Source organism: Urocitellus parryii, chromosome 9 (assembly GCF_045843805.1).
Source record: "Urocitellus parryii isolate mUroPar1 chromosome 9, mUroPar1.hap1, whole genome shotgun sequence".
Lineage (NCBI taxonomy): Eukaryota > Metazoa > Chordata > Mammalia > Rodentia > Sciuridae > Urocitellus > Urocitellus parryii.
The window spans coordinates 29,865,814-29,937,902 of NC_135539.1; the positions used below are offsets into that span (position 1 = coordinate 29,865,814).

Below are 72,089 nucleotides of genomic sequence, written 5' to 3' on the forward strand. Positions count from 1 at the left end.
GATAATCTCATATCTAGTCTATATCAAATTTAGTAAGTTATCCGAAGAATGTTCCCCATAGATATTATTTTTCCTGGATCAGGATCCAAACACAGACAGCATTTAGTTTTCTTCTTCTTTTTCTTTTCTTTTTTTTTGTCATATGGTAATAAGATGTTCTTTCTTTTTTATTTTATTTTTAATTTTTAAAAATATTTTTATTTGTTCTTTTTAGTTATACATGACAGTAGAATGTATTTTGACATATATGTATGTCAAGTATAACTTCCCATTCTTGTGGTTGTACATGATGTGGAGTTACACTGGTCATGTATTAATATATGAATGTAAGAAAGTCATGTCCAATTCATTCTACTGTGTTTCCTATTCCTATCACCCTACCCTTCCCCCCATTCCTCTCCCTACCCCCCCTTCCAAACTGTTGAATTTGCACACCCCCACCCCACCCCACTTTGGGAGTCCGCATCCAGAGAGAACATTCAGCCTTTGGTTTTTGGTGTTTGGCTTATTTCACTTAGCATGCTAACCTCCAGTTCCATCCATTTACCTGCAAATGCCATAATTTCATTCTTCCTTATGACTGAGTAATATTCCATTGGGCATTAATTTTTCATTTCCCTGTCATCTCCTTTATTTTTTATTTTTTTTATTGTTGGTCGTTCAAAACATTACATAGTTCTTAATACATCATATTTCACAGTTTGATTCAAGTGGGTTATGAACTCCCAATTTTACCCGTATACAGATTGCTGTATCACATCAGTTACCCTTCCATTGATTGACAAATTGCCTTTCTAGTGTCTGATGCATTCTGCTGTCTGTCCTATTCTCTACTATCCCCCCTCCCCTCCCCTCCCCTCCCCTTTTCTCTCTCTACCCCTTCTACTGTAAATCATTTCTTCGATTTGTATTATCTTGTCTTACCCCTCCTTTCCTCTTATATGTCATTTTGTATAACCCTGAGGATCGCGTTCCATTTCCATGAGGTTTCCCTTCTCACTCCCTTTCCCTCCCACCTCTCATCCCTGTTTAATGTAAATCTTCTTCTCAACCTTTCGTCCCTACCCTGTCCTTGTTTACTCCCCTTATATCAAAGGGGTCATTTGGTATTTATTTTTTAAAGATTGACTAGCTTCACTTAGCATAATCTGCTCTAATGCCATCCATTTCCTCCAAATTCTATGATTTTGTCATTTTTAAATGCAGAGTAATACTCCATTGTGTATAAATGCCACATTTTTTTTTATCCATTCATCTACTGAAGGGCATCTAGGCTGATTCCACAATCTTGCTATCGTGAATTGTGCTGCTATGAACATCGATGTAGCAGTGTCCCTGTAGCATGCTCTTATTAGGTCTTTAGGGAATAGACCGAGAAGGGGAATAGCTGGGTCAAATGGTGGTTCCATTCCCAGCTTTCCAAGAAATCTCCATACTGCTTTCCAAATTGGCTGCACCAATTTGCATTCCCACCAGCAATGAACAAGAGTGCCCTTTTCCCCGCATCCTCTCCAGCACTTATTGTTGTTTGACTTTCTAATGGCTGCCAATCTTACTGGGGTGAGATGGTATCTTAGGGTGGTTTTGATTTGCATTTCTCTGACTGCTAGCGATGGTGAGCATTTTTTCATGTACTTATTGATTGATTGTATGTCCTCCTCTGAGAAGTATCTGTTCAGGTCCTTGGCCCATTTATTGATTGGGTTATTTGTTATCTTATTGTCTAATTTTTTGAGTTCCTTGTATATTCTGGTTATTAGGGCTCTATCTGAAGTGTGTGGAGTAAAGATTTGTTCCCAGGATGTCATCTCCTTTAATCTGCTGCTTTTCTTGGTCTTTCTTTTGGAGCATACATGGCATTATTTCATAGAAAGTCCCTACTGGGAGTATTTCTGAAGTCTCTAGTAATTGATTTCAAGTTACGTGCTCTTGGAACACCACAAGAGTGATGTAGCATTTCAATTCAGCTCAGGAACTACATGGTGCCAATTTTGCTCTAATCTTGATGATGTTACTTTGATTAATGGCTAAAGTGGTTCCACTAGATCTCCCTTTGCAATTAGCAAGTAATTAATGGGAATACATTTGAGAGTATGTAGACATCATGTTCCTTCTTGAGCTTTTATCTACCAGTTAAAGCAACCTTTTCCCCTCCTAAAACCATTATTACTTTGATAGTTGCAAATGGTGATTCTTCTCATTCCATTACTCCTTCTACATGTCAGTGTTAGTTGTCATTCTACTGTAATAAAGCAATCCTAATTTATTTATTTGTTCATTCATCTGTGTCAATATGGACTCGTTATTCAATGGTCTACAATAAATTACTATCATCGTTTGGACTGTTAGTTCCTTCAGATATGATCAACAAGAATCTCTTCAAGTTAAGATTATGAAAAGAATTTTCTGCCTTTTCACTTCTCAATTGACTACCACTCCCTTCAATCAAACCCATTCTCACCAAGGAAATGAAAAGCCTCTTTTAGGTAAATCAATGGACAATTTCCAATCCTTACCTTTTGATCATTCTTTCTGCAACCTTTAACATCACAGTTCATTTTTCCCTTCTTGAATTCTTCTCTTCTCTTGGCTTCCATACTATCATATTCTTCAATTCACAAGAGACTAACTGGAAAAAGGAAGTCCATGTAGAATCCATTCTGCTGGGGAGGGTGTCATCAAAACTACCTAGTCTCTCAGTGGCTGTGGTCATAGAGTCTGACCCTTGGAATAGAAACACATTTTTGATGCAGCATCAAAATGCCTCATCGGACACGTTCTGAGTGTGGTTTAAGGGTTTAGTTCCTGACAACTTAGCATTTTTCTAATCTCCCAACACTTACATGGACTGTCAAGAATCCTTTTTTTAATAGTCCATTTCCACAATCAGCCAGGATTGGCCTCTGTTTCTTGAAACAAGAAGTCTGGTTAATCAGGCTATGGGATTATGCTGCCAGGGTTAGTGGTGATTACAGTTTCCTATGGAAAGTGTGATAATAGCGGTGAAATATGCAAGTTCACAGGAAAGTCATCCTTCTGGGTCCAGGGAAGAATTCCACAAATAGGAGACACCTGAGCTGAGATGCCGGGTTTCTGTTCTCGAGACTAAAAGGCTCAGGGGTCACTCTAGTTAAACTGGGCTAACTGGGCTGCACGAAATAACCACACAAGAGACACAAATACCTTTTTCTTTGGGGTCACTGTGACGGCTCCTCTGACCTTAAGGGTCTGCAGAAAGAGAGAGAGCGAGAGCACGCGCTGACCCCTTTTATTGAGGAGAAGCTATTCAAATGAGGCAAGGGGTCAGGTTTCAGGGGGCTGAGTCTGTCTTCATGATGTCCACTGTCAGCAGGTTGACTGACACCTGGGTAGGACACATCAAGGGCACAGTAAGAGAAGGGGACACACACAAGGCACTTCCATGGAAGATTCTATCCTAAACAGGGCAAGGGGTTATATTACAAAGGAACAGGTGAGCATAGCTTCACCCATTTCTGTGACTGAGCACCTCAGCACCCAGCTGGGGAGTGTAACTCAGTCACCCGTAAGGTTGGCCTCCCACACTGAGATCTGAAAGAGGATTGTGGATCAGTCAGGCACAGAGCATCAGGAGAACATTCTAGGTTGGGGAACAGAGATGCCCAGGGATGATATAAATCACATGGAAATTTGTTTGTTTAGTTTTTAGTTGAAGATTAAGTGAGACAAAAGGAGACAGCAGAAATAAGCAAGAGTTCCTAGAATTTTATCTATCATGTTCAGGGTTGTGACTCACATTTGCTAAAAATGACTCTGGGTACAGCTGAAGATTCATTTCTTCCAAAGAGTCTCCACCTGGAGCTCAGGCTTTAGTTTCTCAAACTATTTGTACATTTGGAAAGTACATTTTCTGAAAGATGACTTAAGGCAGCTGTAGATTTTTCCAGTATGTCCAGACTAGTTTCCTGGTCTAGGAGCAGGGCTAGTGCAATATATGCCCCAGGGAAAGGCAGGTGCCTGTCACCACTTGGGGGTGGCTTCTGGTGAGGGCTTACTTTGTGTTCAGCTCCCAGACTTGCTTGACTACTCAGAGGAACAGCTAGCTGACCATAGCCCATCATGGAATCTACTGACCAGGAAAGATATGAGCATGCTGAACTTCCACCTTGTAGACCACTGAGCATGACTCCCTCCCTCACTCCTTGTACCCATAACCTTATTCAACCAAACTCCATTCCCCTCAGAGACCCTGTTATCTTTTTTATTTTAAATTTATTTATTCTAATTTGTTATACATAATAGAAGAATGCATTTCAATGCATAGTACACATATAGAACATGATTTTTCATGTCTCTGGTTGTACACAAAGTAGAGACACACCATTTGTGTGGATATATATGTACTTAGGGTAATGATGTCCATCTCTTTCCACCATCTTTCCTATCCCCATGCCCCCTCCCTTTTTCTCTCTCCCCTTTGCCCTATCTAAAGTTCCTCCATTCCTCCCTTGCTCCTCCTACCCCCATTGTGGATCAGCATCCACATATTAGAGAAAACATTTGGCCCTTGGTTTTTTGGGAATGGCTTACTTCACGTAGCATCATAATCTACAACTCCATCCATTTACCTGCAAATGCCATGATTTTACTCTCTTTTAATGCTCAGTAATAATTCATTGTGTATATGTACCACAATTTCTTTATCTATTCATCTATTGAAGGGCATTTAGGTTGGTTCCACAATTTAGCTATTGTGAATTGTGCTGCTATAAACATTGATGTGGCTGGGTCCCTGTAGTATGCTCTTTGAAGATCTTTGTGTATAAACAGAGGAGTGGGATAACTGGGTCAAATTATGGTTCCATTCCAGGTTTTCCAAGGAATCTCCATATTGCTTTCCATATTGGTTATACCAATTTTCAGTCCTATCATCAATGTATGAGTGTGCCTTTTTCCCCACATCCTCGCCAACACTTACTGTTGTTTGTGCTCTTCATTCTGACTGGAGTGAGATGAAATCTTATTTGCATTTCTTGAATTGCTAGAGATGTTGAATATTTTTTCACATATTTGTTGATTGATTGTATATCATCTTCTGAGAACTGAAAAGCTGCTTCTCGGCAAAAGGAACAACCAGTGAGGTGAAGAGAGAGAACACAGAACGGGAAAAAATTTTTATCATGTGCACATCAGATAGAGCACTAATCTCTAGGATATATAAAGAACTCAAAAAACTTAACACCAAAATAACAAATAACCCAGTCAATAAATGGGCCAAGGAACCAAACAGATGCTTCTCAGAGACCCTGTTATTTTGAATGTCCTTAAAACAACTGCACTAGCCAGTCATGGTGGTGCACACCTGTAGTCCCAGTGGCTTGGGAGGCTAAGGCAGGAGGATTGTGAGTTCAAAGCCAGCCTCAGCAACTTAGTGAAGCCCTAAGAGCCTGACTCTAAATGAAATTTAAAAATAGGGCTGGGAGGGCTGGGGTTATGGCTCAGCAATAGAGCACTCACCTAGCACGTGAGAGGTCCTAAGTTTGATCCTCAGCACCACATAAAAATAAAGATATTCTATCCAAAAATGAATATTAAAAAAATAAGTCAGGGAATGTAGCTTAGTGGTTAAGTGCCCCTGGATTCAATCACTATTACTCCCACCCCCCAAAAATTTGACAGGACTCCCTTCCTTGTGTCTTCTATAGCTCAGTGAACAGGGAGTTTTTCTTCAGACAAACTTATATCTTATTTTACAGGGAAAAATTTTAAAGCATTTTTAAAATTTATTTTTAGTTGTACTTGGACACAATACCTTTATTTTATTTTATTCTCTCTCTCTCTCTCTCTCTCTCTCTCTCTATCTCTCTGTCTCTCTGTCTCTCTCTCTCTCTCTCTCTCTCTCTCTCTCTCTCTCTTGTGCTTTGCTCTCCCCACTCACTCTCCCTCTCTTCTCTTCCCTGCTCGCTCGCTCTCTCTCTCTCTCTCTCTCTCTCTCTCTCTCTCTCTCTCTCCTCCTTCCCTGTTAATCAGACACCACTGCAATAAAGATCTCTTGGTTGCTCTGAGTGTCGTGCTCACTTTCCTTTCATTTGGTGCTGAAACCCAGGAAGAGGGTGAAACCACTTCTGGGTCCCTCTTCCTTCAGAAGTGCCACTCACCAGACGACCTTAACCCATTTTCTCGACCACCAGAACTACATCCACCACCGCCTTCGATTGGTGAGTTTTCCTTTCCTGGATTCCTAAACCCAATGGTGGTTTTGGGAGGATTTGGCCATTGATTGTCCAGCAAATCTCTTTACTCACCTTCGGGGAGGAAAGCACCCCACCACAGCCTTCAAGGCCATGGTGGTCCTCAGGGACTCTCTCCTCCCTCAGATTCAACTCCTGGGTCCAAAATTATTTCCCTTCCCCTTCCCCAGCGTAGATTTTATATGTCACTCTCAAAGGACTGTGTAACCTCCGGGAACACAACAGAGAACTGAATATCACACCCCACCCAGACCTTCATGGTCACGGTGGCCCTCCTAAAGTCCTCTCACCTTTAAGACTTGGCCGCTAGAAATACACTTACCCTCCCCTTCCCCTCTCCTTCTCTGGCCCTGGGAGTCACCAGCCTTTTCAGGAGGGGTCCCAAAAAGCCTTGGCCAAGGTCTCTCACGGCTCTGGCGCTGTCCAGGACAGGAGCCTTGATTGTCAAAAATTGGTGATGAACAGTCTCTGCAGCTCAATCCTGCCACTGGGCACTGTCTAATTTTTGGCTCTAGAGGGGATGCCTCTTTTGCCAATAAATTAGCTCCTCCCCCCCCCACACACACTACATTTGCGACATGGGTAAAGCATCCTCTCTGCCTGTCGACTCTCTCTTTTAGACAATTTCAAAACCCTCTCCTTGACACCAGATATTAAACCCCCCAAATTGATCAAATATAGCACCCAGGATTGGCCCCTAGACAGTCAAAATAAATGGCCCCCTTTTGGGTCTTTAGATGCCTCTATTCTAAGGGATCTCTACAATTACTACGAGCATTCAAAAAAATGGGTAAAGATCTCCTATATTGGATCAGAATCCAATCCTGCTCTCTGCATCTCTTGCAAACCTCTACAAATTCTTCTAGCTTGCAAACCAATGCCCCCAACCACTGACCCCCAACTTTCTCTACCTCCGGACTCATCCACTACTTTCCCTGCTGATGAATCTCTTTAACACCTGGCTCAAATAGGTCCTCACCCTCAACCTTCTACCCCAGCCCTTCCACCATCACCCCCACCTCAACAACCTGCTTTCTCCCCTCCAATTACTAGATCAAAAACCTACTCCACCACACTTCCTCACACCATTTCCCGCTTGCATGAGCTAGCAGGTACTGAAGGTATCCCTCCCCCAATTCACTCCTCTCTTCTCCCATCAGTGCCCATACCCAGTCCCACCAGGCCCTCTCACCAGCTAACCCAAAGCTCAAACGAGCTGAGGAGGGTCCTCAGACCCCTATCCGAGATCTGGTGAAAATGACCTTTAAAGTTGCTTTGTCATCATTGAAAACACGGTTACTAAGAATTTAAAGTCCCTTACAGGCTTTTGGGGATATTCACTCCCATCCTCCCCTCTGCTCTACCTGTTCTACTGGTCAAGTTTTCCTTGCTAGGGAAAATCCCAAACCCCTTTCCCATTATTCTTTTACATCTCCTTCCTCATTCTCAGATTCACCCAAGTTGCTCTCAGCCCCATCTTCCCATCCCCCCGCCACACTACCTAGGCCCACAGAAAAGTCTTAAGTGGCCTTCTTCAGAAATCTTCACCATGGCTGATTTTAGGACTGTCAGCAAAAAAGTCTCTACAAAAGAGTTCAATGTAGATAAACTTCCTCTTTTTGTGTTGCCCTATTTTACTTGGCCACTGGTTGGGAAAAAATCAGCACTCCAGATGCTATATACCCCCTTACTAGTTTTCCACAAACATTCATCCAGAATAGCAGTTTGTAGAAATATGAAGCTGGAGCTTCACAGTGTTGTCTACATTTCTAAGATAAGAGAAATTACCAATTGGGCTCCATGGTAACAGCTGGCAGGGGGAGGAAAGACAGAGGAGAAAAAGATCTCCCCTTCTCAAGTGTTGTCCTTGAAGGGTTAACATGTCCAGAACAGTGAAGGAAAAAGCTGCTTTTATGTGAACTTCTGCAGACTGTGAACTTCTGAATCCCTCTCCTTATATGCTGGGTATAAAATTCTGAAACTGCCTAAACTCGGGGTTCAGGGGATTAATTGATTACAGCAGAAGCGTGCCCTCTGAATCTGGCTACAGCCAAATAAAACTGTTTCCTGCTATCTTAGGTGTCTTGCCTTGTCCATCCCTACAACAGTTTAATTCTATGTACTTAAATATTGTTTACGTTTTCATGAAATGACAAACAGATGTGAGTAACTGTATAGTATAAATAAGAAAATATTTCTTATTAAAAATGGAATAATTTGCCTAAATTCAGAAATTTACAAGGATTGTTTGAAAATGTGAATAAAGAAGGAGTTAACAGATGGGGAAGAGAAATTAGAAGATCTAGGTATGGATTTAATTGAAGGAAAAAAAAAAGGTGTTTCTGGATAAGAGAGTCTATGTGATTAAGTAAATAAGAAGGTTTAAGTAAGTGATAAAGAAGGTCTGTGTAATTTGGCTATATATGTAAGTGTTTTGAACAAGTACTCTTGAAGAAATTAAGGATTATACAACTATAGTTAAACAACAACTGTTATTTTGCAATATTGTAATATGTTATTTCTTTAAGAGCTAAACCTGATTAATATAAAAACATCAGTGTAATTACTGAGCTATTACTCTTCTTTGTATATTAAATGTGTTCATATTTTCCAGGCATACAAGTCTTAAGGTAGATGCTTTAAAAGGAAATTATATCGAGCTGATGTTCTCCTAAAGGTTGCATGGTAATTTTAGGCTTATAAGAATAACATTGGAGATTTATTTATATCATTTAATGTTCTGTAACTGGACCTGTTATCAATAAGATTAAAGTTCTACATACTGGGATACAATTCAAATGTAATATCATAGTGTGTTAGCTAATATTCATGTGACCTCGAACAACAATATATGTAAACCTTATAAAACAATATTTAAGAAGCAAAGATCAGCTTCAATACTAGAACACTTATCTAAGATTTATAAAGAATCCTGCCTCTCCTGAGATAAGGTTCTGCCTCCCATCTTACTACATATCAGAATGACTCCAAAATAGGCCAGACTTCAGTTGAAGCCCAGTACTCTTAATTTAAGACTGGTGAGACTGACTTGCTAGATGTTCAAGATCAAGACTTAAAATTAAAAATAAATTAAAAGGGACAAGAAAACCCCAAACTTGGCTCTTACCCTCTGAGTCAGTCTGAATCCAGGGAACAGGGAACTTCTCTAAAGAGCTTTGAACTCTGGGCCACATAACCTCCCAATCAGGGAGATTAATGAGACTACTGGAGAATGAAAAGCCAATCAGTGCACTTGCTGTAAATAGGAGGGTCATTGGAAAAGGGAGACACCCCCAATGCTTCCAAGGGAAGCCACATAGTCAAGCAAGACCTGGACCCATCCTAGTACAAATGGCACTAGCAGAACTAAGAAGCTGCTCTCAAGTTCCCTCATGAGTGACTCCTATGAGAACTCTTCTTAACAATAGATAGAAACAAAATCAATTTTGACCACTTGATCTTAAATACCTACCAAAAACAGTTAAACCAAAAACACAGTTATCCCTGGGGGTGATGAAGGACAATAACAGCTAGAAAAGAGGAGACAGCAACTAGGCCAACAGTCTCCATAGGGAATGTTCAGTCAAGTACGGCCTTGGCTCCTCCACCTCACAGGACTCCCTATTAGTCCTCTTTATGTTTCTCCTAATAGGACCATGTCTATTAAATTGCCTACAAAAGTTCCTCTAAGATCAGATACACAAATTCACCAATCAGTTGGTCAATCAACTGTTAACTTTAAGACTACCATCCCCTGATGCCCAAGATGGAGACCTATGACTCATGACCAACTCCTGCTCCAGAGACTCTGCCCCTATATAAAACCCTCTCTAACCCCTTTTCCAGTTTTTACAACTCTTTCACTTCCCAGGAATGAGAACTACTCTCCAGCAGGTCCACTCTGCTTTTTCTGTCTGCTCTACAGTATCCCCACAAGAGGGCATCAAACCTAAACTCTCCAGGCATCGGATGAGGAGCCACCAGTCAGGCGAAGACTGGCAGATCAACTTCACTCACATGCCTAGGCACAAAAAGCTTCACTACATACTTACTTTGGTTGATACGTTTTTGGGAAGGATAGAAGCCTTCTATACTTCTAGGGAAATTGCTAATACCATTCCCTCCATCCTCATTGAACAGATCATTCCCAGGTTCAGACTTCCTGCCTCCATCCAGTCAGACAATGGTCAGGCCTTCACTTCTCAAGTTGTTCAACTAGTATCCAAAGGCCTCAACATCACTTGGAGGCTCCACATCCCCTACTGATCCCTGTCCTTGGATAAGGTTGAGAGGGATAACAGCATTCTCAAGAATCATCTCACTAAACTTGCTATTGAACTCTGACTCTCTTCGCCAATCTCCTGCTGTTGACCCTCACCCGAATTTGGGCACCCCCTAGAGCCTTAGCCCCTTTGAGCTACTCTATAGATGCCCTTTCTTAATCAACCAAAGCTTTCCAGTCACTCCTCCTCTCCTTATGTCCTACCTGCCCTATCTCATAATTCTATACAAACTCCTAAGGGAACACACAGACTGGTGCCTTCTGTACCATCCATTGCCTCAATCCCAATGCAACCACAAACTGAATCGGACCCTCTTCAACTGGGTGGCACAGTCTTACTTCGGGAACTGCATCCTCAATTGTCAGAATCTCGCTAGACAGGACCCCATACAGTCATACTTACTACCCCAAAGGTGGCTAAGCTTTTGGGCCACACCCCCTGGTTCCATGTTTCCCACCTTAAAAAGGTGCTTGTTCCAAATGTCCAGTTCTGGGCTTCCACCACATTGGGCCCCACCAAACTCAAGATTTCTCGCCAACCTTCTTCTTCTTTTAATAATCATTAATCTCTCTCAGTCTTCTATCCCAACCCAACAGATGGCACTTCTATATCCAAGCGACATGGCACCAGATGGCAAAACCCACTATCAGTTTATAGTCAAGGCCATTGCCCTTTCAGTCATCCTTAACATTATTGGATTCAACAAAGCCACCTCCAATATTTCCTAGAGACCCTACAATAGGACTAATGGCTGATACCAAGGATCTCCAACTGCTCAGGAATGGTTTGCTGCCATTGACGACCTATGGCTTCAAGGAACCTTTATGGACTTTGTCCCTTCCAAGATAACTATCTATAGTCACTGGATGTTATCTCTAGCTACCCTGGCATTCTCAAGCCTGTCCCCTGAACATTCCCTCTCTCTCCTAGGTAGGCCCCATGCCTCCCCCTCTCAGCAGGAAGTAGCCAGATTGAATTATGCCACCACTTAGAAAAACAAAAAGGGAGGAATGAATGATAGTTGCAGAGCAGGCTAAACAAATGTTAGCTACAGAATAGGCTGAACACTCTACCCTCACCCTCACCCATCTGGTTCCTTATCGCTTGTTTGCTTCAAGTCTAAACACTCAACCCCCACCATTCTGGTGCAATGGAAACCCACATCTAGCCCCTTCCCAGTCTGCTGAAGGCAAAAGATGACACCCTTAACAACTACTGTATGATCCAATCACTGTACGCCAACAAGGCAGCTTGCAGACCCAAAGGCCCCTTTAGATTTTGGCTATAAAAACTCTCCCCTCTCTTCACTCTCTCTTTCTTCTCTCTCTCTCTCTCTCTCTGCTCTCCCCACTCTCTCTCTTTCTTCTCTCTTCAATGCGCGCTCTCTCTCTCTCTCTCTCTCTCTCTCTCTCTCTCTCTCTCTCTCTCTCTTTCTCCCCCACTCTCTTTTTTTTTCTTCTTTCACTGTTAATCAGACACCACCACAGTAAAGATCTCTTGTTCACTCCTAGTGTCATGGTCACTTTCCTTTCTTTAGGGATTAAACCAAGGTCCTTGCACAGGCTAGGCAGGTGCTCTACCACTGAGCCACATCCTCCACACTCTTTACTTTTTATTTTGAGACAGGGTCTCACTAAATTGCTTAGGCTGACCTTGAACTTGGAACCTTACTGCTCACCTGCTGTAGTAGCGGGGAGTATATGTACTCACCATTACTATGCCTAGTCTAACCTATCTTTCTATTCTAGGCTTTGTGAGTCTGTGGCTGGGATTCTGCAAACATTTCTGCCCCACCTACTAGTGGCTGTTGGTATATTTGCTCCCGTCCTCCCCACAGTAGCTTGGAGGGTTAGAGGGAAGGGAGGTCTTGCTCTTGCCTGCTTCCTAGGGGATTCCTCTCTGGGTCCTGTCCCTGTTAGTGTCAGCAACCTTCTTTCTTGTATGCAAGGAACCAACCAACCAACCAAGTCTTCTTCCTTCATAGCTGGCTTTAAATAAAACCTATTTTTCTGGCCAATTTCATTGCACCTCCGTGGAGCAGGATGAAACCTACCTCTTCCCTGACCCCTAACTAAGTGTTTGGCTGGCTCTGGCTCTAGCAACTTCTGGGCCAGGTAAGTTGTTGATATTAAAAGTTCTGTTCTTGGGCTGGGGTGGCTTAGTGGAGGAGCACTTGACTAGCATGAGTGAAGCACTGGTCCAATTCTCAGCACCACAGAAAAATTAAAAAATAAAGATATTGGAGGGAGGGAGTTCTGTTCTTGTCACAAAGCCAATCCAATAATGAGGACAAGATTTTGAGCAAAAAGGATAAAGAAGTTCTATTGCTCTGCTAGCAAAGGAGAAACTCAGGGTACTCCTGTCCCAGAGGCAGTGATTCTGTAAGGGGAACAGAGGGCTTTTAAAGAGGCGATTCAAAGGCTACACTCCAGCTGGAACCTGTCAGGAGTCCTAATTCACTTGTTGCTTTGAGAGACTGCCATGTCTCAGATGCTCCAGTGCCAGTCCTGAAGCCTGGACTCCTTCATTCCTGTGGTGTGTGGGCTGAAGGATAACTTGGCCTAGGGCAGGAAGAAGGTTAATATTGTTTCTACCATGATTGGGGAGGGAGAGAAGGAGAAGAGAAAGGGAGTAAACCAATCAAACAAACAAAACCAGTTTTAAAATAAGCTGCAGTGGCTGAGCCGTGAGGGTTATCTTCAAAGCATGGAAGAATGAACACCTGTTATATTTCCTCACTGTCAATGTCTAAGGACAATGTCATCTCCAAGCTGCTTCATTCTGAAACTGGGCAATGAAGGGGGTCCTGGAAGGGAACATTTTACCTCCTATTGTCATTTTTTTGGATATATGTGTGTATATATATATATATATATATATATACACACACACACATACATACACATATATACACATATACACACACATACATACACACATTGAGGATTGAACCCAGGGGTGCTTAACCACTGAGCCACATCCCAGACCTTTTAAAATATTTTATTAGACCCAGAGTTTCGCTGAATTGCTCAGTGCCTCACTAAGTTGCTGAGACTGGCTTTGAACTTGCAATTCTTTGCTTTAACCTCCTTAGTCACTGGGATTACACCATGCACAACTTCTTTAGGACTTTTATTAGAAGAGATGGAGATGTGATTTCAATCTTGGTGGGGATCTGGAAGAAGCACACTCACATATAGCAATTAATATTTGACTGATTGTCCTACATACTATATTAATATAGTTTCTTTTGCTATAGCCACATTTTGTCCCTCTCCTTCCCCAGGTTACCATGAAGGGTCTCTACTATACAGTTTCTTCCTGGGCTCAATTTAAGCATGCTTCTGGGAATTTCCTTATTGAAGTGAGCAATTGGCAACACCCTAACCTATTGCAGGTGAGTTTCTTAGCATAGTTAACCACTGTCTTTTTTTTTTTGACTACTGGAGATTGAACTGAGGGGTACTCAACCACTTAGCCACATCCCAAGTCCTATTTTGTGTTGTATTTAGAGACAGAGTCTCATTGGGTTGCTTAGCACCTCACACTTGCTGAGGCTGGCTTTGAACTCACAACCCTCCTGTGCTAGCCTTCTGAGCTTCTGGGATTATAGGCATGCACCACCACGCCTGGCAACCACTGTGTTTTCTTAAGGTGTGATTTATCTTTTCTGTTTTCCCTCTAGATTGGGATCCCAGGCTGTGCATACCTTCTGTTGCCCATCCAATCAACCAGCTCACTTGCTGGGTCACTTCTTTCCTTTGGACAGTCTGAGAGTGCTTGTCAGGACAATTAGCTCAGCTTTCTGTGCTGATGTTCCAGGTGGCAAAGCCTCAGCTCCTAATACCTGCTGTTCTGTGAGCACAGCACGCCCAGCTACCTGCAGCTCCATTTCCCATGAAGCTACTCCCATCCATGAAGAGGTCACAGTTCAGCTCTGTGATGGGCTCATCAGACAAGCCTAACCAGATACAATAGACACTGTCTTAAGATTTCAGGCGGTTAGGTTGTAGGGTCTCATTATCATCTAATGGAAACAGTGCTGCTGGATTTGAGGTGGACACCATTTTAAGGTTGACCTTGGGGTTACCTGTTATCTCCCCTCCTCCCAGCAGTCAGCCAGTAGCCACTTCCTTGTTCAAGTAGGACCAAGACTTGGTGAGAACAAACACATCAATGGGTTGTCCTCAAGGGAATTTTTCAACCTCTTGTAGTAAATCACAAGTGACAGTTACTGCCCAAAGGTGGGGTGGGCTGGGGACATCTTTTTTGCTGTAGAGTCAAGCTGTTTTGACAAATAGTCCATTGGTCATGGCCCATCTCCCAGTGATGGGTGTCCCCTGGCCACCATCTGACAGATGTCCTGTCAGATCTTAAAAGGGGAGACCATTCCTGTCCCCAGGTCATGGTCTAGCAGTCTCAACACCCACTGCCATGTCCTTTTTGGCCAACCAATCCCCTTGTCCCATGACCCAAGGGGCTGGGAGGCAGGACGGAGGCCAAGTCCTCTTTGCCCATTTCTCTTCACCCCAGGAAGCTTTCTTGGGGTTTTCCCCATAGCTCAGGGGTGGAGTGAGCTTTGGCTGCCTGGGGCAGGCCCAGGCTTGCCTGTATGGGGCTGAAAGGATTTACATCTTTCTAAACTTCTGGTGTCCTGCTCTCCTTGCAAATAAGAGGCAGGGCCTTTTTTGGACCATCAGCTTAGTTTCTGACTATTCAGACTCTTTCTCATACAGCTGCACAGCACCCTGCACAGATAGAGCTTCTCCCATTTATCTAACCTTGGACAGACCAGCTCCAATGGCAAGATTGGATATGGATTCAGAATACCACTCAATGACCAGATTTTGTCACAGTCAAACATCATCGTTTACTTAGACAGGTTCATACCTGTGTGTGTCTCTTTTAGCTAAGACCTTTTTCAAGAGACTCTCAATCAGTAGGATCAACAGAACATTGCCCTAATCTTAAAGGGCCAATAAGAGATGCAAACAAAAACACAGAAAGGGATGAGTGGAGGGGAGCCCCAAAACCATGTTTCAGAGTCTAGCTCCAAGAGGGGGGTCTCAAGAGACGAACGGATGGTGAGGAGTCGGTGAAAGTGGGGGTGGAGAAACAACACAGACACCAAAGTGAAGGTGCTGAATCCCAATCTTTACTTGTGAAGTTAATCATATGTACTTTTCATTTTGGCAGGCTCACAGTACTTTGTGGTTACAAAACAGGAATCATTATTCAAAGAAACAAAATATTATGTAGCTACAATTAGAATAGAAGAATGTATCTTGGCTTATGCATAAGCAAGCATTTGTACTTTCAGTTCAAGTTTTGCTTTGAGCTGTTTCTGCTTAGTTAACTTTTAATAATAGTTAGAAATGTCCCAAACTAGTGGCCTATACCTTGACTATTCTTTCTTGACTTACTGACTGGAACCGGTGCCATGATTATGGCAAGTGGTTAACTTGTTATTAATTTTAATCAAACAAGAGTAGGAGCACAAACCATTGTGCACAAGAACAAGAACAAGTTGCCCAGTACCAAGCGCTAATCTGTCTTCTTAACATTAATTCTTCTTCTCTAGATTTTAATTTAATTTCTCAAAAACTTCCTTGACAGGAATCCAGGGAGTTTTTCATTAGACATTAACAATTTACGCTCCACAGCTGAATCATTGCATTTACAGCAAACAGATCTATTCTTTAGAAGTAGTTGCATTAATTGGGAAAGTCATGTTTTTTTCCTTCATACTTAATGGTCATATGAGAAATCGCAACTATACTTATTAAAGGAATACAAAAACAAACCAGCCCATTCCCAAAAACATACTGCGCTCCTTCAGAGGATGGACGCCTTGCGCCATCCACCTCAGTAGGGCCTTGCCATTGCCTGAGTCAGGGGAGGGGCACAGTGACCATGGCTGACAGACAGAAGCCTTTAAAACAGACAGATAGGGGGAAAAGGCCATAGTTTTCCTACTCCTACCTAACCATAACCCCTACACAAATGGTGACAGTGATGTCCCCACAAAAAGGGACCAGATGTGTGGCATCAAGGGTCTCTTCAGGCCCACTGGGGAAGCTTACCAGATGGCCAAGGTGTTGCAACTTTACTGCATTGTGTTCCCTTTTTCTCAAAGTAGACCAATTGGTGGAGCAACCCATACTGTTCCGGAAGAGAAGGAGGGGGTTCCACAAAGCAAAAGGAGCCTCAGCAGCTACTGGGACAGTCCCTCAGTCCCTCTTACTTATAGGAAGAGCTCCTTGAGTCAACACAAGGCAAACTCACCATCTCTCCTAAGTCTACAGTGGTTGGCTCTCAACAAGCTCACCAGACACCCTGCATCTTCAGCATGGGTGCAGAAGGCCAGAGTGGTGGGGGGGGGTGAGGGGGTGTTCTTGGGTCCCAAATGAGTCACCAAATGTGATGCCAAAAGCTCAATCCTTGTTCCTGATGCTAACCTAATAATGAAGACAATATTTTGAGAAAAAGGAAAAAGAAGTTCTAATGCTCTGCTAGCAAAGGAGAAACAGGTTACTCCTGTCCCAGAAGCTGTGAATCTGTCAGGAGGAACAGAGGGCTTTGAAAGAGGTGGTTCAATACAAGAGGATCCTCCTGCCTCAGCCTCCAGCGCCACTGGGACTACAGGACTGCACCACAGCACCCAGCCAAAATGTTGGCATTTTATGTTGAAAATTTTACCTCATATAGTTTGTTTGGTTTTGGTACCAGGGATTAAACCCAGGGGAGCTTAACTACTGAGCTACATCAATAGCCCCCACCTTTTTTTTTTAAAGACAGGAATTTGCTAAATTGCTTAGAGGCTTGCTAAATTGCTGAGGCTTGCTTTGAATTTTCGATCCTCCTGCTTTAACCTCCCCAGCCACTTGTATTACAGGCATGCACAACCATACCCCAACTCTGCTGAACATTTTACTTCATATATTTTTTTGGGAGTTTTTGCTAACTACTGATTTTCTTAGAGACAGATGCAACCACCACTACCCCAGATGTGCTTCCACTCCACTACCCTTTTAATGAGGGGAGGCAGCCCCAAACCCTAAAACCTGATCTCTTGATTCTTTAATAGGATTCTGGAGTAAAGGCACTTTGTGGAAACTTAAGTTCATATAGAAAAGCATAATGATTATTATATGATAAAGCTCTCTCATATAATAAAAATAAGTTATTAACTTATTTTTATATCAAGATACTAATCTCATGAAATGTTTAAACTAGTGAGAAAGAGTTCATGTGACTAACTTTATCTCCTTGCATCTTTTACGTTTTTTAACGGTATGTTGACTTTTGATTTCCATGCCCTTTCTGACGGCTCTGGTTTGTACTAAGGTCTTGGGACACTGCAGTGCAGGCCAACCATTTCCTGAAATGTGAAGCCCTGGCATTGTCAGGGAGAGTGGGCAGCTGAAGCTCCAAACCTGGGTTCTTGTGTTCCCACAAAAGAAGATGGAACTTCAGACACCCAAAGCTATGCAAGAGAACTTTATTACAAGTGCAAGAAAAGTGAGGCTCAAGCAGCAAGCACTCTAGAGACAGTGAGTTGTCTCTATGCACAGAATGACAAAGGACACAATGCCACTTCTAAATTTATTACTGTTAGATGTTTATATTGAGAACCACACTCTTTTTTTTTGCCAAGCAGGTGTTCAATTCCTCCTTCATCTCTGGTGGTAGGGTTTTTGTCCTTAATTGTTCCTCTTGGAAACTGTCACGATGGCCATCTTATTGGGGAGGAGACTGATCTACAAGTCAAACCCATGTTAATGTGGGTATTGGGGTCAGTGTTGGTCAGAATTGACCTTGGTACACCTGAGTTACTAAAAAACCTGCCTTCCAGAATATATGGAGGCCCCAATAGCCATAATTCTTTACTTGACCCTGACCTTGGTGAACCCCATCTTCACTTGACCCTGACCTTGGTGAACCTCAGGGTTCACCAAGGTCAGGGTCAAGTGAAGAATTATGAGGTTAATGATGGTTAATGATGAATTATGAGGTTAATGAGAGTTAGTGCCAAGAATCCTTCTTTCTCAATATATTTCCCCAATTACCCGCCACCCACTCTCCATTAGCTCCTTTCTTTTCTATTTGCTTATTTGCAAGATCTGTGTACCAATGTTTTTCCACAGGTTATATGCTGCAAGTTACTTACTCATTTGCCATTTAAAGAAAACTTTAGGTGGGTGCGGTGGTGCACACCTGTAATCACAGTGGCTTGGGAGGCTGAGGCAGGAGGATCTCAGGTTCAAAGCTAGGCTCGGCAACTTAGCAAGGCTCTAAGCAACTCAGTGAGACCCTGTCTCTAAATAAAAATATAAAAAAGGGGTGGGGATGTTGCTCAGTGGTTAAGATCTTGGGTTCAATCCCTAGTACCAAAAGAAAAAAGAAAAAAAACTTTAAGAGTAACAAAAAGTAAACCCGTGACCTTGCCATGCATTCCACTGGTCATTACCAACTACTCCTTAAAGTTCTCTCAGGGACCCACATGCAGAAAGTTTTGTGAACTTGCAGTCTTTTTGAGCAGATATACACTGGTTGTGACCAAAACCAGCTTCATGTTTTGTAGTAACTGCTACAGTCAAAGTTATCAAATCTTTGTAAAACAGAAAAGTATTTAAAAATTATTTTTCTACTGACATTTCTAATTCAATCAAGAATTACTTTTTTTTAAAGCTATTTACCAAAGTATTTAAAGATAGAATTATATGAAGGGCTGGAGTTGTAGCTCAGTGGTAGAGCACTTGCCTAGCACATGTGAGGCACTGGGTTTGATATTCAGCACCACATAAAAATAAATAAACAAAAGAAAGTTATTGTGTACATCTACAACTAAAAACATTTTTTTAAAAACTATATGATATCTGGGATTTACTATAGAATAACTGGGGGTCACATTGTAGAAGGGGGTAGAAATGAAAAAAGATTGGCCACGTGTTGATGATGGTTGAAATTCAGTGGTGGGTACAACAGGTTTGTTATACCATTACCTCTATGTTTGCATATTTGAAGAATTCCATAATCAAAACTTAAAAGGAAGAAAAAACAGATTTTTCTGAAGCACTCAATTCATGATAAAAGAATGATGATGGAGTTGTTCTGATGGAATAAGGGCCAAAGTTCATATTAAAATTTAAATCACAATTCCTCATCTATTGAAAGTCATTTCATGATGCCAATGGACATGAAGAGTTGAGGTTACAGTGTATATGCACAGAGATGAGCAGGCTCACGGAGAAAGGAAGTTATCAAAAGGTCAGTGGGGGCTTGGGATATAGCTCAGTTGGTAGAGTGCTTGCTCTGCATGCACAAGGCACTGAGTTCAATCCTCAACACCACATTAAAAAAATAAATAAATAAAATAAAGATTTATTTAAAAAAAAAGTCAGTGGGATTTATTTATACAAACATCTTCAATGTAGCCTTCCTCTAATGTCTTATCGATGCCTGTGGGGTGTTTATTTATTTATTTATTGGCTTTTTTAAAAAGTGTTCAAGTCTTCTGGGATTTAAAATTTAAATATTAGGTTTAAAATTATTTGGACTTAAATAAATAATTTTAATGCTTAAATTAACTAAATTATTAATTTTAACTTAATTTAAAACAGAAAATAATTATTTGAAAAAATAATTTAAATAAATAAACTGAAAATATAAATTATTTTAATTTAAAAACTATAGTGATTATTTGAAATGAAAAGAGTATGGAAACAAAATGCCAACAGAATCCGAATTAAATATTTCACAGAAAAACATTAGTGCTTTGTGATCCTCTCAATTTGGACTATGAAGACTGAAAGAAAAAAAAACAAGCAAAACAAACATGAGTAATTGCTGAGACATTAGGGAAAGGCTATATTAAAGTTGTTTGCTTGGAAACATTGTAAATTTGTAATAAATAAGGTTGTCACTTTTTAATGACACTGTGGAGAGCAGGCTGTGCCCTGCCCATGATATGCAGTTTTCAGGCTGTGCTTGAACCTGAGTTTGCCTTGACCTTCTCTATTTTGAGTGAAGTGCAGAGTTGGAATGACCCTACACCCTGTTTGTACAGTAAACAGCCCCATCGGTTTGGCACAACCATAAGGCACAATCGGATGTCAATCACAATAATAAACATGAGCTCCTATGGACTTGTCAAACTAATCAGACACACGAGGATGCATGGACATATCAAACTCCACTCAGGAAAACCAGGGTCCATGATCTTATTAAACACACCGGATCACAGAATGAAGCAACCCACCTGGTTACTCCTCATGAACTTTGTTCAGAAAAATCTCCATAGTCATAGTGACCAACCTCTAGATCTCTGCCCTCAGGCTTTAGCAGTTTCTCCTGCTCAACTCTCACAGCCCACTACAAGCTGACATCTCAAGCTGACACTCTGACACTGCCCTCTGTCTGGACCGTGGTCTAGAATGAACAAGTTCCTGCACTTTGACAGCTCTGCACCCTGAGAAAGTTCTTAGGCTGGTTCCTAGACTTTTTTTGGTGTGGGGGGGAGTGGGCTGGGAGGGAATATAAGAGACTGAACTCAGGGGTACTCAACCACTGAGCCACATCCCCAGCCCTATTTTGTATTTTATTTAGAAACATGGTCTCGCTGAGTTGCTTAACACTTCACTTTTGGTGAGGCTGGCTTTGAATTTGAAATCCTGCTTCAGGTTCCCGAGCCCCTGGGATTACAGGCGTGTGCCACTGTGTCTGGCTCCTAAACTTAGATCTGATTGTCAAGAGTGACCCTTTGCATTTATTCTTTCATACATAACTGCTCTCTGCTTTTAGCCTGATGAACCCCCCTACCTAAATAATTATATATAGTTGATAGATAAATAGATATTCTGAAACATATATTTTTTTCTGTAAAGTGTGATGTGTTATTATTATTAAAAATTAAGATTGGAATAAAAGAATTTGTTTTTGCCCAGTTTATGACTACCAGGAGACCCACAGTATTCAGTAAACTCCACTGACGGAAGAGGTATAGCTTGTGAATTTATCATTATCCAATAAATTCTGACATTGTGGAAAGATACAAACATATTTGGTCTATGTTAATGACATTGTTTGCCCAGGACAGATGCCATAAGCTTAACATATTCAAAGTTAGTTAGTAACAAACAACTGACTCATAGAATACATAAACTTTCCAAAGTTTGATGCTGTACCACTGAGCTACATGCCCACCCCTCAAAGTATTTTTCTTAGTAATTGTATGAACACAGATATTGCTCAGAGGGCAGTTCTTCTGGTAGATGTGTCATAGAAGGACGCTCTCTTCCTGGTAAAACAACTAAATCTCACATGTAAAATGCATGAATCTAGGTAGAATTATATTGTCAAAAAGCACAATATGGAGTTGTCACTTTGTGTAAGATATGTTCTGAAGTTGTCACTTTATGTAGGATATGTTCAGACAGGCCAGCCACCAGAACAGGAAAATACTCTTAAGTTTTATGTTACTTGATTCTAATAACAAATAAAATTAGGGCACCTATTTTTTATGTCCTTTTTTCATTTCTCTCTTTTCCATAAATTTATTTTGGTTACATTTTACAAAAGCATCAATTTGTGAGTTTATGGGAAACCAACCTATCCTTCAGCTGCAGGGAGTGCGTTTCCCATAGAAATCCTCACGGTTTCCCATAGAAACTCACACGGTTAAAAGGTCCTGAGTCACAGCTTAGCTTCCAAAATCAAAAATTTGGAAACAACCAAAATACCGATGGACAAGAGAAAGGAGTAATAAAATTTGGAATATGCATATGCTGGGAAATGGTTCAGTATGTTACATGAATTAAACCAGAGCTGCATATATCAATATGAATGAATCTCAAAAACAAGTTGGGAAGAAAAGGAAGCTGTCATGGGGCTGAGGCTGTGGCTCAGTGGTAGAGCACTTGCCTAGCATGTGTGAGGATTCTCAGCACCACATATAAATAAATGAATAAAATAAAGGTCCATGCATCTAAAAAATATTTTTAAAAAAAAGAAAAGGAAGCTGCCAAAGGAGAGCTACAACATGATACCACTCATTTACAGGTTGGATCAGACAATGACAGTCTTACATATATACATTTTTATAGGTGTATTTTAGGGATAGTATAAATCCCTATGGAGATTAGAAACATCATAATAGCCACTTGGGAAAGGGTGGAGGGAAAGCAACCTAGGAGCTATTTTATTTCTTTGCACAAATTTGAGATGTGGGTGACAAACTGCTATGATTTGGTGGAGTGGGGTGGAGGTGACAGTAAGATTTAATTGTTATTTTCTTATGCTTCTCTGTATGTTCAAAATTTTCACAAATATTATTCTGGAACCTTCACCTAAATTTTTTTTTGCAGTTGAAGGTGGACAGAATGCCTTTATTTTACTTGTTTATTTTTATGTTTAAGGATCGAACCCAATGCCTCACACATGCTAGGCAAATGCTCTGTCTCTGAGCTATAGCCCCAGCCCAAACCAGCCCAAACCTTCACTTTTATACATATTATTCTCTTCAAAATTATGAACATCTTTGCATTTTCAAGGTGAGTAAATTTAAAGAAAGATATAAAGGGAAAAATAAAGCAGGCAGCATATGGGCATGACTAAATCATGTGACATTCATACTGCAGGAATGCAGGATGGGGATTCTGGTAGGGTTTGCACTGTCCCTTTTTATCCCAGCTGATCCAGGGTCTCAAATCAAACTCAAAGGTCAACCAATAGCGACGTTAATAATTCTTATTCTCTTTCTTTAGATATGATTTTTCCTACTCTCTTTTCTACCTTATCAATAGCTTATGTGTATTTCAGGGCAGTGACACATGCTGAGTTCCATCCTAATTTTGTCATCTCTCCATCGTCTACTGGAATAATCCAAATGGACTCTCAGATAGATGCCCTCTCCCAACATTGGACATCTATCTTGCTAAAGTCCTCCCACTGTAGGAACAATATATCAATAAAGCAACTACAACAAACAGAAAATACATTCTAAGAAAACTTTCAAGCAGGGCTGGGGATGTGGCTCAAGCGGTAGCGCGCTCGCCTGGCATGCATGCGGCCCGGGTTCGATCCTCAGCACCACATACCAACAAAGATGTTGTGTCCGCCGAGAACTAAAAAATAAATATTAAAAATTCTCTCTCTCTCTCCCCTCTCTCACTCTCTCTTTAAAAAAAAAAAGAAAACTTTCAAGCAAACAACGAACTGTAAATTCTCTCCCTGATGGCTTTTGTACATATTGAATTATCACCTATATCTGAGTCTAAAGTACTTGTGAAAGCAGCGATTTTCCAGATGTACAAATGGGGCTTAGCCCAGGGACATGGTGAGTGGTCTTTGATACCCTGGAATGGAACCTTTTCTTGGACACTGTGTTCGTTCCTAAAATCCGAAGTAAGACTCTAGGATTCTGGCAGAAAACCAGTGTGGACTGTGAGTACCTCGGAGAGACACAAGTGCTAGAATAGATACCTGGTATTCGACAGAACACGTAGGTAATGCCAGGTGACAGTGTTTAAGGAAACTGGAAAGTTGCCACAGTACACTCACTCCCTTATGATGGGAGTGTCTAAGTCTGTGCTTCTTTATTCTCCAACTGAAGCCTCATTCGCACTCAAGAGCTTAGGCTGAGCGAATCCCTTCATGGAGCAATTCAAGGGCTACAAGATTCTGATTGCAGGGTTGCTCTTTCTGGTTTGCGTGAGTACTTCCCTCGCCTCTGATTCCTCTCATTGCTGGCTCATTTCTTCCTTCCCTATGCAACCTCCAGTTTGGATTGTAGGAGACCCGACGGAGGGAAGAGCTCAAAGTTTTGACTTCGATCTCGTGGGATTCTAGGAAGAGTAAATGCAGGGTGGAAAATCAGTTTAAGAAAGAAGGTGAGCAGATTGGATCCTGAGCTCCACTAGGGAATCTAAAACAAATTCAGAATGTAATGTCAAAAAGCTGGTTCCAGGGCTGGGGTTGTAGCTCAGTGGTAGAGCACTTGCCTTGCATTCGTAAGGAACTAGGTTTGATTTTCAGCACCACATAAAAATGAATAAATAAAGCTACTGAATTCATCTACAACTAAAAAAAAATATTTAAAAAAGAAGGCTGGTTCCACTGCTCTCCAAAGAAGCCAATAACTCAAGAAACAGAGTGACAAGGGAAGGGCCTTACTGGCAACAAGTCAGCAAGTTGGAAACCAGAATCTTAACCAGATTTAACCAGTCTTAAGGACTCTGGTCCTTAAGAGCCATCTTGCTCAGGGGACTCAAGCACAATGCTTACATAGGGATTTGGAGGAGGTATACTTGTAGTCTCAGAGAGACGGGTGGGACACCAGAGGTGGTCATAAATTTCTAGGTCGTCTGCTTTTCTGACATACATGGCACTGCTATCTGAAGGTCACCCGAATACTCTGGGTCTTTCAGAGACCCAGAAAAAATACTATCAGCAAGTCCCTTTTTCCAGGAATAGCTAGCTACCTTGCAATTAATCCTGAAGATACAGAACAGGGGAGAAGAGCAAGAGGCGATTATATTTCTGCCAGAGAACAGTTTTAACTTATTAGATGGATTCAATCTGAGGTAGCATCGACAGCAAATAGGAAAAGAATCATCGTACATCATTCAACTGTGTGATCTTCAAAATTAGTCATTTTAAAAGTCAACTAAACTGAGGCAGGAGGATCACAATTTGAAGGCCAGCCTCAGCAACTTAGTGAGGCCCTAAGCAACCTGGCAAAACCCTGTGTCAAAATTAAAATAATGAATAAATTAAAAGGGCTGGGGATGTTGCTTAATGGGTAAGCGCCTCTAGGTTCAATCCCTGGTACCAAAAAATAAAAGGAAAAGGAAAAAAACCAATCAACTAAATCCGAGTGAAGCCAGAAGGTTTATTTGGGTTTCCTTTCAGGTATAAGAAGTTGTTATGGGGAAATCCCAATGGAGAAAAAAACAAGCTATTCATGGTGTTTTCTATTCATGGTTTTCTATTCATGGTGTTCATAGTTTTCTCACCTTCCAAAAGCTCTCTTTTTTTTTTTCTTTCTGCCCCAGTGTAAAAGAAAGAAATGGAAGTCTATGGTGTTCAGTTCTAGCTTTTTAGCAGAGAGAAAGAGGTAGGGGTTAAAAAAAATTCCTGACTAGAGAAAGAGCAAGTGAGCAACTGAGTGGAGTGACATTTTATTGCTTCACTGAGGAACCTGGGAAAGGCCAGAAGCCATGAAACCTTCCAGAGAACGCATTTCCCTGTCTGTCCAACAGTTAACACTGAGCTTTCAATGATAGATAATTTTGAGCTCTAAATTCACTCTGTGGCACTCAAAAAACAGTAGGATATTTTGCATGGAAATAGAGATTTCTGATTTTTCTTAGAAAGTGGATGATCTTCAGAAAGGCTTGACAAGTCAGTCTTCATCCTAAGACCAATGAAAGAGTTAAATAGAAAAATCCTAGTCCCTTAATAATAAGTCCGAAGGTGTTCATTTCATTTCCAGAGTATCCTTGTCCATGTGAAAGGGTGAGCGAGACTTCTTTGGGTCTCAGCCAGAACTTTCTACCTTGTAAAAGTAGTTAAACTACAACACAGATAAAAATATGCATAAAATCTTAAATTCTCAATAAAAGTCAAAGATACCACACCTGTGTGATCTCGATCCAAGTTGAGAAATGGAAATTTCCATCACCCTCAGAAGCCTCCTCTCATGCCCCCTTCCTGTCACTCCTACCCTCACTTCTTTCCAAGGTAGCCAATACCTTGACTTAAGACAATATTTTTAAATTTTGCCTGACTTTGAATTTCTTAGAAAAGTAATCACACTATGTACTTGTTTATGTGTACCTTCTTTTGAGAAATGTCTATTGAGATCATTAGCTCTTTATTGGGGGATGGGGTACTGGGATTGAATCAGGAGCACTTAACCACTGAGTCATATCCCCAGCCCTTTCTATTTGGAGAAAGGATCTCACTAAATTTCTTAGGACCTTACCAAGTTGTTGAGGCTGACTTTGAACTTGTAATCCTCCTGCCTCAGCCTCCTGAGATGCTGGGATTACAGGTGTGTGCTACCTTGCCCAGAAATTTCCTTTTTTTTTTTTTTTTGTTTCTGGGGATTGAACTCAGGGGTACTCAACCACTAAGACACATCCCCAGCCCTGTTTTGTATTTTATTTAGAGACAGAGTCTCACTGAGTTGCTTAGTGCCTCACAGTTGCTGAGGCTGGCTTTGAACTTGTGATTCTCCTATCTCAATCTCCCAAATCGCTGGGATTACAGGCATGCACCACCATCCCTGGCCAATTTGCTCAATTTTAAAAATAAAAATAAAATAAATAAAGGTAAAAAAAATAAAAGGTTAGGAGACAATGGGAAGGAGAACAGCAAGTTCCTTACCCTGTGCCTCATGACACAGCTGCACGATTAGCCTCCCAATATAATTGCTCTGAGCTCGTACTCCTAATTCCAGGATAACTTCACATTAACAGTCTTTACCACAGATTGGAATTGAGATGTGTTGGTAAATTGCCTTTTTACTGAGGTCCCCTTACTGAAACGGAAGGGATATTGATGGATATTGGTGGGTGAATATCTGATACACAGGTACCTCAATTCCCTTCCTCCACCACCAGCCCTATGGTGTAAAACATGGCCTCTCTCCATGGCTCTTCCCATTTGTAACTTGCACTTCTCTGGAATGTATTTGTGACTCTGTAATGCCAGTGAGATCTGGGACCCTGGAGGAGATTCCTTTTCATAGCAAACACTGTGCCTCACTTGGAAATAATCTGCAGTATCTCTCTTATTTTGCCAGCCCATACCTGACCTGTGCCTTTCTAGAATTTCCTGAATTTCCAGTGGTTTCTGAGGGTCAATCTCTTCAGCTGAGCCCAATTGGAGAGGGAGTTCACTGAGGGGATGGTCTCACCTTTTTCTTCCATAATCCTCAAGAAAATTGAGTAAAGGGTTTGCCCGCCTTGACTTTCAACTAGAAATGTAGGTTGGAGGTGGGAATTGTGGAAAGAGGGGAAAGGAGAGGAAGGTCACTGAGAATACCAGGCTCTGGGGAGGAAGCAGGGTTTATGAAGAGTGAGGAAATCAGAGATCTGAGGGTTGGGTCCAGGCTGGCTCATAACTCAGGGAGCAGGTGGATATGGGGAGACAGTTGGCAGTGGACAGAATAAGAAGGCTAAGGGAAGGAGACAGTTGAACTAACTTCACCTTTGCAACATGAGATGCTTCTTTTGAATAAAGATGGTGGTGACTTGGATGCCAGGCTTATGAGAGTCAGACAGCATGATGTAGGTAGGGAGAAGCCCTGGGTCCTACCTGGCAGAGGGGACTGAGCTTTGGTGAATGGAAATCTCCTTCCAGTAAGAAAATGAGAGAAGTAGAAACCACCAACAGATTCCTCTTTCTCTCCCCACAGGTGTTCTATTTCAAGATGTCCTGGACTGACAACATCATCTATCGGGCTCCAGGACCCCGGCCTGTCTCTAAATATGTCTCCAACTCTGTGGAGTCACTCTTCCTCTTGGATTCTCTCCCCCAGGAGCTCTCCAACCTGACCCACCTTCTATACTGGCCTCTGACTCCAGGAGATGGGGGGGACTTTTTAGCCTCCACCAGCCCCATGACCTCCACCTACCACCTGAGGGGTCCTGCTCAGGACACCTATGCCCTGGGAGGCTACCTGGAGGTTGTCCTTGTGGCCAGGGACCACCGGGGCAGGCCCAAGACCCATGGTGGGGATCTGTTTCAGGCAAGATTGCTGGGTCCAGAATTGAGAGCAGGGGTCCCCGGGGATGTCCAGGATCTGGAGAATGGCACATACCTATTGTCCTTCCCTCTGCTCTGGGCTGGGAAGGCCCAGGTGCAAGTGCGGCTAATCCACTCTAGCGAGGCTGTTGGGGTTCTGCGCAGAATCTGGAAAGAGAAGAGGGCCACTGTTGATTTTAGGGGGTATTTCCAGGGAAATTCTGGTGCTAAAGAGACTGTGATTTGCAATGTTGACCCTCACTCAACTGGAGCCAAAGGGCATACCTGCCAGTACAGGGATGTGGTTTCTGGTGAGCTCTGGTTCTGTGCTCAACCCCCTACTCTGCCCTGCAACTCTTTGGTTGCTCCCTCAAGCGGAAGTTACCTGAAGGTGACCACACCACGTGATGACGCCCTGCTGGCAGGGTAAGAAACCCAGAATCTGGGATATGGATCCCAACCCTAAGCGTCATCTTTCCTTCCAAAGCTCACTCCTGTGATCCAGGGGCCCTCCACCACTTCCTCCACTTGCACCCCTCAGCAATTATTCCTACTCTAATCCAGCACAAGCTTGTTGAACAACAAGCAGGTGACAGACTTTGCTAGATAAACATAGAGTATATGGTCAGGCTTTATCTTCAGAGAAGGTTATTACTGATCTTAGGTTTGAAGTTCAATGAGAACTTATCTAGGAAAGATAAGAGGCAAAGTATTAAATATAAAACAACTTATCTCAGGGCAAAAGTAGCTTAAGTGCTTTATTTATTTATCTGGGCTCCTGCTTTCACTTTTATTTTTCATTTTAATTTTTTTATATTTATTTATTTTTATGTGGGACTGAGAATAGAACCCAGGGACTCACGTGTGAGGCAGGCACTCTACCACTGAGCCACCACCCCAGCCCCTTCATTTTTATTTTAACCTGACAGTTCATTACTGCTTTATTAGATCTTCAGGTATTTAGTAGATTTTTAAATTACTTTCAGCAAAATGTGATGTGAATACTTAGGTCTGCCACTCTATTTCATGAGTTTGGGTGGCATCTTTAACATTGGATTCTTCACCTTCTTATAGTTTCTTTCCTTTTTTGTAGTTTCATGATTCAGAACACTTAACACCATCTATTTCAGTCTTCCTTTTATGAAGTAAAAATCATCAGGGATATAAATTTCCCTCGAGTACGGCTTTAACTGTATTCTCCAAATTTTTATATATAGAGGCTTCATTTTTATTCTGCTTTACATATTTTATAATTTCTACAGTTGCTACCTCTTTAATTCATGAATTATTTACAAATTACTTTTAGTTTTGTGTAATTTGTTAATGATTCATGAATTATGTACTTTTAAGGTTTTTGAACTTTGCCGGGTGCCATAGAACACGCCTGTATTCTAGTGACTCCAGTTTTTTCTTTGGATGCCACATTTCACTGAAAGTAATTTACATTCTGTATTTTTCCAGAAAGAAATTCTGAGCCTATTTAATTTAATTTGTTAAGTTTTAAATTTTCAACTTTTATATCTTCACTAATGTTTTGTGTCTGCTTAATCTAATAGCTTCAGACATAAATGTATTTATTATATTGTGTTTGTCAATTTATAGGTTATGATCAGCTTCCCCTCTCTCTTTTTTTTGTGGTGTTAGAGATTGAACCCAGGGCTTCATACATGCTAGGCATGTGCTCTACCACTGAGCTATACCCCAGCCCAACGAAATCTCTTTGTAACACAGCAGTTTTCATTTCATACATTTGAGGCAATGCTGTTCTGGACATTTGTCTCTGGGTTTGTTTCATGTTATTGGTAAATTGATTTGGGATTAGGAAAATACTATTATAGTGTCACAAAGAAAAATATAGGTAAATTGGGCAACATAAATCAAATACTTCTCCCTTACAAAAAGTACCATAATTAAGTCAAACTAAAATCTGGAAGGTGATATCTATAACACATTGAACTGACATAATAATGTTAGTACTAGGAGTAAGTAAAGAAATATTCAAAGCGTTAAGAAATATTATATAGCCCAATAGAGCAATAAGGAAAAATGTAAATAATAAATTAAAGAAGATTTGAATAGGGAATAAAAAATATACATGCATCCTCATTCCTTTTAAGTTTTTTAAAATTTGAGTCAGATTCTTTCTAAGTTGCTTAGAGCCTTGCTAAGTTGCTGAGGTTGGCTTTGAACTTGTGATTCTCCTGTCCTACCCTCCCAAATTGCTGGAATTACAGGCATGCACCACCACACCTGACTCCCAAGTATAATATCTTTAATTTTTGTGTGGACAAAACATTTTAATCTGAAAAAAACAAAAAGTGATGAGGATGGGTAGTGGTAGAAAATCTCATATCTACTGGTAGGGGTGTTAATACCATTACTTATACCATTACTAAAAACATAATGAGTAATGATAGACACATATTATACCTAAAGTTTTAAAACTTGCAAACAATTCTAACTAGGGTTTTGGATTCATAAACATATATCAGCTGTATAAAATGTGGATAAAAATATAAACACTGAATTCATGATAGTGACTTCATCTTTTTGAGGAACAGTATGAAAGAGGGCAGGAGCATGGGGGGTGTGCCTGAGGAACCTGTAATGATCAATTTATTAATGTTCAACTATTAATTGTGAATAACTACACCCACAGGAAGTTGCAAAAAGAATACATTGAATCATCTGACCCTCTGGTCCAATTTCCCCCAATGGCAACATTTCATATATGAAGTACAAAATCAAAACCGAAAATGAGCATTGGTACAATTCTGTTAACCAGACCAAAAAACCATTCAGTTTCCATTAGCTGGTACATGTAGTTTGTGTGTGTGTGTGTGTGTGTGTGTGTGTGTTTCTCCACAAATTCACCATACGTATAGATTGGTGTAACCACCATTACAATCAGGATACAGAAATGTTCTGCCACCAAAAGGAAAACCCTTCTGCTCTCCCTTCTGGGCTCTCCCACTCCCCAGTGCCTGTTCTTTTCAACTGGCAACTCTTTTTCTGTTCTTTATCTCTACAGTTTTGTCATTTCTAGATGGTTCTATAAATGGAATCAGTACGCAGTCATTTGAGATTTTTTTTTTCACAAAGCACAAAGTTCTCTAGATCCATCCATGATGTTGCATCTATTGATAATTCACTCCTTTTTCTTGCCACTGATATTCCAGTGTGTACATTTGTTGAGCCATTTGCCCATTGAAGGACATTTGGGGTGTTTCCAGATTTTAACTATCATGAATAAAGCTTCTATGAATATTCATATACAGGTTCTTTTGTAAAAAAAAAAAAAGATTTTTTTTCATATCTGTGGAACTAAATGCCTAATTGCAGTTTCTTGGTTGTGTAATTGGTAGATATTTAGTTTATAAGAAAATGCCAAACTATTTGCCAGAGTGGCTATACCATTTTATATTCCCACCACCCATGTGTAAGAGACCCAATCTCTCTGTGTTCTCTCCTGCATTTAGCTTTATTATCTTAACATTTTGGCTATTGATCCATTTCTTTTTAAAGAAAAATTGGATTCATGTCTGACAAAATATTAATATCTAATAGATCTGGATGCTGAATACACAATAAAAATATTTTAAATGATGCATAGAAGAGGGGAAAGGAGTCTGGAAGAGTTATAGCTACAGAACGAAGTAATAATGGACTGGGTGTGGTGGTGCATACCTGTGATACCATTAGCTTGGGAGGCTGAGGCAGGAGGATCCAAAGTTCAAAGCCATCCTCTGCAACTTTGCAAAGTACTGAGCAACTCAGCAAGACTCTGTCTCAAAATAAAATAAATAAATAAATAAATAAATAAAAAGGTCTGGGATGTATCTCAGTGGTTAAGCACTCCTGGTTCAATTCAATTCAACTTTGGGTACCAAAAAGAAAATAAAACTACAATAAAAACAAATAATGGAAGACTGGAGGGGTTTTAACTTTTTGTTTAAACAATAAAATCATATTTAGTGAAGTTTCATTTACATGCAATGAAATAAACATGTTTCTAATGTGCAAGTCAATGTGTTTTTTGATTGCCAAGACAGTCAAGCTACAGAACATTTTCCCCTGAAGTTCTCTTGCACCCCTTCACTGTCAATTTCTTTCCTCTACTAACCTCCAGTCCCAGGCAACCAAACAGCCTTCTGACAGTAAATATAGGTTTTGTCTTTTGTAGAACTGCATAAAAACAGAATCACACAGTATACAGTCTTGTATCTGCCTTCAGGTCTGTGAAATGTTTCTGAGACTCATCTCTGCTGTTGTATATCAGTAGCTTTTCCTTCCTATTGCTGAAAGGCTTGTGTCTTATGGAGGTAGCACGATTTGTTGGTCCATTCACCTCTCTGTAAACATTGAATCATTTCCAGTTTGGGCCATTATAAAGAAAACTGCTGTGAACATTGAGGTATGAGAGTTTTGTGGACAAATATTTTCATACTAGGTAAACAACTATGGATTCAGCTTTTAAATTCATAAACATTACTTTTTGGAATAATTTTAGATTCACAGAGAAACTAAGAAGATAACATGGGGTTCCTGTATTTCATTAGGAAATAACACAGTATCTCTTCTGATTCACATCTTACACGAATATGGTACATCTGTTTCAATTCATGAACCTGTGATAAGGCATTATTAACATTACAGTCCATTGTTTATTTAGATTTGCCTAGATTTTTAACTAATGTCTTTTATTTCTTATCGGAGATCCCATTCAAGTTCCCACATTACATTCAGGCTTATCTTGGTTTGTAACAGTCTTTCTGACTTTGCCTTTGATGACCTTGAGTTTTGGAGAAGTACTGATCAATTATCTTGTGGGATTATCCTCTATGGAAATATATCTGTTGTTTCTTGTTTATGATCAGATGGGATTGTGTATCTTGGGGAGGAAGATTGTGGAAATAGATTACATTTCCATCATATCACATCACAGGTACAAACTATGAATGTGGTTTGTGTCCATTGATGTTAACCTTGTTTGCCTGGCCAAGGGGATTTTCGTTAGGTTTCTGCACTGTAAAGCTACCCTCCCACCCCACCTCCTTTCTTACTGTAACTTTGGAAATCAGTAGGCACAACCCAACTCAAAGAGCAGAGATGTATGTCCCCAGTGTCTGAGTGTTCATGTAAAAACAACGAAAAATTCTTTTGCTCCCTGTCCTTCCAGAATTTAGTGCCAGGAAGTGATTTTTCTCCCTGGCATTCTGTGTATTTCCATTTATAGAAAACGAAAACTCTGTGATCTGGCTTGGTTGTCTTTCCTCACCTTGACTATTAGTAAGCTAAGAGTCCAATGAGTAGATGAAATGCAGAAAGTCCCTCCCCCAGACTCCAGATAATGGCCCCAGATTATAAATGTGCTAATTATATTGGAATTTTCTAATTCCTTTTTGGAATTAGAGTGGAAACAACAAGTCAATCATCAAATCCCTTTAGCAACTCCAAATTTCACCGGGTGGCCCTCTCACAAAGCTTTCTCTCTCTCTCTGTTTCTCCAGCAAAGTGACTGACAAGCTGCTACCTCAGGGTGTTGCTCCAATTCTGATCAGACCAGCAACCACAGAAAACATCAGTCGGGGTGAGTGGGGCTGAGTCATGCTGGGAGTGGAGGGTGATGATGGACCTATATGGGTTTTGTTCCTTGACCAAGAGGCTAGCCTCTCCCTTCCAGGGCGGTGGAGTACAGGGGTTAGCAGCACGGACTGTGACACCAGGCTTCTTGGATTCACATGCTATCCCTGCCAGTCACTGTTTTTCTGATTTCAAACCACTTCATTGAGGTGTGGATTGACATACTAAAAGCTGTGTACAACCCAATGCGTTTAGCCATAAACACACCCCATGAAACCATCACCACAATCTGTGCCATAAACATACTCAACTTCTAGCAGTTATACTTTAAGATTGTGATGGGACTGATAAAGAGAAGATTGAGAGTAAATTAGACTTTAAAGTCTTACTTTTTGGCCGAGGAGCTCACTTTTTATTTTGCAATTTTAGGATTATACAGAACACTGAGGATATGTTTTCCATCTATTGTTCTATATAGATGACTAAAATGGAGATCCTATTTCATGCCCTGTTTATCTAGAGATGTTCTATAGTAAAGGAAAATATATGCTTTAATACCCTCCTGAAATTATGATATATTTTTTTAAATTTTATTTATTCATATATTTATTTGGTCTTGGGGATTGAACTCAGGGGCACTTAACCACTGAGCCACTTCCCCAGTCCTATTTTGTATTTTATTTAGAGACAGGGTCTCACTGAGTTACATAGTGCTTTGCTGTTGCTAAGTCTGGCTTTGCACTTGAGATCCTCCTCCCTCGGGATCTTCCTCCAGAGCTGCTGGGATTACAGGCGTGTGCCACCAAGTCAGGCATATTTTAATTAAATACTCTATACACGTTAAAAAATATATTCATTACCTTCCAAAATTTCCTCCTGCCACTTGTGTTTATTATTACTGTTATGGTGTATGTAACACTTGGCATAAGATTTTTCCCTCCCAGCAAATTTTCATTCTGCAATATAGTATTGTTCACTATAGACTTGGGGTTGTAGAGTAGATCTCTTGGACTTATTCATCCTGTAAAACTGAAACTTTGTCTCTTTTCTCCATCATCTTCCTTCTTTCTCTTCACCTACGCCCATGGCAACCATCATTCTGCAGTCTGCCTCTTGAGTCTCATAGTTTAGATCCCTTGTGTCATTGAAGCCAGTGGTCTTTGACCTTCTTTGGCCTATTTCACTTAGCACAACATCTCTGGAGATCAACCACGTTTTCACAAATGGTAGGGTTTCATTCCTTTTTTTTTTTTTTTTTGCTTTTTCATTTTCCTAGCTATACCAAGGAATAATTGACAAATGAAATGCATGTTTTTAAAGCATACAATGTGATGATGTGGTATAGGTACACGTTAAGAAGCAATCACCCACAATTGAGTTAGTTGGCCCATCCATTGTCTCACATAGTTTACCTGGTTGTTTTATTTTTATTATTTTTTTAGTGTGATAAGGACAACATAAACTTGATCTCTTAGCAAATTTCAAGTATATAATACAGATAATTATGAATTACTGTCACCATGCTATACATTAGGCCCCCAGAATGTATTGATCTTATAAATGCAAGTTTGTACGTTTTGAACCAAATCTTCCATTTTGCCCTCTCCCCAAGTCCCTAGAAATCTTCATTCTACTCTATTTTTAAAATTCATTTTTAGGTTCCATATAGGTGAGATCATATGGTATTTGTCTTTCTCTGCCTGGCTTCTTTCTTTTTTGTGTGTGTCAGGGGGCACAGGGAATTCAGCCAAGGGATATTTTCACTGAGCTACATCCCCAACATTTTTACTATTTTTTTTTTAATTTTGAAAAAGGGTCTCACTAAATTACTTACAGCCTTGCTAAATTGTAGAGACTGGCCTCAAACATGCAAGCCACTTATCTCATCCTCCCAAGTTGCTGGGTTTACAGGTGTGCACCACCAGGCCCAACTGTCTGGCTTATCTCCCTTAGTATAATTCCCTTCAAGTTCATCCATGTTGTCCTAAAAAGCAGAATATCCTTTCTTAAGAATGGATAATATTACTCTGTATGTATATCCTGTTTTCTTTACCCATTGATCCATTGCTAGACACTCAGTTATTTCCATGTCTTGAATATTTGTGAATAAGGCTCCAATGAATGTGAAACTGTGGATAATCTTTTTTGAGATCCTGATTTCACTTCCTTTTAGTATATACCCAGGAGTGGTATTGTTGCATCACATAGGAGTTCTGTTCATTATTTTTTGAACTGCCAATCATTGATCTTGATCACATATTGCTTAACATTTCATGTCTTAGTGCCCCTACTATCACCAGATATAAGAATGGTATGTCATAGGTTTTGTCAAAGAGTAAATGAAAAAAATACATGTAAAGCACACAGAAGAGTACCTGACATCTTCCAGATGTTAATGTTGGTTCCTTTGGTTTTTTATTCTGTTCTGCTTTTCTCCTTCCTATAGTGCTATCCCCACAGACCAAGTGACGCCCTGGCCTTCTGGCCCCAAAGCTCTCTGGCTTCTACCACCATGATGTATGGCATTCCCTGTCCTGCTCTGGCCAGTCCTTCCCCACTGTTGACAGCATCCTGGGCTGCCTGGCTGGCCACATCGTGCACATGATGGGGGACTCCACGCTTCGGCAGTGGTGGGAATATCTACGTGACACAGTGCCCTGTGAGTGACACATGGGGACTCATGAAGAAACAGGTGACCAGAGAGGGATTTGAAGGAAACTGTGGTGCTTGGTGGAGAGGTGGGCAGGATGCTGGGTGCTCCTGAAAGGCGAGTGAATGAGGAGGGCAGAGTTATCACTGGGCTGCCTTTCTGGTTTAGTTACCATGGAGCTCCAATGAGAGCATCAACCTTTCAAATAACAGTGTGTGGTGATTCCAAGAGTCCTCATTTAATTTCTAAGTAGAATCCTCAGTGAGTCTCTCAAAGATTATTAAAGTGAGAAAAACACAAAGTTCACAAATTTGCTGGGAGGAATACTGGGGTTTGAACTCAGGGGACTCAACCACTGAGCCACATTGCCAGTCCTATTTTGTATTTTATTGAGAGACAGGGTCTCACTGAGTTCCTTTGCACCTTGCTTTTGCTGAGGCTGGCTTTGAACTTGAGAACCTCTTTCCTTAGCCTTACAAACTACTGGGAACTATAGGCATGGGCCACCCATCCTGGCCACAAAGTTCAAAATTTTATCTCACCCACCACCCTGCACCTCAATTTTTTTTCTTGCTGTTGTTGGATTCTTTGCTGATCTTGCACAGTCACTTGGTAGAGATAGTGGTTCCCTTAGCACCTAAGGAGGCAGTCATTTCACTGAATGTGTCTTGTCCCCACCAAAATTAGAGGAACTCAATCCCAAACCTTCCATTTTTCTAAATAGTCAAGATTAATGGAAAACAGTATCACAAGACTTCTGAATACCTTCCTGCCATTTTTGAAAACAAAAGCAAATACTCAGCAACCAGTACCTACTTCAGATATATTATAAATCGCAGGGCCTAGATTCTAACTGAGTGGCAGAGCACTTTCCTAGTATGTGCAGGGCCTGAGGTTCTATTCCCAGCATCACACACACACACACACACACACACACACACACACACACATGTTTTGATTTACAGTCCTTCAGATGTCTGATAAATAGGAAGATATAATAGAAAAGCTAGCCAGAATGTCTGTCATACTGGGACCACTGTTCAATAGCCGTGACCCTTATAAATTTGATCACAAAATTGTCATCAGGCTAATTGTAGCACTTGTTGACCATGGTTTTGAGGAACGTCCACCTAATATTATAGCCAATCTCAGAAAGGAAGCTCGGACGCTTTCTTGGTATCCTGCAAAGTTTAGAAATTAGCCACATTGTCATTGTAGTCACCAAGTCCAATTTGAGGTTCCCTTTTATTTTAAACAGTGAATTGGACTGGGCACAGTGGTACACACCTGTGATTCCAGGTACTAGGGAGGCTGAAGCAAGAGGATAATAAGTTCAAGGCCAGGATGGACAATCTAGCGAGATCCTGTCTCAAAATAATTTAAAATTGAGAAGGGGCAGGGAATATAGCTCAGTGGTAGAGTACTTGCCCAGCTTGCGGGAAGCCCTGGGTTCAGTCCCCAGCACTGCAGAAAACACAACAAAACAGCTAGTTGAGGTCTAACTGACAAACCATGAGTGGCAGATATTTAAATTTTGACATACATTCACACTCATGGAACAACCTTCATAAATGAGATAATTAGCATATTCATCATGCAGAAAAGTGTCCTCAACTGATAAAACATTGGAAATCTGTCCTAGGGGTACACCTGTAATTCCAGAGATTAGGGGATTGAGGCAGGAGGATCACAAGGTCCTAAACAAATAATGAGACTCTGTCTCCAAATATAACATAAAAAGGGCTAGAATTGGGCTGGGGTTGTGGCTCAGTGGCAGATAGCTTACCTCGAACATGAGAGGCACTGGGTTTGATCCTCAGCACCACATAAAAATAGATAAACAAAATAAAGATATTGTGTCCATGTATAACTAAGATTTGTGTGGAGATGCTAGATTCCCTTTATCCATATTGCATTCAAGGCAACAATTCAAATTTTGAAAATGTTGATTGGGCACCTGAAATAGAAGCTTACTAAGAATCAGATCTTAGACAAAATCTGAAGAGGTGGCAACGAATCCCCAGGGAAGGTCAGTGGTAAAGAGAGTGCGGCTGTTTTGTGTTGGGGGACAGGCTGTGGCCTCTGCCCTGCAGACACCCTGAGACTGCCCTGGAGGGGCCCAGGCTGGGAAGGAAAGCAAGCCTCTCCCTGCTGCTGGATGACCCCCTGGCAGCCTTGCGAGGCAGGCGAGGCCAGCAGGGTCTTGGAGGACCGGGAAGGAGAGCGCAGGAGAGCATGCCCCGCGCCCGCCCCCCCCCCCCCCCCCCCCGCAATGGACACAGGAGCCTGAGGTCAGGGCCCTTCGTGCTGGTTCATGCGCGGGGCCAAGGGCCCTCACCCCATCCGGACAAGGCCCACAATGGCATTATCTGCCCTGGAAGGTAAGCAAAGCCCAGAGGATGCGGGTGGGCCGGCCCTTGGCCCTCGGGTGGTGGTCTTCATTCTACCAAAGAGAGAAAAGGCAGAGGAGCACACCAATAGGAGGTGGTCGACGCCCTTTACAAAAGCTGTTAGTAGAAGACCTGGGTTTGCTTTGCATGTGTGAGGCACTGGGTTCAAGCCTTGGACCCCATGAAAACAAATAAACAAAATAAAGGCATTGTGTCCACTTACAATTAAAAAACAAAATTTAAAAATCAAGTTTCTCCTCAACCTTTGAAAACCTTTGCTACATCTGGACATTCTAGTTGTAGAGGTTGCTGAGCTATGAGGCAGAAAATAACGTCTTGAAATGCCCATTTGTTTTAAAAATATCCAACAAGAAGTGTCTTCTGGAAGTGACTGTCACACCTCTAGGAGCGACACTTGACCACATTTTTTCAGTAGGTTAGAGGACATGGAGAAGACTCTGACCTTGAGAAGAAGGTCCTGTGCCAGACAGGTTATGTGTAAAAGATATTTTTTCTATTATAACCATTGTTTTGCCTTTTATTCCTCGTTCTGTATATACAGTTGACAAAGCTAAGTACTTTTTTTGAAATATCTAGCCCTAGATGTTCTAAAGTACTTGATGTATGTTAAAAGTAGAAGTAGTAAAATATAATACCTTTTATAAATGTCTTTGTTAAAATTCTTATGAAATGTTTTGGGGGGCAATAGCCAAACCCTGTTGTGTAATACATGTGGCATGCTGGTTCTCCAGAGCATCATGCCAGTGTGCTTAATGAGGCAAGAGTATCCTTATATCTGCACAGTTTTGTTTTACTTTGCCATGTACATACTGTATTTAAAGGGCAAACAAGTCCTAATCAACATCTAGTCTTTCTAGATGTTAAAGAGCTTAGCAGTGTGTGACAAAAGTAGAATTAGTGAACAAATGTTGTATTTTTCTATGTTAAAATTTCTAGGAAAGAATGTCTTCTGATAAGGATTAGTGAAGGGTGCTCATATTTTGAAGACATCTTCAAGGTAGAATTATTGTTTCATATGTGTAGTTTATGCAACACTCTCCTGTACATAGTGGACACGTTGAGTCCTTACCTGAAATATCTAGTCAATCTAGGTATTTTAGAAGTGCCCAATGTATATGAAATATAGAATTAGTAAAATATCATTTTGTAAATATCTTTCTGCCAAAATTAATATGGAATATAGTCTTCTGGGAATGGAGCTGTTAAGCCACCTCTGTGAGCAGTGTAGTACCTTCTCTCCTTGTTCAGTGATGTGGAGGAGGTAAGAGGGAAGCGAGTGCAAACGGTAATATGTTAGTGTGTTTATACCTGGACATTTTCAGGCATCAGTTTCCTGTATGTATGGTGCATTTTGTTTTGCTGTGTATGTAGTGTATATAATGGGCAAATGAGTCCCAATTGTGCAACATTTAGTTTTAGATATTAAAGAGGTCTCCAGTGCATGAAGAAGTAGTAAAATTAGCATGTTTGTTACATTTTGTGTTTAAATTCATGGGAAAACTTGACCTCAGTAAATGACTGCTGGGTATGATTTGTTCAACCATCTCTAAGCATTACATATGCATGTACTTGTCCACTGAACTGGGAGTAGACAGAAAAAAGGGAGGAGGGAAAGGATCAGGAACAATACAGTCATACTAGAAGATATATCAAATTATAACCATTACTACGTGTGCAATTTTATTTACACTGTTGTGTGCATAGTGGATACATTCTTACGTGGAATATCTAATCCTTCTATATCTTTAATAGTGCTTGACATGTTTTAAAGTAGAAGTTAGAATAAAATTTTTGTAAATAGCTTTTTTTAAAAATATATATTTTTTAAGTTGTAGATGGACATGTTACCTTTATTTTGATTATTTATTTTTATGTGGTGCTGAGGATCAAACCCAGGGCCTCATGCTTGCTAGACAAGCACTCTTCCACTGAGCTACAATCCCAGCCTGTTAAATAGCTTTTAAAAACTGGTAGGAAATACTGTTTTTGGAATTGTTAAACCACGTCTGAATGGTATCTTGTCAGTACTTGTTCACTGGGTTGAGGGAGGTGGGAGGGAAGAAGTTACAAAAGGTGTTTTGTTAGTTTGTGCTTGAAAATCCCAGCTTACAATTGCCCTATAACGTGCATTTCATTTAACTTTGCTGTACTGAATATATTGTGTATGTACTGGAAAAAGGAGTTTTAGTTTTATAATATCTTGCCTCTGGGTATGCAGAGATTGCCAATGTGTCACAAAAGTAGAGTTAGTAAGCTAACGCATTTTGTATACTTTTTGTTAAAATTTATAGAAAAGGAGTCCTCTGAAAAGAACTTTGGGAAGGGAAATTGTAACATTACATCTGAGTGACACTTGTGCCTCTGTCACTTGTGACATAGGAGAGAAGAAATGAAAGAAAGATTCTAGGCCAGCATGATCTTATTTAGATGCTTTCAGATATAAATATTGCTACCTGTGTATCGTTTATTCAACAACACTACTATGTACATTGTGGACAAATATAAGTCCTCATTTGAAACACCTGTTTTTTTTTTAGATGTTTAGAAGTGCACAAAGTATGTTAAAAGTAGAGATAGTAAATAAAACATATTGTAGGTTAAAAGAAAAAGAAAAGTAGATTCTAGGGATAGAATTTGGGGAATTCTTTTATTTATAAAGTGCAAGGAAAATAAGAAGCCAATAATTAGGGGTGAGGATTAACCAGAAAGGTAGGAAACAAGGGGACAGTGTATTGTTACAGAAGGTAAAAGGGAGGAATGTTTCTGGAAGAGGTTGGCCAGAAGAAGGAAGTCAAATGCCATAGAGAAAGGGCTGGGGATGGAGCTCGGTGGTTCAGGGCTTCTCTCGCCTGTGCAAGGCCCTGGGTTTGATCCTCCCAAAACAAAAGTAAAGTAAAGAAGAGTAAAGTAAACTGGAAAGAAGTTTGGATGCACAGTGTTGGTACTGATAGGGAGAGCTTTTGGAGTTGAGGAAGAGAATGCTTGTGTCTGATAAAGCAAGCAGGGGGAGCTAGAAGTTTTATTTGTAAAATAATATGGTGCACGGTTATATGTTAACTTATGGAAACTTCTCTCTCATCCTCCCAACAGCCCTGAAACCAGTGGATCTACATTCCACATATCAGGTGGGGCCCCTGATGGCCGTGGAGACCACTCGGGGCATAGTGCTGCACTGGCGAGCCCACAGCTGGCCCCTGCGCTCCCAACGCACACCAGTGGCCTCCCTACACTCTGTTGCCAAGGAGCTGGAGGGCCTGGCCGGGGGCCCCCACACCGTGGTGGTGCTGGGCCTGGGAGCCCACTTCACTACCTTCCCTCCATCCATCTTTGCCAGACGACTGGCAGGGATTCGAGCAGCTGTGATGGCCCTGCTGGAGCGGGAACCCAGTACCCTTGTGGTCATCAAACTGGCCAACACTGGCTATAAGTCTGTGTATGGCAGTGACTGGTTCACTCTGCAAGTGAACCGGCTCCTGAGAGCTGCCTTTGCTGGGCTCCGTGTGGCCTATGTAGATGCTTGGGAAATGACCTCCAGCCTGGCCCTGCCCGACAACATCCACCCAAGGAAGCTCATTGTGAGCAATGAAGTGAACTTGCTCCTCTCCTTCATCTGTCCCACCTGAGAGCTACTGAGGGTCCTGGCAGTGTGCTGATGGAGAGCCTGCAGCTCAGCCACAGGAAGTGTGAGAAGCAGTGAAGGGACCCAGAATGAGGAACGATTCAGAGGAGATTAGTTACTCCAAGAATGGCCACATGCATTAAAGACTGGTGACATTTTGGTGACTGTCCTCTCGTACAGTTCTCTGTGCAATGCACAAATAAATACGCATTACATGAATGAGATGATATTTCACATGCTGTCTTTTCAGTTCCTTTTTTTTGGAAATTTTTATTGATTTAATTGTACATTATGCAGTTTTGTAAGGGGTAATACAGAGATCCCTTATATCCTGTACTTAGTTTCTACCAATGTAACCATCTTGTCAAAATGGGGTACATTATTGGGATATTAACATTAAAATCAACATTCTTATTTAGATTTTCTCAGTATTATTGTCCTCAATTGTGTGTCTGTGTCTTGTTTTTTTGTTTTTTGTTTTTTGCAGTGCTGGGGATTGACTACAGGGCCTCGTGCATGCTGGGCAAGTGCTCCACCACTGAGGCTATATGTCTAGCTCCTATTTCGTTCATTTGTATGTATTTATTTTATGCAACATTATCACATATACTGATTTCTGGTTAATTCTTTAACAGTTGTTTTGTAGCTTTACAAAGGAAAGATGACAGAGCCCAGGGTTTGTCCAAAGTGGCAATCAGGAGAGTCTCCAAAAAACTAGGGTCTCAAAGGACTTTATCCTCAGACTGAGGTGATCCAACAAGAAATCCCCAGGACCAAAGAGCACAAAGAAGAGAACCATTGCAAAACTTGGTAAATGGAAGGGTAGGGGAAGCATCCACTAAGAATTGATAGCCATACACTGTCTTCACTCTGGTTTTTAGCCTGACTTGACACTATATGGGTGGCTCAAAAATTCTCTAGGGCTGGGGATATAGCTCAGTTGGTAGAGTGCTTGCCTTGCATACACAAGGCCCTGGGTTCAATCCCCAGCTACACAACACACACACACACTGACCAGGTTGTATGTCTAGCCTCGTATACCTCCAGATCACCTGAATACAACAACTGTGATTTCTGGAGAAACTGACATTTTTAAGATTGCAGAAAATTTTCTGCAGAGAACATAATAAGGAAAAAGAGCTGCAGACATTCAGCAATCATGAAACACACCAGTTACAACACAGCAAGAGTGAGAAACAGCAGGAAAAAAGTCAGACGAACCCAATCTACAAAACTCCCAGATATTAGATCAACTAGAAAAAATATGAAATTAGTATCTTTAAACACATTGAATTAATCAAAAAGAGGTTTTTACCAATATGAGTAAAAAAGAACTCTTAAAATAAAAACTAGAATAATTATAATAAAAATGAAGAGCATATTTAAAGGCAGGCTGGACAGAGGCAGAGAGAGAATTAGTGAATTGGGAGCAAGAATGTAAGAAAATTTTCAGTTTCATCCAAGAAAGGAAAAACATGGATGGAAAATGTGAAATAGATGTTAGATGTGATAGAAATCCAAAGGGATCAATTGGGGTTGAGAGCAGACAGACAGGGAGAGAGAGAGGGAGACACAGAGAGACAGAGAGAAAGGGGGTTGGGGAGGGAGAGAGAGATTGATTGATTCTTCTTATTGTAACATCAACATCAGTCCTACTGGATTAGGGCCCCATCCATACAACCTCATGGAGTGAATTCTTAGAACTGTATGCTTCCTTGGCATCCATGTTGAATATAAGTAAAGCTTTCTCATACCAGAAGCGGTGCTTAGTTACCCTTGGCACACTTTCCAGTTTTCCACCTCCTCCCAGTTCTACACTGTGGTTCATCCAGATATCTGCCTTTAAAAATCTCCTGGTGGGGAGATCTAACATGGCGGCGAAGGGACTGCATCACCTCAGGGCGCCGCGTCACTAAGTGGGAGAAAGACGATGCAAAACGGCTGAAGGATATCTTTGGGAAGTTCAAGTGAAATTGAGGTGCTCCAGAATCTAGTGGACAGATTTCCATCGTGCGAAGTTCGGCTCTGAGAGCTCCATTTCCCCGCACGGAGGGTCGCATAGCCTGACAGGCGATCGCCCCGTGGCTGGAGTCTGTGGCGCGCGCCGGGGAACGGCAGGGTGCCGGAGCGGGGGAACAGCGATACGGATCCGGGGGGCTCCCGCCTGTGGTACATCGGAGCCCTTAGCGCTGAGTTCCGGCTTTGAAACAGAGGAGAGAAGAGGCCCAGTTTGGCTCCAGACACCGGTCGGACCACAGTGGAGAACAGCAGCCGTCATTTCGGAGAGATGATGTAATCATCCCCGTGTTCTACTGATCTCAGCCCATTCAACTACGAACAGGTGATAACAGGCTGGTATTTGCCTGCGTCTAGCAGACAGATTTTCTGCTCAGGCTCGGGGCGGGGGTTCTTGTGGAGAATACTCCTAGAGGCTCGTGCCTGGCAAGGCGTGCGCCGGGCACTGAGCAGCTGGATTCGGGTTCCCGGGGCTAACCTGGCCCAGGTCTGAGGAAACTGCGGAGACTGCCGGCGGAGGCCAGCTCCAAGTGGAGCGTGCGCTGAGCTTGGGGCGACTGGGTTCTGACTCCCGGAACAGTTTTCGCCTGGGGCTGGGAAACCCGTGGGGTCGCTCCCTGGAGCCAGCTCCCAGCGGAGAGTGTATCAGATCGGAGAGGCGGGGTTCCGGCTACCTAAGCTGCTTTGGCCCAAGGCTAGGGAACCGGCGGTGACTGCTTCTCAATCAGGGTCCGGCGGGGTGTTGTAGGGACAGAGTGGATCTTCCTCCTGCGCCCAGAGCAGTCCAAGTGACCCGCCATGGTGCCATGACACCCCAAACGCAGCTGGGGCTGAAGAGAGCAGCCGCCCACGCATAGAATAGGACCAGCGATTCCGCGGCGCAGCAGCCAAGTAACCTCATTTGGAGTAGGGGCTGTGCGGAGCTGCCATCCGAGCAAGCAGAGCAGGCAGACCTGCCGCCAACTGGCAAGACAGGCCAGGTAGCTTGCCAGCGGGGTGGACACGTAACACCGAGGCAGTCGCGTCACACTGGTTGGAGTGGGGGTGGAGCAGGGTCGCCGCCCGGGTCCGGAGGGGGCTCAGCGACCCGTTGGAGAGGTAGTTAGGTACCCCCATTGGGAGTGGGGGCTGTGCAGAACTGCGACCCACCGGCCTAGAGGTCTGCCAGCGCGGTAGACTCGTCACACCAATTGGAGCGGGGGGCCCAGCTGAGCCGCCACCCACATCCAGATCAGGACCAACGATCCCAGGGCGTGGTAGTTAACTTACCACAATTGGAGTGGGGGCAGAGCAAAGCCACCACCCGTGCCCGCAGCGGGGGCAGACCTGCGACCGATCAGCGGGGTAGACAGACCACCATAATTAGAGGAGGAGCACAGCCAATACCCGCCCTGCAAGGGAGACTTCCCAACTATACAAGAGCAACATAAATAAATAGGGGGTAAATTTCAAAAACACAACAGTGGCACCAAGCAGAAAGAAACGTCAGCAGTATGAAAAGACAAGGAAAGAAAGGACCACAAGCAATGCAGGTCAACTCAACTTTAGAAGAGGTAATAGCTGCAACAGATGGAATGTCAGATAAAGACATCAGGATTTATATGCTTCAGATGATCTGGAGTCTCAAGGAAGACATGAGACAGCAAAATCAGACAATGAAAGATCACATTGACAAACAAATCCAGGAAGTAAAAGATCAATTTCACAGGGAGATAGAGGTAATAAAAAACAAACAAATAGAAATTCTAGAAATGCAGGAAGCTATAAACCAACTTAAAAACTCAATTGAGAATACTACCAGCAGAGTAGATCACTTAGAAGAGAGAACATCAGACAATGAAGACAAAGTATTTCAACTGGAAAAGAACATAGACAGCTCAGCAAGTCTGCTAAGAAACCATGAGCAGAACATCCAAGAATTATGGGATAATATCAAAAGACCAAATTTAAGAGTCATTGGGATACAGGAAGGCACAGAGCTCCAAACCAAAGGAATAAAAAGTCTTTTCAGTGAAATAATACAAGAAAACTTCCCAGACTTGAAGAATGAGACAGAATCCCAAATCCTAGAAGCCTACAGGACGCCGAATGTGAAAAATCTTAAGAGATCCACACCTAGACACATTATAATGAAAATGTCCAACATACAGAATAAGGAGAGAATTTTAAAAGCTGCAAGAGAAAGAAAGCAGATTACATTTAGGGGTAAACCAATCAGGATAACAGCTGATCTCTCAACACAGACTCTGAAAGCTAGAAGATCCTGGAATAACATATTTCAAACACTGAAAGAAAATGGGTTCCAACCAAGAATCGTGTATCCGGCGAAATTAAGCTTCAGATTAGAAGATGAAATTAAAACCTTCCACGATAAACAAAAGTTAAAAGAATTCGCAGCTAGAAAACCATCTCTTCAAAAAATCCTTGGCAAAACATTACAGGAAGAGGAAATGGAAAATAACTTTGAAAACCAACAATGGGAGGTAGGACAGTAAAGGGGGGAAAGTAGTCAAAGAGGATAACAAATCAGGTTTAGTAACATCAATAAACAAATATGGATAGAAGAACAAACCATATCTCAATAATAACCCTAAATGTTAATGGCTTAAACTCACCAATTAAGAGACACAGGCTAGTAGAATGGATCAAAAAACAAGACCCAACAATATGCTGTCTACAGGAGACGCATTTGATAGGAAAAGATATACATAGACTGAAGGTGAAAGGTTGGGAAAAATCATATCACTCATATGGACCGCGGAAACAAGCAGGAGTGTCCATACTCATATCTAATAAAATAGATTTCAAGCCAAAGCTAATCAAAAGGGATATTGAAGGACACTTCATACTGCTCAAGGGAACCATACACCAACAAGACATAACAATCATAAATATATATGCCCCAAATAATGGTGCAGCTGTGTTCATCAAGCAAACTCTTCTCAAGTTCAAGAGTCTAATAGACCAACATACAATAATCATGGGAGACTTCAACACACCTCTCTCACCACTGGACAGATCTTCCAAACAAAAGTTAAATAAGGAAACTATAGAACTCAATAACACAATTAACAACCTAGACTTAATTGACATATATAGACTATACCACCCAACATCAAGTAGCTACACTTTTTTCTCAGCAGCACATGGAACCTTCTCAAAAATAGACCATATACTATGTCACAGGGCAACTCTTAGACAATACAAAGGGGTAGAGATAATACCATGCATCTTATCTGATCATAATGGAATGAAACTGAAAATCAATGATAAAAGAAGAAAGGAAAAATCAAGCATCACCTGGAGAATGAACAATAGGTTGCTGAGTGATCAATGGGTTTTAGAAGACATCAAGGAGGAAATTAAAAAATTCCTAGAGTTAAATGAAAACACAGACACAACATATCGGAATCTATGGGACACATTGAAAGCAGTTCTAAGAGGAAAATTCATTGCTTGGAGTTCATTCCTCAAAAAAAGAAAAAACCAACAAATAAATGATCTCATACTTCATCTCAAAATCCTAGAAAAAGAAGAGCAAAACAACAGCAAAATAAGTAGAAGGCAAGAAATAATTAAAATCAGAGCTGAAATTAATGAAATTGAAACAAAAGAAACAATTGAAAAAATTGACAAAACTAAAAGCTGGTTCTTTGAAAAAATAAATAAAATTGACAGACCCTTAGCCATGCTAACGAAGAGAAGAAGAGAGAGAACCCAAATTACTAGCATACGGGATGAAAAAGGCAATATCACAACAGACACTTCAGAAATACAGAAGATAATAAGAAAGTACTTTGAATCCTTATATTCCAATAAAATAGAAGATAGTGAAGGCATAGATAAATTCCTTGAGTCTTATGATCTGCCCAGATTGAGCCAGGAGGATATAGACAACCTAAACAGACCAATAACAATAGAGGAAATAGAAGAAACCATCAAAAGACTACCAACTAAGAAAAGCCCAGGACCGGATGGGTATACAGCAGAGTTTTACAAAACCTTTAAAGAGGAACTAACACCAATACTTTTCAAGCTATTTCAGGAAATAGAAAAAGAGGGAGAACTTCCAAATTCATTCTACGAGGCCAACATCACCCTGATTCCGAAACCAGACAAAGACACTTCAAAGAAAGAAAACTACAGACCAATATCTCTAATGAACCTTGATGCAAAAATCCTCAATAAAATTCTGGCGAATCGGATTCAAATACATATCAAAAAAATTATACACCATGATCAAGTAGGATTCATCCCTGGTATGCAAGGTTGGTTCAATATACGGAAATCAATAAATGTTATCCACCACATCAATAGACTTAAAAACAAGAACCATATGATCATCTCGATAGATGCAGAAAAAGCTTTCGACAAAGTACAGCATCCCTTTATGTTCAAAACTCTAGAAAAATTAGGGATAACTGGATCATACCTCAACATTGTAAAAGCAATCTATGATAAGCCACAGCCCAGCATCATTCTGAATGGAGAAAAATTGAAAGCATTCCCTCTAAGATCTGGTACAAGACAGGGATGCCCTCTCTCGCCACTTCTGTTCAACATAGTCCTCGAAACACTGGCCAGAGCAATTAGGCGGACGAAAGAAATTAAAGGCATAAAAATAGGAAAAGAAGAACTTAAATTATCACTATTTGCAGATGATATGATTCTATACCTAGCAGACCCAAAAGGGTCCACAAAGAAGCTATTAGAGCTAATAAATGAATTCAGCAAAGTGGCAGGATATAAGATCAACACGCATAAATCAAAGGCATTCCTGTATATGAGCGACAAATCCTCTGAAACGGAAATGAGGACAACTACTCCATTCACAATATCCCCCCAAAAAATAAAATACTTGGGAATCAACCTAACAAAAGAGGTGAAAGATTTATACAATGAAAATTACAGAACCCTAAAGAAAGACATAGAAGAAGACCTTAGAAGATGGAAAAATATACCCTGCTCATGGATAGGCAGAACTAACATCATCAAAATGGCGATATTACCAAAAGTCCTATATAAGTTCAATGCAATGCCAATCAAAATCCCAACAGCATATCTTATAGAAATCGATAAAAGAATCATGAAATTCATATGGAATAATAAAAGACCCAGAATAGCAAAAACAATACTAAGCAGGAAGTGTGAATCAGGTGGTATAGCGATACCAGACTTCAAACTATACTACAGAGCAATAGTAACAAAAACAGCATGGTACTGGTACCAAAACAGGCGGGTGGACCAATGGTACAGAATAGAGGACATAGTAACCAATCCACAAAACTACAACTATCTTATTTTTGATAAAGGGGCTAAAAGCAGGCAATGGAGGAAGGATAGCATCTTCAACAAATGGTGCTGGGAAAACTGGAAATCCATTTGCACCAAAATGAATCTGAATCCCTATCTCTCGCCGTGCACAAAAGTTAACTCAAAATGGATCAAGGAGCTTGATATTAAATCAGAGACATGGCATCTGATAGAAGAAAAAGTTGGTTATGATCTACACGCTGTGGGATCGGGCTCCAAATTCCTCAATAGGACACCCATAGCGCTAGAGTTAACAAATAGAATCAACAAATGGGACTTACTCAAACTAAAAAGTTTTTTCTCAGCAAAAGAAACAATAAGAGAGATAAACAGGGAGCCTACATCCTGGGAACAAATCTTTACTCCACACACTTCAGATAGAGCCCTAATAACCAGAATATACAAAGAACTCAAAAAATTAGACAATAAGATAACAAATAACCCAATCAATAAATGGGCCAAGGACCTGAACAGACACTTCTCAGAGGAGGACATACAATCAATCAACAGGTACATGAAAAAATGCTCACCATCACTAGTAGTCAGAGAAATGCAAATAAAAACTACCCTAAGATACCATCTCACTCCAGCAAGACTGGCAGCCATTAGGAAGTCAAACAACAATAAGTGCTGGAGAGGATGTGGGGAAAAGGGCACTCTTGTTCATTGCTGGTGGGACTGCAAATTGGTGCAGCCAATTTGGAAAGCAGTATGGAGATTTCTCGGAAAGCTGGGAATGGAACCACCATTCGACCCAGCTATTCCCCTTCTCGGTCTATTCCCTAAAGCCCTAACAAGAGCATGCTACAGGGACACTGCTACATCGATGTTCATAGCAGCTCAATTCACGATAGCAAGACTGTGGAACCAGCCTAGATGCCCTTCAATAGATGAATGGATAAAAAAAATGTGGCATTTATATACTATGGAGTATTATTCTGCATTAAAAAATGACAAAATCATAGAATTTGGAGGGAAATGGATGGCATTAGAGCAGATTATGCTAAGTGAAGCTAGTCAATCTTTAAAAAACAAATACCAAATGACTCCTTTGATATAAGGGGAGTAAACAAGGACAGGGTAGGGACGAAGAGCTTGAGAAGAAGATTTACATTAAACAGGGATGAGAGGTGGGAGGGAAAGGGAGTGAGAAGGGAAATTGCATGGAAATGGAAGGCGATCCTCAGGGATATACAAAATGTCATACAAGAGGAAAGGAGGGGTAAGACAAGATAATACACATGGAAGAAATGATTTACAGTAGAAGGGGTAGAGAGAGAAAAGGGGAGGGGAGGGAAGGGTAGGGGAGGGGAGGGGGGATAGTAGAGAATAGGACAGACATCAGAATACATCAGACACTAGAAAGGCAATATGTCAATCAATGGAAGGGAAACTGAAGTGATACAGCAATTTGTATACGGGGTAAAAGGGGGAGTTCATAATCCACGTGAATCAAACCGTGTAATATGATGTATTAAGAACTATGTAATGTTATGAACGACCAATAAAAAAAAAAAAAAAGTAAACACTAAAAAAAAAAAAAAAAAAAAAAAAAAATCTCCTGGTGGGATCGCTAGCAGTCAGAGAAATGCAAATCAAAACTACCCTAAGATACCATCTCACTCCAGTAAGATTGGCAGCCATTAGGAAGTCAAACAATAATAAGTGCTGGAGAGGATGCGGGGAAAAGGGCACTCTTGTTCATTGCTGGTGGGACTGCAAATTGGTGCAGCCAATTTGGAAAGCAGTATGGAGATTTCTTGGAAAGCTGGGAATGGAACCACCATTTGACCCAGCTATTCCCCTTCTCGGTCTATTCCCTAAAGACCTAATAAGAGCATGCTACAGGGACACTGCTACATCGATGTTCATAGCAGCTCAATTCACGATAGCAAGACTGTGGAATCAGCCTAGATGCCCTTCAATAGATGAATGGATAAAAAAAATGTGGCATTTATACACTATGGAGTATTACTCTGCATTAAAAAATGACAAAAATCATAGAATTTGGAGGGAAATGGATGGCATTAGAGCAGATTATGCTAAGTGAAGCTAGTCAATCTTTAAAAAACAAATACCAAATGACTCCTTTGATATAAGGGGAGTAAACAAGGACAGGGTAGGGACGAAGAGCTTGAGAAGAAGATTTACATTAAACAGGGATGAGAGGTGGGAGGGAAAGGGAGTGAGAAGGGAAATCGCATGGAAATGGAAGGCGATCCTCAGGGTTATACAAAATGACATATAAGAGGAAAAGAGGGGTAAGACAAGATAATACAAATGGAAGAAATGATTTACAGTAGAAGGGGTAGAGAGAGAAAAGGGGAGGGGAGGGGAGGGGAGGGGGGATAGTAGAGAATAGGACAGACAGCAGAATACATCAGACACTAGAAAGGCAATATGTCAATCAATGGAAGGGTAACTGATGTGATACAGCAATCTGTATACGGGGTAAAAGTGGGAGTTCATAACCCACTTGAATCAAACCATGTAATATGATGTATTAAGAACTATGTAATGTTTTGAACGACCAATAATAAAAAAAAATGCAAAAGCAAAAAAAAATAAATATTTAAAATTAATCTGAAAAAAAAAAATCTCCTGGTGGTGACACCTCCCTATGCAAACTACTTGATGCAAACTACTTGTTTGACCCCATACCTCCCATTTCCTGCAGTGACTACCTCCCAGTCACAGTGTCACCCCCCCCCCACTCTGTAACTTGTGCCTTCTTGCGCCTAAGCCACTAGTTAGAATTCTTCATGGGAAATTTCCCTGGGTAATGTCCTGGACCACAAAGAAGGCTTCAGTCCACAGGTCCCTTGCTTTCTGTCTCTTACCTGCTGGGTGCGCCTGCTCATCCCTGATGGCTCCCTCTTTTTCCCAATGGCCTGTGAGGTGTGCTTGCCTCTTGTCTCCAGGATCTGGGACTTGTTATAACACCTCTTTTGTTGAGTTGCCTCCTGTGTCTCACCTGACACATCCAAATCTAACCTCTTCACCAGTCTGGGTTCTCTTGGAGAGTGGCTGTCTTGGCAGGAATAGATTGGACTCAGGTCAGACAAGAGCCTCATGGACATCTGTCAGGATAAAGAAGTTTTCTGTGGGAGAGGCACCTGCTCCCATGTTGGACACTTGGGTATTGGGCCATTGGCTAGGATGAAGTATCCATTGACAGGAACACCATAAAGGCTCACTACTGCCAAATGCCCCAGAGCTCCAACAGGGCCAGGTTAGAGTCTATAGCAACTGTCCAGGGAGGGACCTGAAGACCAACATGAAGGACTGAACTTAGCACCTCACTTAACCTTCATTACCATAAAGATGCTATCTACAGACAGTCACATTGGGGGTGACATAGGAAAATGGGGGACACCAGTCAGTTCATAAGAAAAGATAAAGTTGAAAATATTTCAGACAAACAGGAGCTGGTAGAGGCTTTACCAGTGGGTCTTCGATACAGAAGAATTCTGAAGAACAGACTTCTGTGGGAAGGTGAGTGGTTCTTCCAGGGAGAACTCAGGGACAGGAATCTTAAATTTGGTGGTTGAAATTCATAATACTACTTTTAAAGAACCATATAAAATAATCATAAAATTTCTAAGGCTAGGGAAAATAAGTTAAATTCTACTAAGTTAAATAAGTTAAATTCATTCTACAGTCTACTCTGAAACGCACCCCAAAGCTTGTTCTCACACCCTCAACATTCAGGATTCTTTTCAGCATTTCATTTTTTGAACCATTTGAGAGAAAGTTACATATATCATTCCGCTTCTCCCCTAAGTACTTCAGAGTGACTCTCCCGAAACCAAGCATATTTTCTTCAATAGCCAGAGTATAATGATCAAATTCAGGAGACTTAATATGGATAATCTCATATCTAGTCTATATCAAATTTAGTAAGTTATCCCAATAATGTTCCCCACAGATATTATTTTTCCTGGATCAGGATCCAAACACAGACAGCATTTAGTTTTGTTTTTCTTTTTTTTCTTTATGTCATATGATAATAAGATGTTCTTTCTTTTTTTTAATCATACTTTTAAGTTTAAAATTTTTTTATTTGTTCTTTTTCGTTATACATGACAGTAGAATGTATTTTGATACATTATTCAATGGTCTACAATAAATTATAATCATCGGTCCTTCAAATATGTCCAACAAGAAACTCTAAAAAATAAATATTAAAAAAATCTCTCACTCTCTCTCTCTTTAAAAAAAAGATTATGGAAAAAAAATTGTCTCCTCAATATTATCCTCTGGCTTTTACTTCTCAATTTACTACCATTTCCTTCAATCAAACCCATTCTCACCAAGGAAACTAAGAGAACTATCTGGTCTCTCAATGGTTGTGGTCACAGACTTTTGATGCAGCATCAAAATCTCTTCTGCTGTTGAGGAGGACAGCAGTAGAGGTGCTGGGTGCCTCATCAGGCACGTTCTGAGTGTGGTTTAAGGGTTTAGTTCCTGAAACCTTAGCATTTTTCTAATCTCCCAACACTTACATGGGCTGTCAAGAATCCTTTTATTAATAGTCCATTTCCACAATCAGCCAGGATTGGCCTCTATTTCTTGAAACAAGAAGTCTGGTTAATCAGGCTATGGGATTATACTGCCAGGGTTAGTGATGATTATAGTTTCCTATGGAAAGTGTGATAATAGAGGTGAAATATGCAAGTACACATGAAAGTCATCCTTCAGGTCCAGAGAAGAATTCCACAAAGAAGAATCACCTGAACTGAGATCTGAAAGAGGATTTTGGATCAGTCAGGCACAGAACATCAGGAGAACATTCTAGGTTGGGGAACAGAGATGCCCAGGGATGACATAAATCACATGGAAATTTGTTTATTTAGTTTTTAGTTGAAGATTAAGTGAGACAAAAGGACACAGCAGAAATAAGCAAGAGTTCCTAGAATTTTATCTATCATGTTCAGGGTTGTGCCTCGCATTTGCTAAAAATGACTCTGGGTACAGCTGAAGATTCATTTCTTCTAAAGAGTCTCCACCTGGAGCTCAGGCTTTATTTTCTCAAACTATTTGTACATTTGGAAAGTACATTTTCTGAAAGATGACTTAAGGAAGGTGTAGATTTTTCCAGTATGTCCAGACTAGTTTCCTGGTCTAGGAGCAGGGCTACAGCAATATATGCCCCAGAGAAAGGCAGGTGCCTGTCACCACTTGGGGGTGGCTTCTGGTGAGAGCTTACTTTGTGCTCAGCTCCCAGACTTGCTTGACTACTCAGAGGAACAGCTCACTGACCACAGCCCATCATGGAATCTACTGACCAGGAAAGATATGAAAAGGCTGGACTTCCACCTTGTAGACCACTGAGCATGACTCCCTCACTCACTCTTTGTACCCATAACCTTATTCAACCAAACTCCATTCCCCTCAGAGACCCTGTTATCTTTTTTATTTTAAATTTATTTATTCAAATTTGTTGTACATGATAGCAGAATGCATTTCAATGCATAGTACACATATAGAACAAGATTTTTCATGTCTCTGGTTGTACACAAAGTAGAGTCACACCATTCGTGTGTTCATACATGTACTTAGGGTAATGATGTCCATCTCTTTCCACCATCTTTCCTATTCCCATGCCCCCTCCCTTTTCCTCTCTCCCCTTTGCCCTATCCAAAGTTCCTTCATTCCTCCCGTGCTCCCCCTGCCCCCATTATGTATCAGCATCCACATATCAGAGAAAACATTAGCCTTTGTTTTTTTGGGATTGGTTTACTTCACTTAGCATCATATTCTACAACTCCATCCATTTACCTGTAAATGCCATGATTTTATTCTCTTTTAATGCTGAGTAATAATCCATTGTGTATATGTACCACAGTTTCTTTATGCATTCATCTGTTGAAGTGCATCTAGTTGGTTCCACAATTTAGCCATTGTGAATTGTGCTGCTATAAACATTGATGTGGCTATGTCCCTGTAGTATGCTGTTTTGAAGTCCTTTGGGTATAAACGGAGGAGTGGGATAACTGGGTCAAATTATGGTTCCATTCCAAGTTTTCCAAGGAATCTCCATATTGCTTTCCATATTGGTTGCACCGAATTGCAGTTTCACCAGCAATGTGTGAGTGTGTCTTTTTCCCCACATCCTTGCCAACATTTATTTTGTTTGTGTTCTTAATAGCTGTCATTCTGCAGACAGCAGAATACATCAGACACTAGAAAGGCAATTTGTCAATCAATGGAAGGGTAACTGATGTGATACAGCAATCTGTATACGGGGTAAAATTGGGAGTTCATAACCCACTTGAATCAAACTGTGAAATATGATGTATTAAGAACTATGTAATGTTTTGAACGACCAACAATAAAAAAAAATAGCTGTCATTCTGACTAGAGTGAGATGAAATCTTAGAGTAGTTTTGATTTGCATTTCTCAAATTGCTAGAGATGTTGAACATTTTTTTCACATATTTGTTGATTGATTGTATATCACCTTCTGAAAACTGAAAAGCTTCGTCTCAGCAAAAGAAACAATCAATGAGGTGAAGAGAGAGACTACAGAATGGGAGCAAATTTTTACCATATGCACATCAGATAGAGCACTAATCTCAAGGATATATAAAGCACTCAAAAAACTTAACTCCAAAATAACAAATAACCAAATCAATAAATGGGCCAAGGAACTGAACAGACATTTCTCAGAGACCCTGTTATCTTGAGTGTCCTTAAAACAACTGCACTGGCTGGGTGCAATGGTGCATGCCTGTAATCCCAGCAGCTCAAGAGGCAGAGGCAAGAGGATTGTGAGTTCAAAGCCAGCTTCAGCAATTTAGCAAGGCTCTAAGCAACTCAGTGAAACCCTGTCTCTAATAAAATACAAAATAGGTCTGGGGATGTGGCTCAGTAGTTGAGTGCCCCTGAGTTCAATCCCTGGTACCCCCCTCAAAAAAGAAAACTGTACTAGCTGGGCATAGTGGTGCACACCTGTAATCCCAGCAGTCGGGAGGCTGAGGCAGGAGGATTGTGAGTTTAAAGCCAGCCTCAGCAACTTAATGAGGTCCTAGAGACCCTGACTTTAAATAAAATTTAAAAATAGGAGTGGGAATGTGGCTCAGTGGTTAAGTGTGCCTGGGTTCAGTCCCTTATACCATCCCCCCAAAAAACCCAAAAGGACTCCCTTCCTGTGTCTTCTACAGCACAGTAACCTGGGAGTTTCTCTTCAGACAAATTTATATCTTACTTTGCAGGGAAAAATTTAAAAATCTATATCCTCCAGAGTTAGCCTTGCTATTGCAAAGCTTAAGACTAAATGTAGGGGCTAGGGTTGTGGCTCAATGGTAGAATGCTTGCCTGGCACATGTGAGGTACTGGGTTCAACATCAGCACCCCATAAAAATAAAAACAAATAAAATGAAGGCATTGTGTCCATCTACAAGTTAAAAAAAAGACTAAATGTATGTTCATAGCAGCGTAATTCACAATAGCTAGACTGTGGAACCAACCCAGATGCCCTTCAATAGATGAATGGATAAAAAAAATGTGGCATTTATACACAATGGAGTATTACTCAGCACTAAAAAATGACAAAATCATGGAATTTGCAGGGAAATGGATGGCACTAGAGCAGATTATGCTAAGTGAAGCTAGCCAATCCCTAAAAAACAAATGCCAAATGTCTTCTTTGATATAATGAGAGCAACTAAGAACAGAGCAGGGAGGAAGAGCAGGAGGAAAAGATTAACATTAAACAGAGACATGAGGTGGGAGGGAAAGGGAGAGAAAAGGGAAATTGCATGGAAATGGAAGGAGACCCTCATTGTTATACAAAATTACATATAAGAGGTTGTGAGGGGAATGGGGAAAAAAACAAGGAGAGAAATTAATTACAGTAGATGGGGTAGAGAGAGAAGATGGGAGGGGAGGGGAGGGGGGATAGTAGAGGATAGGAAAGGTAGCAGAATACAACAGTTACTAATGTGGCATTATGTAAAAATGTGGATGTGTAACCAATGTGATTCTGCAATCTGTATTTGGAGTAAAAATGGGAGTTCATAACCTACTTGAATCTAATGTATCAAATATGATATGTCAAGAGCTTTGTAATGTTTTGAACAATCAATAAAAAAAAGACTAAATGTATTTGCTCACATCAAACAATTCTTTTTTGTTTTGTACTGGGAATTGAACTCTGATCTTCAACATGTGCTAGGCCAGTGCTCTATCATATTACATTCCCAGCCTAACATGGAGCAACTTTTAAGCTATTAGTTTAATTACTGGTAAATTGACATGTGCTCTGCTGGTAATTAAGCAATCATTTCTCAGTCCCAAACCTCCAATCTAACTTTTTCTTTCTTTCTTATTTTTTTTTTTTTTTGGTGGTACTGGTGATTAAACCCAGGGCCTTGCACAGGCTAGGCAAGTGCTCTACCACTGAGCCACATCCTCCACACTCTTTACTTTTTATTTTGAGACAGGGTCTCACTAAATTGCTTAGGCTGACCTTGAACTTGGAACCTTACTGCTCACCTGCTGTAGTAGCGGGGAGTATATGTACTCACCATTACTATGCCTAGTCTAACCTATCTTTCTATTCTAGGCTTCGTGAGTCTGTGGCTGGGATTCTGCAAACATTTCTACCCCACATACTAGTGGCTGTTGGGATATTTGCTCCCGTCCTCCCCACAGTGGCTTGAAGGGTTAGAGGGAAGGGAGGTCTTGCTCTTGCCTTCTTCCTAGGGGATTCCTCCCTGGGTCCTGTCCTGTTAGTGTCAGCAACCTTCTATCTTGTATGCAAGGAATTGAACCCAGGATCTCATGCATACTGATCTGCTAACCTATCTCCTGAAACTTTCATCATTTAACAATTCTCATATTAAAATTCTGCTGTTAAAATCTGTTGTGTTTTCTGTCCCCTTATTGGACACTTATTTATTAATACACCTCTCTCTCTTTCTCTTTGCTTTCTGAGATTTCCTTTTTGTCAATTAATCTTTCTTATCCTGTCTAATCCAATTATTTGTATGTTCTGGAAGTAGGATAGAAATATTTTCCTAAGTAAACTCTGGATTTCAAAGTTTCCCCACCTCCCAAGCTGAGCTTCTTTTCTCCTCTTATTACGGATGATACTTAGAAGACCGTGAAAGTTCAGACTCTGAGAAAGGCGCTGTCTTCAAATAAGAACACAGTAAACCATCCCCTGCACAGTACCTCATATGCTTCTGTTTGGTTCCTCTCTGGAAAGGAGGCAGACAGGACCCTCTCCCAGGTCATTGCTTGGTTCTTCAGGCATTCAGGAGAGAAGACTTCCTGGTGAGTGGGAGGAGAAGGCTATTATTCTTTGAATGAAGGTCTGGGCCACAGTGTTCTATAGCGATTAGAAGCTCCTCTTGCCTCTAGCCTTGTTCCTGTCAGTTTATTCTGCTAAGGGGCAGGGTTCTGCCTTTCCTCCTGTGGCTGCCCTTTCTCCACATTCGACTTCATTCTAAGTACCTGACTGGTGACATCAGCCACAGGTTGGCAGATGCCATGCTTTGGCAGTAGTGGAGGCATCAGCAGGACATCGCCCTGTGAGTTGCTGTGAAAGAGCAAATGAGAAGTTGGGGGCCTAACAGAGGAAGAGGAGAAGGAACCTGAGTGGAGAGGTATCCCTGCAGTGGGATAAGGAGGTTTAGGCCTCAGAAAGGAAATGGGAGCAGGGGAGGTTGCCTTGTGGGTAGATTCTGGTTTAGTAAATAGGATGCCAAGTACCTGTCCAGCAGCCAGTCTAGATTAAAATTGCAATCAGGGCAAATTGCTGTCCTTAATGTTCTGTGGGTTACAGAAAAGGAAACAAGCCATGGGGCCTGATTTGAAGGAAGTGACATGTCTCAGGCTTACCAAATAGGACCCATGGGGGTGTGAGACCGAGTCTAGAGGGATCAGGTAGACAGGAGACTCAAGCAACCACAGAGACTGGAATTGCAGAGGGCATAAGAGGACACGGTAGTAACAACTTTAAATACTGTTGAGAACTTGAGGATGAATTGAGGAAAAGAGGATTAATGGCTGGGAGGAGGGGAGTGGATCCTTAGCTTCTGTAGAGGAAGCTGAATATCTCTAGGAGAGGATACTAGGTGGCCACCCTCAGTAGCTAGTAACCATTGTCCAACAAGACAGAGCCAAGGATGGTGGCTAAAGAATCTAGGAATGTGATGCTATACCAAGAGTCCCACGGCTGATGTCATGATTCTGTGGCCTTCCCTGTATCTTGCTTTTTAATGGTACTGGGGATAGAAAATTAAAAGGGCAGGGCTGGGGTTGTTGCTCAGCGGTGGAGCACTTGCCTCGAACGGGAGAGGCCCTGGGTTCAATCCTAGGCACCACATAAATAAATAAAATAGAGATATTGTGTTCGATTACAACTAAAAAATAAATATTTTTTTTAAAAAGAAAATTAAAAGGGCACCCCAACAGCCCTTTCAATTTTGAGACAAGGAAACTTGGGATCTTCCTGCCTCAGCCTTTGGAGTAGCTGGGATTACAGATATGCACCAAAATATCCAGCTCAGCTTCTCTGCAATGTCATCAGGAGGTGGCAGTAAGTCCAGTCAGTATGGTTCCCATTTTACTTTTTGCCACCATTGACCATTGCCTGATGCCTGGCAATCAACATGGTGATTTTGAATACGGTGCTGGCTGAGAAACCATGCACATTGATTCCCAATCCTAAACCAGAAAGAAGTGAGAATCTATGTATGGCTGTCACTTGTTGCCCCAACACTTCTTTGAGATGTCTTTTTTATCACCCTTTAAGGGTTTGAATTATGATGTCAAGTTGGCTGTGCCCTGGACATCATTTACTTTTATGCCTATTAGTTTTCTCAGTCTGTTCTAGCTGAAAGTCTCTGCCTAGGTTCTAGGGCTGTGTTGGGGGAGAATATGGAACCTGCAATCTAGTCCAGGAGTGAAAAGGATCAACTGGGTGGATAGGATATCTAGAATTTCTAAGGGATGATGGTCTGAATTCCTGGTCTGGATTCCTGGGTTTTCCCTTAGCCCCATGAAGCAAGTGGTGATGAGGACACCGTTTCCTATTAAAAGAGGGGATGGAGGGCTAATGAAACTATAGAGAGTAGGTGGCAGCCCTATTATAAAGCCAGAGATCAGTCTGTCCCCTTTCCTGGCACTGTCCCAAGCTAAGTTTATTTGACTCCGGTTTGATAAGGTACTGAATAAACATGATGTGGTAACAACACTGGAAGCAGATGCCTAACTGCACAGGCTGATAATGTAAAAGAGCAGAGTTGGGAACTTTTCAGTTTGGGGGACATCTTTCCAACATGGCAGGTACAGGGAAGGAGGGGTGGAATTTCTAGTCCTTGAAGGAGATAAAGAAGGCGTGTGGGTGGGTGGAATTGAGGGTGGGTGGTAAGATTGATGTCTTTTAAGAAAAGAGATGAAATGGGAGTATATCTAGAATTTGGTAATAAAAGTTGGGGCCCTGATTCTCTTTCATCAACTTTCCTCTGCAGGATAAACCACCCTCACAGGGAAGGCAAGAAAATCAGTTCAGGTGTCTGCTATTTGTACTACTACTGAATCATCACTGTTGTTATTGATTGACATTTTTATGGGGCCTCATGGTTTTGCGTTTGGTCTTGAGGGGGTCTCCTAATCTTAACTGCATTTGCATATCATATGTTTGCTCCATGCCCATACAGACACTGTTGGAGGCAATACTGTGGAAAATTGACATGAGATTGGTGACATCGTTCAATTGCTGTACTGCCTCCTGGCCCAGTGTTCTTTTGCTCTAGAGTCAAGAACATACATAATGGAGGAGATCAAAAGGAATCTTGGGTTATCCTCAGATAGATGGTCCTCCAGCAAAAGTGTGATTGTCACTAGGCCAGGTGGCATTAACTCTTAGCCTCTAAGAGGATTTGTGGTAATCAGTGGAAGGCCTGATTCTAGTTTCCCAGACCACTAGACTCCTAGTGGCTCCATGTCTCTTTGGCCCCAGACAACCTGGCTCTGGCTCCAGCTCCTGTCTCAAGTTTCTAGTCTCCTGCTTAATCATGTCACCAGCCACCATAGCAATATTGTCATATAGCAGTGTAGCTATGCCTGTCTCTGCCTCCCTTGATCCTGACCCCAGCCCTTGAAAACTGCCATCTACTTCTGCTTCTGTGGTTGGGCTATTTTAGATGTCTCGTATATAAATAGACGCATGTAGTGTTTGTCCTTGTATATTTTTCTTATTTCATTGAGCATAATCTCAGGGTTCATGGATGCTGTTACACAGGGCAGAATCTCCACTGTTTTATGGCCAATACCCATTGTATGCTTTTATCACATTTTCTTTATACTTATGTCTTGACAGACATTTATCTTATTTCCATATCTTGGCTATTCTGAATCATGCTGCAATGAAGGCATATCTCTTCAAAATCCTAATTTTAATTCTTTTAGAAAATACATCCTCTGCCACGCAACCAGCACTGGCTTTACGAAAGAAGGTTCGATTCATGAGTAATTGCTAGGGAGTTTTAAATTAAAGAGACAAGACTCTTATTACCTTTAATACCAGCTCCGGGATGGCTTCTCCTAACTCCCGCCTCCGGCCACCTAATGCAGTAGCGAGGTTTACAGAGGAGACTAGCAAGAGAGAGAGAACAACCAGGGAGTGGGCTTTTATTGGGGAAAAAAAATTCCAGGGAAAATCCCATCCAATGAAGGTTAAGGGGGGGGGCAGCATCCCAAGGTCAGGGGGGACGATTGGGTCTTTGGGGCAGAGGCCAGACATGCCTCTGCATGGACAAGCCCTCGGACCTGGGAAAGGGTGGGGGGAACGCTTTAACACAGCTGTGTCTCAGCGCCTCTCACCCAGCCAGGGAGGTAACTCAAATCACATGTGAGGATGGCCTCCCACAACATCCTGAACTAGGATATTTGCATGATATGGTAATCACATTTTCAGGAACCTCCTTCTGCACTATTTGTACCATTTTACATTCATATCAATAGTGTAGTAAAGATTCCATTTTTCCATATCTGCACCAACACTTTTTTTCTGGTCATCACAACAGATGTTGAAACAATAACTCATTATGGTTTTGTGACAATTATTGATGTTGGGCATATTTTCACATACCTGTTAATCTACGTGTCTTCTTTGGAGAAATGTCTATTTATATCTTTTGCCCATTTTTTAATTGGATTGTGTGTGTGTGTGTGTGTGTGTGTGTGTGTTTTCTGTCTATTGAATTGTTGGGAGTCCCTTGTGGATTTTGGATCTCATTTGATGTATGGTTTGCAAATATTTTCTTCCAACTCACAGATTGTCTTTTTGTTCTGTTGATAGTTTCCTTTGCTGTGAGGAAGATTTTAAGTTGAATGTGGTTCTGCTTTTTTAAGTTTTGTTGCTTCTGTTTTTGGTTTTGTATCCAAGAAAACATTGCCTAGACCAATGACATGAAGTTAGGTGTTCAACACTTTCAGGTCTTATATTTAAGTCTTTAACATATTTTTAGGGGTGTGTGTGTGTGATGTAAAAATGAGGATCTATTTTCATTCTTTTATATGGATATCCAGTTTTAGTAATTACATTTGTAGAAATTGGGTACTGATTTTTGTATGTTGACTTTGTGTCCTTCAACTTTACTGAATTTATTTCTTAATGCTAAGGGAGTTTTGGTGTAGTCTTTGGGGATTTTCTAATGGAAGATCATGCCATCTGAAAAAAGGACAATGTTACTTTTTTTTTCCAATCTGGATGTCTTTTTTGGTACTGGGGATTGAACTCAGGGGCACTTGACCACTGAGCCACATCCCCAGCCCTATTTTGTATTTTATTTAGAGACAGGGTCTCAGTAAATTGCTTAGCTCCTCACCGTTGCTGAGGCTGGCTTTGAACTCGTAATCTTCCTGTCTCAGCCTCCCAAGCCGCTGGGATTACAGGCTTGCACCACACAGCCTGTCTGGGATGTCTTTTATTTAGTGTTTTTCTTGATTAACTAGCACTTCCAGGATTGTGTTGAATAGATGTGGTGAGAGTGAGCATCCTGGTTTCTGATCTTACAGAAATAACCTTCAGTTGCTTCCCACCTCCTCTCTTTCTGTGGAAGAAATGGAAACCAGGGCCTCGTGGTGCTAAGCAAACTCTACTATGGAGCCACATATCCACCCAGGCTTCAGGTTTCTACTGTGGGTTTTCCATATATGGCTTTTATTATGTTGAAGTTATATCTATTCCTGGTTGGTTGAGTTGTGTTTTTGTTTGGTTTGGTGTGGTACCAGGAATTGAACCCAGGGGGGTATAATCACTGAGCAACATTCCCAGCCCTTCTTATGTTTTATTTTGAGGCAGGGTCTTGCTAAATTGCTGAGGGTCTTGCTAAGTTGCTGAGGGTCTTGCTTTCGATCCTCCTGCCTCAGGCTCCAGAGTCACTGGGATTACAGGTGGGTATCCACAACACCTGGCAGGTTAAGCTTTTTTTTTTTAATATATAAACATTTTACTTATTTTTTTTATTTATTTTTTATTGGTCGTTCATAACATTACATAGTTCTTAATACATCATATTACACGGTTTGATTCAAGTGGATTATGAACTCCCGCTTTTACCCCGTATACAAATTGCTGTATCACATCAGTTACCCTTCCATTGATTGACATATTGCCTTTCTAGTGTCTGATGTATTCTGCTGTCTGTCCTATTCTCTACTATCCCCCCTCCCCTCCCCTCCCCTCCCCTCCCCTTTTCTCTCTCTACCCCTTCTACTGTAAATCATTTCTTCCATTTGTATTCTCTTGTCTTACCCCTCCTTTCCTCTTATATGACATTTTGTATAACCCTGAGGATCGCCTTCCATTTCCATGCAATTTCCCTTCTCACTCCCTTTCCCTCCCACCTCTCATCCCTGTTTACTGTAAATATTCTTCTCAAGCTCTTCGTCCCTACCCTGTCCTTGTTTACACCCCTTATATCAAAGGAGTCATTTGGTATTTGTTTTTTAAAGATTGACTAGCTTCACTTAGCATAATCTGCTCTAATGCCATCCATTTCCCTCCAAATTCTATGATTTTGTCATTTTTTAATGCAGAGTAATACTCCATAGTGTATAAATGCCACATTTTTTTTTATCCATTCATCTATTGAAGGGCATCTAGGCTGGTTCCACAGTCTTGCTATCGTGAATTGAGCTGCTATGAACATCGATGTAGCAGTGTCCCTGTAGCATGCTCTTGTTAGGGCTTTAGGGAATAGACCGAGAAGGGGAATAGCTGGTTCAAATGGTGGTTCCATTCCCAGCTTTCCGAGAAATCTCCATACTGCTTTCCAAATTGGCTGCACCAATTTGCAGTCCCACCAGCAATGAACAAGAGTGCCCTTTTCCCCGCATCCTCTCCAGCACTTATTGTTGTTTGACTTCCTAATGGCTGCCAGTCTTACTGGAGTGAGATGGTATCTTAGGGTAGTTTTGATTTGCATTTCTCTGACTGCTAGCGATGGTGAGCATTGTTTCATGTACTTGTTGATTGATTGTATATCCTCCTCTGAGAAGTGTCTGTTCAGGTCCTTGGCCCATTTATTGATTGGGTTATTTGTTATCTTATTGTCTAATTTTTTGAGTTCTTTGTATATTCTGGTTATTAGGGCTCTATCTGAAGTGTGTGGAGTAAAGATTTGTTCCCAGGATGTAGGCTCCCTGTTTATCTCTCTTATTGTTTCTTTTGCTGAGAAAAAACTTTTTAGTTTGAGTAAGTCCCATTTGTTGATTCTATTTGTTAACTCTAGCGCTATGGGTGTCCTATTGAGGAATTTGGAGCCCGATCCCACAGCGTGTAGATCATAACCAACTTTTTCTTCTATCAGATGCCGTGTCTCTGATTTAATATCAAGCTCCTTGATCCATTTTGAGTTAACTTTTGTGCACGGCGAGAGATAGGGATTCAGATTCATTTTGGTGCAAATGGATTTCCAGTTTTCCCAGCACCATTTGTTGAAGATGCTATCCTTCCTCCATTGCATGCTTTTAGCCCCTTTATCAAATATAAGATAGTTGTAGTTTTGTGGATTGGTTACTGTGTCCTCTATTCTGTACCATTGGTCCACCCGCCTGTTTTGGTACCAGTACCATGCTGTTTTTGTTACTATTGCTCTGTAGTATAGTTTGAAGTCTGGTATCGCTATACCGCCTGATTCACACTTCCTGCTTAGTATTGTTTTTGCTATTCTGGGTCTTTTATTATTCCATATGAATTTCATGATTCTTTTATCTATTTCTACAAGATATGCTGTTGGGATTTTGATTGGCATTGCATTGAACTTATAGAGAATTTTTGGTAATATCGCCATTTTGATGATGTTAGTTCTGCCTATCCATGAGCAGGGTATGTTTTTCCATCTTCTAAGGTCTTCTTCTATGTCTTTCTTTAGGGTTCTGTAATTTTCATTGTATAAATCTTTCACCTCTTTTGTTAGGTTGATTCCCAAGTATTTTATTTTTTTGGGGGATATTGTGAATGGAGTAGTTGTCCTCATTTCCGTTTCAGAGGATTTGTCGCTGATATACAGGAATGCCTTTGATTTATGCGTGTTGATCTTATATCCTGCCACTTTGCTGAATTCATTTATTAGCTCTAATAGCTTCTTTGTAGACCCTTTTGGGTCTGCTAGGTATAGAATCATATCATCTGCAAATAGTGATAATTTAAGTTCTTCTTTTCCTATTTTTATGCCTTTAATTTCTTTTGACTGTCTAATTGCTCTGGCCAGTGTTTCGAGGACTATGTTGAACAGAAGTGGCGAGAGAGGGCATCCCTGTCTTGTACCAGATCTTAGAGGGAATGCCTTCAATTTTTCTCCATTCAGAATGATGCTGGCCTGTGGCTTATCATAGATTGCTTTTACAATGTTGAGGTATGATCCTGTTATCCCTAATTTTTCTAGCATTTTGAACATAAAGGGATGCTGTACTTTGTCAAATGCTTTTTCTGCATCTATTGAGATGATCATATGGTTCTTATTTTTAAGTCTATTGATGTGGTGAATAACATTTATTGATTTCCGTATATTAAACCAGCCTTGCATCCCAGGGATGAATCCTACTTGATGATGATGTATAATTTTTTTGATATGTATTTGAATCCGATTCGCCAGAATTTTATTGAGGATTTTTGCGTCAAGGTTCATTAGAGATATTGGTCTGTAGTTTTCCTTCTTTGAAGTGTCTTTGTCTGGTTTCGGAATCAGGGTGATGTTGGCCTCGTAGAATGAATTTGGAAGTTCTCCCTCTTTTTCTATTTCCTGAAATAGCTTGAAAAGTATTGGTGTTATTTCCTTTTTAAAGGTTTTGTAAAACTCTGCTGTATACCCATCCGGTCCTGGGCTTTTCTTAGTTGGTAGTCTTTTGATGGTTTCTTCTATTTCCTCTATTGTTATTGGTCTGTTTAGGTTGTCTATATCCTCCTGGCTCAATCTGGGCAGATCATAGGACTCAAGGAATTTATCTATGCCTTCACTATCTTCTATTTTATTGGAGTATAAGGATTCAAAGTAATTTCTGATTATCTTCTGTATTTCTGAAGTGTCTGTTGTGATATTGCCTTTTTCATCCCGTATGCTAGTAATTTGGGTTCTCTCTCTTCTTCTCTTCGTTAGCATGGCTAAGGGTCTGTCAATTTTATTTATTTTTTCAAAGAACCAGCTTTTAGTTTTGTCAATTTTTTCAATTGTTTCTTTTGTTTCAATTTCATTAATTTCAGCTCTGATTTTAATTATTTCTTGCCTTCTACTTATTTTGCTGTTGTTTTGCTCTTCTTTTTCTAGGATTTTGAGATGAAGTATGAGATCATTTATTTGTTGGTTTTTTCTTTTTTTGAGGAATGAACTCCAAGCAATGAATTTTCCTCTTAGAACTGCTTTCAATGTGTCCCATAGATTCCGATATGTTGTGTCTGTGTTTTCATTTAACTCTAGGAATTTTTTAATTTCCTCCTTGATGTCTTCTAAAACCCATTGATCACTCAGCAACCTATTGTTCATTCTCCAGGTGATGCTTGATTTTTCCTTTCTTCTTTTATCATTGATTTTCAGTTTCATTCCATTATGATCAGATAAGATGCATGGTATTATCTCTACCCCTTTGTATTGTCTAAGAGTTGCCCTGTGACATAGTATATGGTCTATTTTTGAGAAGGTTCCATGTGCTGCTGAGAAAAAAGTGTAGCTACTTGATGTTGGGTGGTATAGTCTATATATGTCAATTAAGTCTAGGTTGTTAATTGTGTTATTGAGTTCTATAGTTTCCTTATTTAACTTTTGTTTGGAAGATCTGTCCAGTGGTGAGAGAGGTGTGTTGAAGTCTCCCATGATTATTGTATGTTGGTCTATTAGACTCTTGAACTTGAGAAGAGTTTGCTTGATGAACACAGCTGCACCATTATTTGGGGCATATATATTTATGATTGTTATGTCTTGTTGGTGTATGGTTCCCTTGAGCAGTATGAAGTGTCCTTCTATATCCCTTTTGATTAGCTTTGGCTTGAAATCTATTTTATTAGATATGAGTATGGACACTCCTGCTTGTTTCCGCGGTCCATATGAGTGATATGATTTTTCCCAACCTTTCACCTTCAGTCTATGTATATCTTTTCCTATCAAATGCGTCTCCTGTAGACAGCATATTGTTGGGTCTTGTTTTTTGATCCATTCTACTAGCCTGTGTCTCTTAATTGGTGAGTTTAAGCCATTAACATTTAGGGTTATTATTGAGATATGGTTTGTTCTTCTATCCATATTTGTTTATTGATGTTACTAAACCTGATTTGTTATCCTCTTTGACTACTTTCCCCCCTTTACTGTCCTACCTCCCATTGTTGGTTTTCAATGTTATTTTCCATTTCCTCTTCCTGTAATGTTTTGCCAAGGATTTTTTGAAGAGATGGTTTTCTAGCTGCGAATTCTTTTAACTTTTGTTTATTGTGGAAGGTTTTAATTTCATCTTCTAACCTGAAGCTTAATTTCGCCGGATACACGATTCTTGGTTGGAGCCCATTGTCTTTCAGTGTTTGAAATATGGTATTCCAGGATCTTCTAGCTTTCAGAGTCTGTGTTGAGAGATCAGCTGTTATCCTGATTGGTTTACCTCTAAATGTAATCTGCTTTCTTTCTCTTGCAGCTTTTAAAATTCTCTCCTTATTCTGTATGTTGGACATCTTCATTATAATGTGTCTAGGTGTGGATTTCTTATGATTTTGCACATTCGGCGTCCTGTAGGCTTCTAGGATTTGGGATTCTGTCTCAATCTTCAATTCTGGGAAGTTTTCTCGTATTATTTCACTGAATAGACTGTTTATTCCTTTGGAATGGAGCTCTGTGCCTTCCTGTATCCCAATGACTCTTAAATTTGGTCTTTTGATATTGTCCCATAATTCTTGGATGTTCTGCTCATGGTTTCTTAGCAGACTTGCTGAGCTGTCTATGTTCTTTTCCAGTTGAAATACTTTGTCTTCATTGTCTGATGTTCTCTCTTCTAAGTGATCTACTCTGCTGGTAGTATTCTCAATTGAGTTTTTAAGTTGGTTTATTGTTTCCTGCATTTCTAGAATTTCAATTTGTTTGTTTTTTATTACCTCTATCTCCCTGTGAAATTGATCTTTTACTTCCTGGATTTGTTTGTCAATGTGATCTTTCATTGTCTGATTTTGCTGTCTCATGTCTTCCTTGAGACTCCAGATCATCTGAAGCATATATATCCTGAACTCTTTATCTGATATTCCATCTGTTGCAGCTATTACCTCTTCTAAAGTGGAGTTGACCTGCATTGCTTGTGGTCCTTTCTTTCCTTGTCTTTTCATACTGCTCGCGTTTCTTTCTGCTTGGTGCAACTGTTGTGTTTTGAAATTTACCCCCTATATATTTATGTTGCTCTTGTATACTTGAAAAGTCTCCCTTGCAGGTGCGGGCGGCGGCTGTGCCCCTACTCCAATTGGGGTGACGTGTCTACCACGCTGGCGGCTCTCTGGGCCTGTTCCGGGAGTGGAAGGCGGCTCTGCTCTGTCCCTATTGCAATTGGGGTGTCGTGACTACAATGCTGGCAGGTCGCTGGGCCTGTTCCGGGCGTGGGCCGTGGGCTTGGCTGGTGGGATTCCACCTAATGGCAGTCCCTAACCTCCCTGCTTGCTAATTAATGGCTTCTCTGAGGCGCCACGCCTTCTGTAGCTGTGGGGCAGGCCGCGCGAATCAGTTGGCCTGGATCTCGGGGTCCTGCTGCTGGCTGTTTTGATGTTGCAAGCTGTTGGAGAGTGGTGGTGTATTCTTCAGCTTTCCCGGATGGTGGCCGCTGACTGCCTGGATGGAGTGTCCGCTGTGTTGATGTTGCACTCTGAAGGAGAGTAGCGGTGTATCCTTCAGCTTTCCCGGATGGTGGCCGCTGACTGCCTCGGTGGAGTGTCCGCTGTGGGGGATGGGACTGTACCGCTTCCTTCCCCTTCTGAGATCCCGTGCTCGGCCCAAGGGTCCGTGTGGGCTTGGCTGGTGGGATTCCACCTAATGGCCTTCCCTAACCTCCCTGCTTGCTAATTAATGGCTTCACTGAGGCGCCACGCCTTCTGTAGCCGCAGGGCAGGCCACGCGAATCAGTTGGCCTGGATCTCCGGGGCCCTGCTGCAGGCTGCTGGGATCCCTGGCACTCTATCACTTTGATTTTTTCTGCTTGCCCCTCCCCCAGCGCTGGCTAGCCAGGTTTCGTTTTGGCTGCTACTGGGAGGAGGGGTTGGAGGTCAGGTGTCTCTGGTTTCCCCCTAGTCTTTATGGAGGCTCAGCTTGATACTCCCTCTCCCGGCAAGCCTAGGAGAGATTTTATGCGAATTCCCGCTGTCTGGGGGGTGAGCTGAATGACACCGACCTGTTTTGATGTTGCACTCTGAAGGAGAGTGGCGGTGTATCCTTCAGCTTTCCCGGATGGTGGCCGCTGACTGCCTCGGTGGAGTGTCCGCTGTGGGGGATCCAGGTTAAGCTTTTTAAATCCTGAAAAGGTGTTGAAATTTGTCAGCAGTCTTCTCTGCATCTACTGAGATGACCATGTGGTCACTGAGTAGTTAAATTTAAAAAATAAAATAAAATAAAGGAAGGAGAAGATCTGACCATACTAAATGCTGAGATTGTGGAGCAACAAAAATTCTCATCATTGTTGACTGAAGAAGTTATCAAAAGCCTCCCAACACAGAAAAGCTTAGGATCATATGACTTCACCTGTGAATTCTACCACACACCTAAAAAGAATTAATGCCTTTCCCTTCAAGATTGCTTTCCACCACGACAGGAATATTTAGAGTTTCCTCATAGTGCGGTTATATTAGGCAGAAGATGATTGGCTTATGGATATTGTCTTCCTTATGTATGATTGACAGGCACACCCCACTTGAACTCTATAACAGTTGTGTGCATTCCAAAAATAAACTGAGCTACTGGATGACACCCTGAGGTGGGTCTCCAGCCAGTTCTCTCACCAGCTCCTGGAGTCTGTGTGTTGATTCCGTGTCTTTACCCCCCTCGACAAGGTAGCCGAGTGACCATCGACCACGAAGGGACTTAGGAACACATACAAAAGACCTAAATAAATGGAGATATTCTGTGTTCATAGGTAGCATCACTCAACATTGTTAAGATATCAGTTGTTTCCAACTTGATCTATAGATTTGGTGGAATCCCAGTGAAATCCAGGCAAGTTATTTTGTGGCTGTCAACAAACTGATTCTTCTTCTTCATCCTCAGTCCTTTTTATTTTTTTATTTTGAGACAGGGTCTTGCTAAGTCCTTAGGGCCTTGCTAAGTTCCTGACGTGGTGGAAAGCAATCTTGAAGGGTCTTTGGGGTTTCATGCCCTTAAGCCCCTGACTCTCGGTTTCCTGGCCTGGTAGTTTGGCAATGCTAACCACAAGTGCTGAGTATGTGGTTTCACCTCACCCTGCAGGCCCTCCTGTCAGGCCTGAAGAAACGTGGATATTTCAAGCACTTTTGAGCTGCGACTGAAAGTCATTTCAACAGTCTTTTGATTTTTTTCATCAGAGATTTGGCATTTGCTTCATATGAACTCTGTGCCTATACTGTTAGATTTACACCTAAGGCCATGCATGGTGGCTTATACCTGTAATCCCAGAGACTCAGAGATTGAGACAGGAAGATCCCAAGTTTGAGGTCAGCCTCAGCAACTTAGCTAGACCCAGTCTTAAAATAAAAAATGAAAATGGCTGGGGCTGTAGCTCAGTGGGTAG

The 72,089-nt window shown here is 41.2% G+C and overlaps 1 protein-coding gene across 1 annotated transcript; it reads left to right on the forward strand.

Annotated features, from left to right (window-relative positions):
* The first annotated feature begins 24,166 nt into the window (after positions 1–24,166).
* Positions 24,167–42,531, forward strand: LOC113199979 (NXPE family member 3-like). Its single transcript, XM_026413205.2, is given in 5 exon segments — positions 24,167–24,223; positions 27,936–28,690; positions 33,775–33,854; positions 36,294–36,506; positions 41,999–42,531. Coding segments are annotated over 5 exon segments (1,638 nt in total).
* The last annotated feature ends 29,558 nt before the right edge of the window (positions 42,532–72,089 follow it).